General features: G+C 35.1%; 2 protein-coding genes across 5 annotated transcripts; one reads left to right on the top strand and one right to left on the bottom strand.

Annotated features, from left to right (window-relative positions):
• The first annotated feature begins 33,538 nt into the window (after positions 1-33,538).
• msh6 (mutS homolog 6 (E. coli)) lies at positions 33,539-45,550 on the top strand. 2 transcript variants are annotated; one of them, XM_052572141.1, is made up of 10 exons: positions 33,539-33,943; positions 35,191-35,396; positions 36,341-36,516; positions 37,610-40,163; positions 40,958-41,247; positions 42,268-42,385; positions 42,473-42,562; positions 42,643-42,797; positions 44,095-44,294; positions 45,333-45,550. In XM_052572141.1, exons 1-10 carry the CDS (start codon positions 33,711-33,713, stop codon positions 45,412-45,414), a joined length of 4,104 nt encoding a protein of 1,367 aa, XP_052428101.1. In that variant the 5' UTR covers positions 33,539-33,710; the 3' UTR covers positions 45,415-45,550. The 2 variants fall into 2 exon arrangements, with proteins under 2 accessions (XP_052428101.1, XP_052428100.1); XM_052572140.1 differs by having other exon boundaries at positions 35,188-35,396.
• LOC127969983 (F-box only protein 11) lies at positions 45,519-70,069 on the bottom strand. Of its 3 annotated transcripts, none has more exons than XM_052572143.1 (22): positions 69,767-70,069; positions 59,648-59,775; positions 59,261-59,342; positions 59,035-59,179; positions 57,902-58,031; positions 57,529-57,612; positions 56,963-57,095; positions 56,328-56,434; positions 56,082-56,193; positions 54,908-55,014; positions 54,670-54,807; positions 53,575-53,792; positions 53,297-53,477; positions 52,160-52,282; positions 49,760-49,845; positions 49,049-49,125; positions 48,823-48,966; positions 48,638-48,748; positions 47,700-47,807; positions 47,506-47,614; positions 47,330-47,428; positions 45,519-46,531 (listed from the first exon to the last, which is right to left on the bottom strand). In XM_052572143.1, the coding sequence occupies exons 1-22, from the start codon at positions 69,852-69,854 to the stop codon at positions 46,402-46,404; spliced, it is 2,640 nt and encodes an 879-aa protein (XP_052428103.1). In that variant the 5' UTR covers positions 69,855-70,069; the 3' UTR covers positions 45,519-46,401. The 3 variants fall into 3 exon arrangements, 2 of the variants coding, with proteins under 2 accessions (XP_052428103.1, XP_052428102.1); XM_052572142.1 differs by having other exon boundaries at positions 56,957-57,095; positions 69,767-70,060; XR_008156459.1 differs by having other exon boundaries at positions 46,382-46,531; positions 47,564-47,614; positions 56,957-57,095; positions 69,767-70,061.
• Positions 70,070-72,089: the final 2,020 nt, after the last annotated feature.

Here is a 72,089-nt window from a genome sequence, read left to right as displayed (position 1 = left end):
CCGAAGTCCCGATCTGAATCAACCGAGTCGCGAACAGGCTCCGAAGTGCCGATCTGAATCAACCGAGTCGCGAACAGGCTCCGAAGTCCCGATCTGAATCAATCGAGTCGCGAACAGGCTCCGAAGTCCCGATCTGAATCAACCGAGTCGCGAACAGGCTCCGAAGTGCCGATCTGAATCAACATAGTCGCGAACAGGCTCCGAAGTGCCGATCTGAATCAACCGAGTCGCGAACAGGCTCCGAAGTGCCGATCTGAATCAACCGAGTCGCGAACAGGGTCCGAAGTCCCGATCTGAAAACTTCGACCAAAGAATTTAAAGTAAAAGTAAAAGTTACTCAAAATAAAACTACTCCAGTAAAGTACAGATACTTGAAAAATGTACTTAAGTACAGTAACGAAGTAAAGCTACTCCGTTACTGTCCACCACTGCATTTTAAAAGTGAAGTTTAAAATCATTTAGGAACTAAAAAATGAAAAATCTTTAAAAAAAAAACAGTTAAATTAAAACCATTCTAGAGTGATCTATAAAATAGGTGCCTTTTCCATTGAGAAATTTGGCTTTGTAAGTCAATGACTGTAAAAAGAGACCAAAGAAAATGAATTCATGCATTTATAAATGGCATTTTGCGAAATCAAAAAATTACTTTCATAAAAAAGATGAAAAAGTGTTTAATTTTTCTAATATTTAGTATGACAGGATGAATGGCATGACAAATGTTTTTAAGCAAAATGCACTGTTATGTATAGGTTAACAAACAGTGTGACGAGAAATCAAATATATCAGTTAAAAATATATTTATAATAATATAATTAGTAAACGTTTTTATATAAATGAGATAACAACATTAGACGGTTATATGCTATGTGTGTGTGTGTGTGTGTGTAATATGTTGTATTATTATAGCAACAGAAATTAAAAAGTGCAATTGCATATATTACTTGTATAGTCTCATATGCTGTGGACATAAATGTACTCCTAAAACAATGTGAAATTTAAGTATTCAAAATTTAATTTAGGCATGAAATCAACACTGATTAGCTTGTTGGCTCGATGTGATCCTGCAGTAATCGTTCTGTCACTGATATAATGGCAAACAGCATCTCTCAAGGGTCAGTGAAAGTATTTCTCATCCCCAGGCATGTGTCTCACTTGAGATGTGATGCTGTTTTATAGCAGCAGCAGTTCTCTTTGCGTTCAGTCGTGTCTCGGAGGCCCGTGTGTCGCTGTTGAGTGCTTTGGACAGGTGCCACGTCGTTGAGGAGCGCTCCTCTTACACCTGCAACAATCTGTTCAGCAACAATCCCATCAGCCCACGGGGAGCTCCAACAAGACCTGCAGAACAAACACATTACGTCCTGACAGGGTAAATGCTGTTTGACTTTATAGCGCCGTTCCAAATTGAGTAGGCAGTGACCTTCTGAGATGAAAAGAAATCGGCAGGTCCACAGAACATTTCACATGCTTAAATAGATTATGCAGATTTTTGATTTGGAGCAAGACAGCAACCCAGATACAGCTGCTCATTTGAAAAGCAGAGAAAATTTGTTAAATTATATTGATTTAAAACTAACAATACGATAAAGATACATGAGATGCTGCCATTGATTTGGCAAAAGAGGCAGCCCACTAGGTTTTGGGACACATCTTGTGAGTTATCCACTTTATTGAACTTTATTTTTAGTGAACTTTATTTTCTTCTTCTTCTTCTTCTTCTTCTGAAAGCATAACAATCACATTTAAGAAAATAATGAACAAAATTAATATTGTATCAAATGAGTGTTGGTTAAAGTAAATCAATAATAATATTTAAAAAAATGCAAGTGAAGTGTAGGTGAAAATAAATAAATAAGTGTATGTAAAAAATAAAAAAAATAAAAACATGCATACATACTTGGTGTAAATTATACAGGTTTACACCTGTAAATTGTGCACTTGGATAAGGAATATTTCTGGGAATGGTGCATTATGGATCATGTAAATAATGTGTATGTAAATATAAACATAATTCAGAATGGTAGGCTTTAAATCAAAAAGCCATGGTATAATCATCTGCTTCCATCATGATAGGAATTAAACAAGGCAAAGAAAGAAAACAAGATCATTACAGTGCTAGCTGATTATAATCTCACATCTCCTCATGTAAAAGCACATCAAGGGAATAACAGAGTTATGTTTTTGAGTGGCCATCATGATACAGTCTGTTCAAAACAAGCCTGTTCAAAATAACCAGCTACTAGCAAAATATTACAGAAGTAATACAGAGATGCAGTGGTGGGAATGATGTTTAACTGATCATAGACACCCTTCACTGCTCAAACAAATTCACCTCTGCTCTTCTAGTTTGTACACAATTACAGTCATCCACATTGCTTTGCCAATTTCTCATCCTCTATAACAAACAATCTCACACTTTTATCAGCCTTTACACAGACAAAAATTTACTAATAGCCAAACCTCCACCTTCTTTTTAAACAATCATGGGTTTGATTCACAGCGATTGCATGAACTGATAAAGTGTCTTCCTTAAATGCAATGCAAGTTGTTTTGATTAAAAGCATCTGCCAAAGGCATGAATGTTAAATGTATATCATAAAGGCAAGATTAAATGTAAACTGTATTAACAGTAGTGGCTCTGTGTTCTGTAGCACTACAGTATGCGTCAATTCTTCATCCCTCAGAACAAACTGTAACTGACATCTCAGATTGCAAATGGCACACAAAATTTTGCAGCTCAAGAAGAAAATAGGGCAAAGTAACTGGAGTCTATTAATAAATCCGGCGGATGTGTAGCACCAATGCAAATTACCTTTGAGGGTCTGATCCATAATTAGTGGTGCTTTCTAAGTCAAACATCACTATTACCAGTGCTTTAATTGGCCCAAAAGAGGTGCCGGTACTCTATTATAGCCCCAAAAAAATTATTTTTCGTTTTTTTCATCTTTCTTTTTTTTTGATGATTCCCCTCACAACAATAACTATATTGAAGGGCTTTTAAATACAGCAGTCAACAGGCAACCTTAATAATAAATCCTTTAATTAGTTTGTGGATTTGCTTGAGCTAGAAAGAACTACTGAACATAAATAAAATGTGCAAAAGGATTTTGAAAAAATACCCTTAGAAAGAGCTACTGCATTACTGCATTCAAACTTCCAAACTAACACAAATGATTCGCGAACCCGCTTTGAACTGCCGAACTGACTCAAATGATTCGCGAACCCGCTACGAACTCCCGAACTGATTCAAATGATTCGCCTTCCCCGAACTGACTCAAATGATTCGCGATCCCACTCCGAACTCCCGAACTGATTCAAATGATTCGCGATCCCCAAACTGACTCAAATGATTCGCGAATCCGCTTTGAACTGCCGAACTGACTCAAATGATTCGCGAACCCGCTACGAACTCCCGAACTGATTCAAATGATTCGCGTTCCCCAAACTGACTCAAATGATTCGCGAACCCACTCCAAACTCCGGAACTGACTCAAATGATTCACGAACCCGCTACGAACTCCGGAACTGACTCAAATGATTCGCGAACCCGCTCCGATTTCTTGAACTGAATCAAATGATCCGCGAAGATGCTCCGAACTCCCGAACTCCCGAACTGGTTCAAATGATTCGCGATCCCTATACGAACTCTCGAATTGATTCAAATGATCCGCGAAGCAGCTCCAAACTCCCGAACTGATTCAAATGATTTGCGATCCCCAAACTGACTCAAATGATTCGCGAACCCACTCCAAACTCCGGAACTGACTCAAATGATTCACGAACCCGCTACGAACTCCGGAACTGACTCAAATGATTCGCGAACCCGCTCCGATTTCTTGGACTGAATCAAATGATCCGCGAAGATGCTCCGAACTCCCGAACTCCCGAACTGGTTCAAATGATTCGCGATCCCACTCCGAACTCCCAAACTGGTTCAAATGATTCACGCTCCATACTCCGAACTAGGAAGAATTAGGAAGCGTGCATTGTGAAAGGCATTCTGAAAAGCGGCAGTGAAGGCAAACCATTAAAACCTCTATTAAAACAGATGTCCAAATGAACGTACCGGTATGCTAAAAGCATGTTCTAGGCGCACAGAGAGGTGGTGGTACGCTCAAGAGCTATATTTGGAAGTGGCGGTACTGAGTACCGGTGAGTACCGGCCCATTTAAAGCACTGACTATTACGGTTGCTTACCCATAAGGATAGGGGTTATTTGAACAAGCCTAAAAATACAAATACTTCAAATCATGAGGAGAGGTTTGCCCTTGGTTGTTTACACAGACAAACTTTTATACAAAAAAACAGCCCAGAAAGTTCAACTAGAGACAAACATATCCCAGATTTGCAGCACACATCTTTTGGAGAAAATCATGATGTTCAGCTCTAGTGGAAGTAGAAAGACAGAACTGAGAAAGACTGGAGAACTATAAGCAGAGGGCATTGAGCATCAGCAATATTTGAGCTTATATAATAGTGCTGTGTAAGTGTAAGTTCATATAAATGAACGCAGAGCCACTAGATTCTGTTTGGGTTGAAAAAGAAAAAACGTAGAGGAGCTGTAAATGAAAGCACATGTGTTAAGGTGGAAGAAGGGCAGAAGAAGAACAAAGAAGACTGAGATTCAATTCAATAGCTCTTCAGGTTTCTTTGAATAAAACTGGACTGGAGTAAAGAGTAGAGATGAGATGCTTTCAAAGATTTCTGACTACTGTCAAACTAAATAACCAGCTCCAGGTTTGCAGCAGTATCAGCTCTTGACTTACTGGTTTTATTGCACCATGTGCTTGCTTTCTTGACAGACAGACAGACAGACAGAGCATCTCCATCATGTCACCTTCACACTGTCCCTCTCTTTACTCCCTGCAGTGATACATAAATAATGCATGAAAATGTGCATAAATGTATATACTTTCTCTCAGATATCTGTAAAGAGAGTCTCACTGGATATAATTTCATTGCTAAGAGGACAGTTGGGAATAAAGCACTGTGTTTATAGTGAGCTGTGTGCTTATAGATACTTTTAGATTAAACATATAATTCAAAAAGCCAGGATGGGAAAACACATGTGAGGTCGAGCAACACATAAAGAAAAACACATAAATCATTTACTTCAGTGCTGGGTTTTCTGAGGAAAATACATGTGCAAAACTCACCACAGTAATGTCAGGTTAAAAGCTTAACTATTTTGGATTTTTGCAACAGTTTTATCATCTGCTAAGTGGAAATCCTGCATCTGATCTCTTCAGAAATTATCTTCTCGTATCCTGTAACAAGTCACATGCATGGTTTAATCCTGCAAGAGAGCATCTGCATCTTACCAGACAGTAAAGTTTTCAACAGAGGCCAAAATATGTAAATATGACAAGCAAAGCAATGTCAGTTTCTGTTGGGATTAAGTTACGAGGCTATGGGAGATGATAAAATAAGATGAACTGCATGATACTGTAAAATCCATTTATATTAATGTTTTAGGTACATTTATGTTAATATAATACCATAATATCATATATAAACAGACCCATAAATCTATTTGAAAATCATGGTTTCTGTTTTAAATTGTTTTGTTATGTCTAAAAGCAAAACAAAACTCACATTACATAAAAAATAAATACAGTACATAAATTAAAAAAATGGAGAAAATACTGATGTTTTAATTAGTAGTAGCAGTAGAAGAAGAAGGAGAAGAAGAAGAAGAAGAAGAAGAAGAAGTGGTAGTAGTGTTATTTATATATATATATATATATATATATATATATATATATATATGTATGTATTTATTATATATATGTATTTATTATATATATATATATATATATATATATATATATATATATATATATATATATATATATATATATATATATATATATTTATATTTATATATATATATATATATATATATATATATATATATATATATATATATATATGTATGTATGTATGTATGTATGTATGCATGTATATTCTGACAGGGTGAGCTAAAATTACTACGTGTAGTAAATATTTGTGACTTGTGTTGTTGCTTGCAAAAATGTTCTACTATCTGTTGTAATGTTACAGCATGTGCCAGCAGGGATTCACTAAACAGCATCAGTGAGGAATGCTGATCTGAGATCTGCTGCAGTAGCTGGAGGATGATTAGATCTTGGAAGGTCATCAACTCTGCTGAAGCCAGTTGAGCCGCAGTGAACTGATTTATTCTCTAATGTTGGTACCTGATGTGCTCAGCACCACGGCACGCCAGCGGTCCTCTTCCTCACTGCTGGTGACACTCCACGCACATCCAATGCCTGCGAACGCACAGAATCTGCCCTTTTTCTTGCAGTGACTAAAGCTTTAAATGAAAGCATATTAGCAGGACGTTCTTCCATCTGTATCTCTACAGACAAAGGCTCACTGAGTGAATCTTGTGAAAAAAAGAGCATTCAAATAATGCATCTCATAATCTTGGAATGCAGTTATATCTGATCAAATATGCATTATTATTCTTTAGCTTGGGTTAAGCTAATCAATTTTTCTTGGTTGGAACGTTATTTATTTCTCTATTTGTTTCTCTGTTTCTGCCACGGGATTTACTCCAGCTTCAGTCTGGATCCAGAACACCCCTCAGAGGACCTCAGATGATGCCAACCCTGAAAAAACATGCAGAACTGCCAAATGTTGTTATAATTTTGATTGCAACATATAACTATTGCTATTAATAGTGTTCATCGTCTGTTTGAATACATTAACTGATTTTTACCGTACATTTCTGCAATATGTACATCAATTTGACAGTCACCACTGATAAGCTACTACTAAATATATTGTAGAAACTGAATTTTCTGTAAAGCTGCTTTGCAGCTATTTGCATCGTGAAAAGTGCTATACAAATAAACTTGAACTGAATCACATTAGAGTACTTTATTACTAAATGTAAAAAGCACCAAAAACTTGACCCAGTCACGATACCTTAAAAAAATTACACACACACCAGAAATATTCTACAAAAAATAAATCAATACTTTTCATCTTTGATAAGCATACACATTTAATATGGTTAGTTTTTTAATATTGTCAATATGTAAATACTAATATAATGATAATGCATAAATATAATGATAAACTGATAACTTCAATCAGTTAATAATAATATTTCATTTGAATAATAATTATTATTATTACAAAATCTAAAACTATTATATATATACTTAAATGTTTTACCTATATATATATATATATGAACACACACACACACACAAAGATTCTAGCATAAATAATGAGACATAAACTCAGTATTCTGCATTTTTCTCAAAAAATTTGAACAGATTTTTTTGCCTCAGTGTAAAAAAACCTAACCTTTTATCTTGCAATTCTGAATTTTTTTCTTGCAATTGCGAGTTTATTTCTTGCTAATGTATTTTTTTTTTCTTCACTATTACAAGATCATAACATATTAGCTTCTCAAAATAATATATTTTTGCACTCTACTCTAGACAGTTTTTCTCATGGTTTGGAGGCATTTGACTAGTCTGCATTAAAAAAATAAAAATAAAAAACCTCTCAAGAAACATCTCATTTGTTTGATTAAATTGAGTCAGTAATCTCACATGTGTCTCCTTTTGAGTGGAAATCCACCAGTCTCCAACATGAAATTTTGGATACTGTAAAATGGAGACTGTAAAAGTTTGTCAAACGTTCCTGCTTGTTTACAACAAATTCATCTTATTTATAAAACTGAATCAACACAAATATTGTAGGTCTGCATCTCTCATGATTGCAGCTGAACCTAAAACGGATGACTGCTATGATTCTGTAAATGTTCAATAATTTATTTGAACGAGAATCAAACTTCTTCTGCCAAGTCATAAAGTTGATTAGCCTTTAGATTTTAGACGTGATAAAACCTATGAACCAAGACATTTGCTGAAACGTGAGGTAAATGCTATAAAAACAACACTATGAACCTCTCACAATCAGACACTTGCAAAACAAACAGTAGCATTGGCATCAGGTTAATAAAGGCCTGTTGTTAATCAGACTCAATGATCCTGCAGAATAATTTATATGGGTTTCTAAACGCACTTCAAATGTCAACACAAACACATAAAATGCCATCTGTTCCGATTCCTAGAAGGTATACCTGGATGTCTACGTTTATATTAAGAGCTGTCTTATAGTCTTGAATAAAACATGAACAGAGAGCTCAAGAGATAATATATGTGTGTGTACTGTGTAATATATTATGTGTATATACATTATAAATATTACAAGCATATACATATTTAAGAACATATGTTGTTTATATATGACATATTTATATATAACTTATATGAATATAAATGTACACATGTACCTGTAAATATTTTCAATATATATACTGTGTGTATCTTTATATATACAAATATATATAATAAATATACACAGTAAACATATATATCATATTTGATGCATTTTCTTATTTATTTTTAGTTATTATTATAATATATAATACATTAATACACACACACACACACACACATACACACACAAACAAACTTTAATGTTAAAGGGTATAAGCAATATATATATATGTATGTGTGTGTGTGTGTGTGTGTGTGTGTGTGTGTCCAGGGTCAGTTTCTAGAAATTGAATCATATGAATAAATAAGTTTTCCATCGATGTATGGTTTGTTAGGAGGACAATATTTGTCTGAGATACAACTATTTGAAAATCTGGAATCTGAGGGTGCAAAAACAATCTAAATATTGAGAAAATTGCATTTAAAGTTGTCCAAATGAATTCTTAGAATGCAAATTGCTAATCAAAAATTAAGTTTATATATATTTACTGTAGGAAATTTACAAAATATCTTAATATCCTAATGATTTTTAGCATAAAGGAAAAAAATTATAATTTTAACCCTTACAATATTTTTTGGGCTATTGCTCCAAATATACCCCAGAGACTTAAGGTATATATGTATTAAGTGCATATATGCTTATTAAATATTTATTTTTAATATTACATTTTATGCACATATATGCTGTGTATATACATACACACACACACACACACACACACACACACACACACACACACACACACACACACACACACACACACACATATATATATATATATATATATATATATATATATATATATATATATATTAGGGGTGTAACGATACGCGTATTCGTATTGAACCGTTCGGTACAACGCTTTCGGTTCGGTACGCGGTACGCATTATGTATACCGAACGGTTCGTTGGAGTAATTATATTTGAAAAAAAAAAAAAAAGAGAGAGAAAGAAATATAATGATATGCGTTCAACAAGGTAGCCCAATAACCCAAACAACGTAACAGGCAACGCCCCTGACACTCCCGAAGAAGAAAAAAACACCATCTTATATGTTTATGTTAGGCTACTCAGCAGGCGCTCGCTCACTCAGTACACGCTGAAGGCTCGTTGCAAAATAGCCAATGCGTTTAACAGACTAGAAATGAGAAGATCCTCCAATAACCAACAGGTCTGGTGTTTGGGTGCACTTTGGATTCCCTTTAAGCTATAATGGTGATGGCAAGAGAGTGGTGGATAAAAAAACAACGGTATGTCGCATCTGCAACATGACAGGGTACACCAGCGGGAATACAAAAAAAAAAAAAAAAACACCAGCGGGAATATCTGGGATATATGCGTCAGTACTATCTGGGAAAAGACGAAAAAAAGGAGAAACATGCACGCAGCAAACTATCCCTGCAGCATTTAGACACTATAGCTTACAGGGAATCCAACCCAAACACCAGACCTGTTGGTTATTTTAGGATCTTATATTTCTGGTCTGTTAAATGCATTAGACATTTTGCAACGAGCCTTCAGCGCGTGCTGAGTGAGCGAGCGCCTTAGGGGCCGTTCACATATCGTGCCTAAAAACGCATGGAAAACGCTAAGCGCGTCTTTCTCCTGAGGCGTCTGTCTTTGCTAAGCAACAATGACGTGCTCTCTCCATGAGACGCGGAAATTTCAGCGAAGGATAAATGGATTTGCAGCTCTAAAAATCGCTTGCAGTAGCTCTGCTACTGAATTTATTTCAAAATTGCAATCCATATACAACTATGATCAGCTGTTCCTTCATCTTGGCTGAGCTCTCAACGTTGTTACGGGAAAGGATGAAGCTGATTGGTTGGTTCTTGTCACATGACCCGCGGTGCGCTTGCGGCATTCTGAAAAGTTGAGATGTTTTTACATTTTGCTGTATCTAAAACGTATCGAACCGAACCGAACCGAACCGTGACATCAGTGTATCGTATCGAACCGAACCGTGAATTTTGTGAACCGTTACACCCCTAATATATATATAAATATATATATAGTTTTTGCATATATTCAGAACTCGTCTATCATCTTGGGTGCTTTCTCCAAAATTTGGCTAAAAGAAAATATATAAGGTAGCATAATTATGCATTAGCAGTTTGTCTACGATGCCTTAAAATGCTGTATGGATAGAAGCACATTTGGAACAGAGCTTATGTTTCTCTGCAAACAAAAGCTTCACAAAGCACTTTCTCCAAGCGCAAATTAGAATTTGACTAAAGTAATTCCAGGACAATTTAGTGAGAAGAGATAGCATATTATCTGTAAATTGGAGTGGTTAATCCAGCTTTCCCAGCGTTCCTTTCTTCAGACCGTAAAGACTCGAATTAAGACAGCACTTCAAGTCAACAGAAACAAAGCATGCCCTGACGGGAGACAAACACTGAATATCTTGATTCAAACAAAATTGCATCACATTATTGCAGTTAAATGTATTGCAAAATACTGATTTTAATGTTTAATCAGGTAACTAGAACAGATGGAACATTGTTTGCACACTGCATCTAAATCTTTCAGTCTGTGAATTTCAGTGACCCATAAATCGATTAGAAAGGGAAGGGACAGAGCGCTTTTACGACTCTGAAACTGATTCATTTCCATTAGGGATTGGTCTCTTGAAACCTGCACAACAAATACACAAACAAGTGTTGAAATTAAAATGAAGTCTGGGGGGCCATCGCGGTGATTTTTAAAGAGGTGGCGACAATTAAAATGAAAAATAGATTGGTCTGCTATTCTTCGGTGTATTTCCCATCTATGAACGTTTAAGCCATTAAGACTTGATTAGAGATTGCAAAACAACAGCTCTGTTAGTGAAAATGACTGCTGAGAGCGTGAACAAATCAAATCACTGTCCTGAAGTGCTTTATGCAGGAATGTGCATTGATTTAAATGTTGTAGCTAATTCTTGGGGAAGGCAGAATGGTGAAGGCCAAAACACACGGATAAAGGCATTCAAGTATTCAAATCCTTCCCCAATGCGGTTGCTTCATTAATGAAAAATGATTTAAGAACATAAGCACCTTAAAAGGTGTGCTGAGAAAGCTTTAAACGGGACCTACACAGCTTGTGATGTGGCATGCTTATTTAAAAAAAAAATTAAATAATATATATATTTTTGTAATTAAATAAAAATATGAAAAAATAAGTACTGATGCTGCTGGTGTACCAGACAAAAATGACATATTTAATTATTTACTTTTTCTTTCAATGAAATTAATGTACTATGTTTAAGTTTGATAATGTTTTTATTTCATATTTTGCATTTTTAGGGGATTTTATGGGACCAAATCATATTTATGTAAAAGTTGTGATGCATTTATTACCTGTTAACCACATTTTGAGCACAGAAAATGGAATTTCGTAAATCTTGATACTTTAGAGCACAGACTTAAGTTTGATCTCATTTTAAAGAACACACTCGGCAGATTATTGTGAAAATATAACAAGAGGGAAAAAAAAACACACAAAAAAAAAGGTGTTTAAGTTCATTATTACGAACTATTCACAAAAACTATTTTACAAAATATACATTTCCAAAACATGCGTTATTCTAGAAAATCAAGAACATCAGATAAATTAATCTAAACAAGTGAGTTTGATATCTTAAAAAATTATCTTTCAGTAATATTTTGTTTACATGCAAAATACCAAATGTTTCTGATACACGAAATTCACTTGCCATTCATTCCCAATGTGTATGTGCAACTGCAGTGATGCGACTCTCAATTCTCTGACACTAAAAAGGGCTATATTAGTCTATTGGCAGGCTTTTATTTACGTCATATACCTAAAGAGATCATTTTAAGAATCCATTATTACTTTAGGCGGTAAAAGAACAGCTGACTAACACAAACTGACTCCCCATTTCTATCGACTCGAGTCATTAACAAAAGTTTTTGATCTCTTCTCCTGGAACAGGAATCATGGTCTGTGAAAATGTCTCTCTAAAAAGGCATCTTACACCTATTACTGGTTTTAAGTTCATGTTAAATACATCTTGCTCATTCTGTCAATAAGAAACGAGTGAAAATGAGCGAAGACAGTGCTGTGATAATCCACTAATATCTGCCTGGGAATACTGAACTGAGACGGCAAACTATTAGAGAACACGTTCAGCATAATTCACTCTGTTCCAGGGGAACTTAATGAGTCTGTCTTTTCAGTCAATACAAGCTTTGATTTGAAAGAAAAAGTGTTATTTGTTACATTATGTTAACCATTAAAGGAATAACTCACTCAAAAATGAAAAATTGCTGAAAATGTACTCACCCTCAGGCCATCCAAGAAGTAGATGAGTTTGTTTCTTCATCAGATTCTGATAAATGTAGCATTGCATCACTTGTTCACCAATGGATGCTCTGCAGTGAATGGGTGCCGTCAGAATGAGAGTCTAAACAGCTGATAAAAACATCACAATAATCCACACCACTCCAGTCCATCAATTAATGTGTTGAGAAATGAAAAGCTGTGTGTTTTTAAGAAACAAATCCATCATTAAGCTTCAACTTTAAACTGTTGCTTTTGGTCAAAATATGAGTTCATAATCCATAATTCTTCCTTCAGTGAAAAAGTCCATCTCCTGTTGTCTCCCAAATCCATCAAAATCCATCCACATATTTGTTTAGAGCTGTTTTGAACTGTTTTGACTTGTAAAAGGTGCTTGATCTGTGCAGATTTCTCTCTTGATTCAGACCAGATTACTTTTTCAATGCCAAAAGCAGTAATATGGATATGAGCAACAGTTTGAAGTTAAAAACAGTTTGAAGTCTTACAAACACACAGCTTTTAGCTCCTCAAGACATTACCTGATGGACTGGAGTGGTGTGGATTACTGTAATATTTTTATCAAGCTGTTTGGACTCTCATTCTGACGGCACCCATTCACTGCAGAGCATACATTAGTGAGCAAATGATGCAATGCTACATTTCTCCAAATCTGATGAAGAAACAAACTCATCTACATCTTGGATGGCCTGAGGGTGACATTTAAATTTTTTTCAAGGAAGTTGCTGATGCTGTTTGCAAAAATGTTCTTCACGGTGAGGTGTTTGGCTTGACATAGTGGTCTTTCCTACTACAGTGTCACTAACATGTTTAATGAAACGCATTGATCTAAAGGTGAGTCACTCAGTGGATCAATGCAAATGTGCTCAGAGTCGATAACACATGACACAAGCGGCACAATTTAATGCCTTTGTTTTTACAAACGCTATCGATGGACGGCCTTAATTGAATTACCACCAGATTAATCAATATGTGACCTGGACCACAAAACCAGGAGTAAGGGTTAAAATTGAAATTGAGATCTATACATCATCTGAAAGCTGAAAAAATAAGCTTCCATTGATGTATGGTTAGTTATGATCGGACAACACAAAATTAAATTAAAAGAAATAAACATTTGAAATATATCAGTCTGTGTGTAATGAATGAATATAATACATGAGTTTCACTCTTTGAATGGAATTAGTGAATTAAAACAACTTTTTGATGATATTCTAATTATATGACCAGCACTTGTATGCTTCACAAGACATAAATTAATGGACTGGATACTTTTGGATTATTATGATGTTTTTATCAGCTGTTTGGACTCTCATTCTGACGGCATCCATTCACTGCAGAGGATCGTTTGGTGAGCATCTGTTGCAATGCTACATTTCTCCAAAGATGTAAAACTTCACTTAACATAGGAGTTTGAGCAATTGCAACAGTGCTTACCTTAGTGAACCCTGCTAATTTACCCACCAAAAAATATTCCCCAGATCAGAGCACAGTGTTCGCTGAGACAGCTTGTGTTCCTAGAAAACGTGATGCGAGCCTCGGAGTGGTTCCTCAAAGGAGAGGAACATTTCTGCAGCGGCCCTCTTGAATACAAAAATCATAAAGTATATTTCAAAGTTAAACCTTCCCTTTGAACAGTCTCAGCAGTGTCTCATTGATCTTCTACATATAGGAACAGGATGTGTTGGAACAGAACAAGACACGATCTCAGAGGACAGAAACAGTGCAGGGTAAAAATGTGAGATTGCCACTCAATTAAGTAACATACACTACCATTCAATTTCTCTTGAAAAGGAATTAATATTTTTATTCAGCAAAGATGCACAGAACTGATAGCAGTGAATGCATTTCCAAGGCTACAAAAACAAATATTTAAATTAAAAGCTGTTCTTGTGAACGCAAAGAATCCTGAAAAAAAAGTATCACTGTTTTCCACAAAAAATTAACTGTTATGTCATATGCATTTAAACTCTTTTCAATGTTGATAATAATAACAAATGCTTATTTATTATAAAGATTTCTGAAGATCATGTGACACTGAAGACTGGAGTAATGATGCTGAAAATACAGCTGCTCATCACAGAATTAAATTACATGTTAGAATCTATTCAGATTGAAAACAGTTATTTTAAATTGTAAAAATATTTCAATTTTTTTTTACAGTATTTTTGATCAACACAGCCATGGACATAAAAGACTTCTTTCAATCACACTTTTGAACAGTAGTGTATATAAACATGTCAACAGTGAGGAAGAAGAAGTGCATGAATAATGTATCCAGGTTTACTGATCTATACAGGATGACAATGCTGACGTCTGCAGTGCATGATAACAGGGAATGGGGAACATCAATCACTAACCCTGTACTAACAAGAAAGCCCCATTGTGCAGATCTTTCAGTCTCTGCTGGTATCAGAGGAACAGAGACACCTCTTGCTGACTAGACGCATGACATATCGTCATCGCTCACCCAGAGATGCTGATAAATCTCAACACACTTGAGGTGGCATCTGCTCAAAACGGTCAAGAAATTCAACACACATCAGTAACTGTACCACTGCCATATTCAGAAGACTATAAACTCAATCGTTGGATTGATTTTCAGGATGAATATTCCAGGTTCAGTACAATTTAAGTTTAACGAAACTCACAGTTTCAACAGGATGAGTGCTAACATGTTTGAAAAAATGCACATGAATCAACATGTAATCAGAAAACAAAATGATGTTAAAAAATGTATTATATTTGCAGATATTATTGTTACACATGAAATAGATTTTTTGTCATCTCTTTTAATGAAATTCACTTTCTAAAGGTGCAACAACGAATAGTCAATGTAAAAAAAAGTTGATCAAATATAACATTATAAGGTGCATTACCAGGGAAAATGTATTGATTAAAATACTTTAAAAATGCATTATATAAAGGCTTTGAGTAAAGCGTTACAATACATTTTTAAACTCAGTTTTCAATCTAAAATCACAACTTAATCTTCTGGTGAAATTACTTTTCAATAGTTAAATAACTATTTATTCATTGTTTTAGGAAACTGTAAGCTTTTTCTAAAATCATGCCAGAATATAATTAATGCTGCATCTGTCTATTCAAGAAAAGTCAGTGTGGAGAAGAATACATTAGACATCTGCATTTGTACTGTCATCATCTCGTCTGCACATTTACACTACCATCAAAAAAAAAAAAAAAAATGCACAAACGTTCCAACTCAAAGTAGATGCTTCTGGTTGCACATTTTGGCTGCTGCACATGCAGAGCATCTTAATTCTCAGAATAAATCAAACTCTAATAACCTCACTGCTGCATCCCGCAGCGCAGGAGCTGCATCAGCCTCCGAGGAACATAAAGATGATTCAGCGACTCTACAGACAGAAGCAGAGTACAGAGACCTCATCAAAGCTGCAGAGCTCACTCCTTTTCTATCGCTCTGTTTCTCTAATTCTCTCCTGTGGAGGAAGAGGCAAGGAAACAGCTGTTGCTCAGACTTTGGGTTAGTGATCTGAAGAACACCTAAACTATGGTTTAAACATTACTTGTGCTTAATTATTTGTGTAGAGACAGACATTATACCTTTAATCATGACTATCAAACAAACTAAGATCTGCTGCTACTTTATTATTTTTAATTATGTATAAATGAGATTAAAAAAAACACATAGATTTATAGTGCATGAGTAGTATTTAGATTTTTGATCTTGGAAAAGTGGATTTGAAAGTGTCTGTTGTGTGAAACCTCAATAATACTAATACTAATAAATACTAATAAACTCATGTCTCAAGCTATCGCCAAGAAAACAATTCTCATGCACTAGAAAAATAAAACCCAAATCTTTGGGGCACAATGGACTCAACTATTAAAAGAACACATAACCAGTGGAAGACAAAACCAATTGGACACCTTCACAACACAATTCTCACCCCTCCTCTTCTATCTAGACATTTAGACATTATCCACATTTATTTCATATTAATAGTATTAATAGTAATTGTATTGAATGTTATATTAATCACCAGTGAATTGATACCCTGAAATATATAAAATAAGAAATGTTCTAAATTTACTATGTATATATATATGAGGAAAAAGGAATAATAATAAAAAAACACTCGGATACTAAAAAATCTAAATACTAAAATTGAAAAATACTCTAAATACTCGGAATCTCCTGTTATTTTGCAATTTCTTTTTTTTAGCCATCAATAACCATTTTAACTGAAAAAGTTTTTATTTCATGCATATAAAAAGGTAATTATGGGGTGGCGAGACATATACACCGAAAAGAACCATTTTAGAATTAAAAAAATTGCTATTACATTTTTACAATTACGTCACAATTACAATTACTGAAATTGTATTTTCTTGTAAAACATGCACGATAAATCGTAATTTAATAAAAAAATTATAAAAATCTGTTGTTATAGTGTAGTTTTTGTAAACAGTAAAATAGCATAAATCTCTAAGCAAGGTGAAATACAACTGAGGCTGGTTTTTTTACACATATATTAACAATATTGAAAATGATTAAATTACTGTTTAGTATTATGCGAGCAAACACCTCCAGTACAGAAAAGAAAAGTGGGGAAGCAATGAGTATATATTTTTGTGATTTGCGAACCCGCTTTGAACTCACGAACTGACTCAAATGATTCGCGAACCCGCTACAAACTCCCGAACTGATTCAAATGATTCGCGAACCCGCTCCGAACTCCCGAAGTGATTCAAATGATTTGCGATCCCCAAACTGACTCAAATGATTCACAATGAGCCACTCGGAACTTACACAAATGATTCGCTATCCCGCTCCGAACTCCCAAACTGAATCAAATGATTCGCGATCCCCATAACTGACTCAAATGATTCGCGATCTCGCTACGAACTCCCGAACTGATTCAAATGATTCGCGATCCCCAAACTGACTCAAATTTCTATTACATTTTACAATTACGTCACAGTTACAATTACTGAAATTGTATTTTCTTGTAAAACATGCTCAATAAATCGTAATTTATTAAAAATTTAATAGAAATCTGTTGTTATAGTGTAGTTTTTGTAAACATTAAAAAAAGAGCATAAATCTCTAAACAAGGTGAAATACAACTGAGGTTGTTTTTTTTACACATATATTAACAATTTTATTGAAAATGATTAAATTACTGTTTAGCATTATGCGAGCAAACACCTCCAGTACAGAAAAGAAAAGTGGGGAAGCAATGAGTATATATTTTTGTGATTCGCGAACCCGCTTTGACTCACGAAGTGATTCAAATGATTTGCAATCCCCAAACTGAATCAAATGATTCGCGAAGCCACTCGGAACTGACACAAATGATTCGCTATCCCGCTCCGAACTCCCAAACTGAATCAAATGATTCGCGATCTCGCTACGAACTCCCGAAGTGATTCAAATGATTCACGATCCCCAAACTGACTCAAATTTCTATTACATTTTACAATTACGTCACAGTTACAATTACTGAAATTGTATTTTCTTGTAAAACATGCTCAATAAATCGTAATTTATTAAAAATTTAATAGAAATCTGTTGTTATAGTGTAGTTTTTGTAAACATTAAAAAAAGAGCATAAATCTCTAAACAAGGTGAAATACAACTAGGGTTGGTTTTTTTACACATATATTAACAAATTTATTGAAAATGATTAAATTACTGTTTAGTATTATGCGAGCAAACGCCTCCAGTACAGAAAAGAAAAGTGGGGAAGCAATGAGTATATATTTTTGTGAATAATCGTGTACAGGAATATTCTGGAGAATGCACATTTTAAATAAGACATGATTTCTTCAGAAAATGTTTGTGCATGCAGCTACACACGACCAAGATGTTTATTCAGACTGTTTATGACCAAAGCTAGCAGGTCTGCAGGCAAAATGTCATTAAAAATGTGCTAGTGATAAAGTGATTTTAATAAAACATACACTTCGTATATCCTCATGAAACGCATAAGTCCTAGCAGCCTCTTTAAGTGTCCTTGAATAAAGCATTTAACCTCAGGATGCATCATGGGAACACTTCTCCTTTAATGTATACCTACAGTTTATGGATTGTATAACCTATGGCTCTGCAGACAGGAATCCCTTTATCTGATTACTTAACAGCACACCTCACCTCAACAAGCTTTATGATTTAAGGAATCATTCACATCTAGTAGAAGGATGAGTTATGTGATTAATTTTAATATGGTTTGGAGGTTTGCTCAAATAACTAACCTTGAGTAAAAACAATAAAGGCAAGCACAAATTAACGTTTATAAATAATAAAACCAAACTAAAATAAAATGAAATCTGTATCTGTATCTGTGGAAGAGACATGTTCAGTGTCTACACTGAAAAAAAATGGCAACATCTAAATTAATTTATTTTAATCAATTTTAATCGAATGAAAAACATTTAAAACCCAGAAAAAGAAAAGAAAAAAAACTGAACATTAACTATCTAAGCTTATAAGATTGTTTCTTCACATCTCCTGCTCACCAATGAATGCTCTGCGGTGAATGGGTGCCGTCAGAATGAATGTCTAAACAGTTGATAAAAACATCACAATAATCAGGGCCGTGCACAGACCTTTTGAGGGGCATGTGCTGAAACTGAAAAAGGGCACCCCCCTCCCTTTTTTTATATCAAGATTATTTAGTAAGCCTGCATAACAGGAAGAAATGGTCACATCTTCATGACAAATTCATTAACACCAAATAATAGTCTCAAAAGCTTTAGATTTATTCACGATTAATAACAACCATAATAATAATATTAGATAATTAGATAATATAGATAAACAGGGTTTTAAGGGCTTCTTTAAATCTAATTACAACAGCTCTTGTGTACTCCCTCTTTTTTTAAATTGCATTTATAGGGAAAAAAAATACTTGACTCATACATAAACATGTTAAACAAATAATACAAATTAGCTTATAACACCAAACAGAAACCAAAATCTTTTTTTATTGAACTTTATGCACTTTTTTTATTAACTTTGCAAAGAAAATATATATATATATATATATATATATATATATATATATATATATATATATATATATATATATATATATATATATATTTTCTCTTTTTTAGCTATTCTGTTTGGTTTTATAAGCTAATTTGTATTATTTGGTTTACATGATTATGAATGACATTGAGAAGAGGGGAAGGTGAGCAATGAGTCAAGTATTTTTGACAAACTTTTTTTAAATATAATTTAATTATGTCCAACTCAATTCCAGATTATAAGAAACTATAGCCATACCGTAACTATAACATATCCAACATGTATCCGCCTACCATGTTTTACTACATTTTATACATGTGAGGACAAACGGAGAGTATACCAAAACATGATTAGCCTAAATGTTAATAAATTAAGTGTATCAGCAATCATAAATCAAAGAAGACATTTCTTAGAAATATATTTTATAAATGTTATCTAGGTGACGAGGATCACTCGTCGCTTTGTGGAAGTTCCAGTACGAAACAGCGCGGGGACGCACCTGTTATGATTTTCCGATGGTAAAAACAAATTATATGTTGTTGTATTACTTATCAATATTTAGTTTTTGACCAGCGAATGTGTGCAAATGTGAATTTTTTTTTGGCCGTCATTAAAACGGCGACGGTGTCTGCCGCTGCCGGCATCACATTACACTTTAATCTACAGGTTACAAACTAGTTTTTGTAGCTATATAGACGGAGCGCTCGGTTTTTCCTGTGGTAAAATGCATTTGGCCAAAATCGCTTTTTATAAAAGATTAAATGCTACTGTATGCACAGGCCATTTAAGTGTTGGCTATGTATTGGCTATGACTAGATGGCAAATGCTAGCCCCCTCTCTCAGGCGACACCCCACATGTCTCAGTCAGTCAGTCAGACATCAAATAAATAAAATATGAGCCTTTATAGACAGTGTTTAGTAGTACTTATTCAAACAACAAGATATTTATTTACCCTTCGCAAAACTTTGTTCAGCTCAGCTGTTGTCTACTGTGCGGCTGCTGTGGAACTTCAGTTGATTCAATGAATATAGAGGGGGCGGAGTTATCAGCTTACTGACAGCTTGAGGATCCAATAAGATTTACACAAGCTCGTTTTAAGAACTTTCATTTGCTAAATATTTTTAAAACAGACAGACAGATGTAAAGGGTGACCAATAGCACTGATACATTTTTTTTTTAAAAACACCACCAAAAAAAGGGCACTTCGGAGTGTAAGGGCAAAAAGGGCATGTGCTCTGCACAGGTTGAGCCCTACCTGTGCACGTGCCTGACAATAATCCACAACTAATCCACACAACTCCACTCCAGTTAATATCCTGTGAAGCCAAAAGCTGCATGTTTGTAACAAACAAAGGCATTATTATGGCATTTTAACCTCAACATTTTAAGCTCAACATGTCACTTCTTGCCAAAATATGGGTCCATAATCCATAATAACGCTTCCTAAAGTCATCCTCTATTGTGCTCTCACATCATATAATCCAGCCATATATTTGTTTAAAACTGTTTTAGCTTGTAAATTATGCTTGATCCGTGTGTCAGGGTTAGGCAAGGGAGGAACTCAGGTGCAGACAGGGATTCTCAAACAAAGGGTTTATTACAAAAAGGGGAAACAAAAACCCACGAGGGGGAAAACACGGAGCAAGGTAAAGACTAAATAACTAAAACAGGACTGGACTGACAAGATAAACAAGGACTCTAAATACTAACTATAAACAAACACTCACGGTAATACAAACACTTCTTAAGGAACAATCACAGAGTGGAACAATCACAGGTACAATGAACCGACGCAAGACACGACAGGTGTTACAGATAGGACAATCAAGACACGACTAGGTTAACAAGGGGGGCGGGGCAAGGGAACGAGACAACACAAGCACATGGCCCAAAGACAAGGCCATGTGCTTGTACACAAAACATGGGTCTGTCATGATCCTGCCTCAAGACTAGGAAAAAATCAAGGACACGAGGGCAGAATCATGACACCGTGCATATTTCACTCCTGATTCAGATGAATATTATGAATAGAGGACTCATATTTTGTTTGCAGTTTTTCATTATACAAGATGTTAATTGATGGACTGGAGTGCTGTGGATTATTATTGTGATGTTTTTATCAGCTGTTTAGACTCTCATTCTGACGGCACCCATTCACTCCATTGGTGAGCAAGTGATGCAATGCTGCATTTCTCCAAACCTGATGAAGAAACAAATTCATCTACATCTTGAATGATCTAAAGGTGGGTATATTTTCAGCAAATTGTCATTTTTGGCTGAGCTATTCCTTTAAGAAAACCAATGCAGGTTTCCACTTTATACAGTGTACAAGCAGCACACTATATCACTGATGCTTTCTCTTAATTGGGGGGTATTTTACTCCCCGCCTGCCATCTTTATGACTACTGTGACAGAGCGTGTAATTCAGGCTGAAGTCAGAAGTGCGGTTTATCTGAAACAGCTGATTATCCACTGACTCTTGATGGAGTGTGTCTCAGCAAAGCGCAGGTTAAGCCTGGGGATTTACCGCAGCGATAACCAGATAATCCAGCACTCCTACAGGGAGTCATTTACCAGATCAAGTGGTTACGATTCGTGTTTTATCCATTGAACATGCTGATGGAGGAAAGGACAGTAGAATGAATCCAGACGAGCACATCATCAATTCTGTCACGGTTTTAGAGCAGATTAAGGTGTAGCCTAAAGATGAAACGAGTGATTTTTTGGATTAAAATACATTCCTATAAAATGTGCTGCTCGTTCATTAAGAAATCATACATTCACCTGCTGGATGACATAAGACGGGTCATAAAATCCCACAGATTCACATTTAATGAGGGATTCGAGCAAAGTCCGCAACCATCCATCATGATAGCAATTTATTTTTTATTTTTATGAAACATCACACAAATCTTCTGTTTGGTGGTGCACACATTACCATGCATCTTCTTTAATGATGTAAAACAAGACGATAACACAAATGCCTGTCTGATTTAACACAAGAGTTCATGTAAAATAGACAGCATGTTGTACATTATTTCATTGCTCTGAAGAAAGCTATGTGCTGAAATGTTGTTTGCATTGGTCTGTTTTTACTTCACTGGATTTTGCACCAGGGTTATTGTAGTTATATTATAACTATAACAAAAACTATAATAAAAAGTACTTAAAATAAAATATATCAAAGATAAACATTTTATTTCAGCCACTTAAAATTTTTTGTAAACAAAAAAACCTTAAAATTGTAATTTAATAATTGGAATATAAAACTTCATTAAAAACAGAAGAAATACAATTTTTTATATATATATTAAATTAAAATTAGATGAAATCAAATGTAAAAACAAATCAATTAAACTGTGAAATTATTCAAATAATTTTTTTTTATAGTATATCAGTGACTGCTAAATAACACTGATACAAAAATAAATATGAATGCAAATTAAAAAATATATAAAATATTACTTTTTGCCAGTAACACTCAACCCAGAACACCCTGGCAACTAGTTTTTCACATGCAAGCTCCACTTACTTTTTCATCGGATGAAAAGTACCAATCAATTTTTTTGTTCCACAGAAATTACTATAATAATTGCCATTAATCACCTAACAAAAGTTACAAGTCCAAGACCTAACAAGCAATCTGTAAGAAACCATCTAATAATTCAGTGATCTGAAGAAAGTAATTAACATTTTCATGTTGATCTGGCTTTTTTCACAATGCAAATGTTAAAAATAATGCATCTTTTCCAGACCTTTTTGGTCTAAATCTTTATTTACTGTGCAGACAACACTGTCTGTTTTTTGTTAACACAAAGCTTGCAATGTTAATCACAAACCGGGGTGACCTAGAAACCAGAGTAATAACCTCAGGTCCCTCCAAGAGCTCTGTACCTCAAATTAGCACTACAAGTCACCTCGGATGAAAGCACTTATTAAATATGAACTATAAAGCAAATCCCATAAAAGCAAACCCATGAACTATGAGCTAAACCTGCAATAAACTCAGCAAAGATGAATTCAGTGGCACTGAAGGTCAGAATGATGCTAAAGCAGGTTAAAAGAGCCTCGTCCACAGGTTCTGACTCCTAATTATCTCCTTTCTGCTGACACGTCGTATTCTCAGATCTCCAATTAACGTTCAGATTAGCTCTCGATCCATCCGTCCTTTCTTTCTGTGATATTTCTTCCCAGCAGGGAGATGTTTACACTCCAGACAGTGAGATGAAGTGTCTGAGACTCACACATCCATGCTTAGTTAACTCTGAATGCTAGTGAAACTCTAAACACTTAATTAGAATTAATTATGGAGACTGTAAGATGAGCCCCTTAAAGATGCTTAAAGATAAAGTTTGCTCATTTACTCAGCCATTCCAAAGATGTAAGAGTTACTTTCTTACGTGGTGTCTAAAGATGTTATTATGTCATTTACTATACAACAAAACAAAAAAAAAAAAACATCAAAAGTATGATGTATGACAAAAGTACAAATAATTTATCTATCTATCTATCTATCTATCTATCTATCTATCTATCTATCTATCTATCTATCTATCTATCTATATATTTCATTTTTATTTAAATTGATAAAATACAAATTTAAAATAATAATATGCAATACAGTATAATAAAATAAGAATACATACAGTACAGAAACATAGAAGTTATGTGTTATTATATAGCAAACTAAAAATAAAAAATAAAATAAAATATTTTTCATACTTTTACATATATAAAAAAAATAATATCTAGAAAATTTTTTTCTAATTTTCATTTAGTTTACCTTCATGTATAAAAATCATTAAAACTAAAATAAATAAAAAGTAAAAAAAAAAAAAGATGCTAAAAATGAATCTATAAAATGACAAAAATAAAAACACATTCAAAACATAAATAAACAAAAGGTAAAATATAAATAAAAATAAACAAATAAAAATGTTCGAGCCTGCTTCTTTAAGACACTTTGTGCCAGAACAGAAGAAAACATCCCAGAAAAAATCATTATTCACTAAAATCTTTGACTTCATAAAATATGTCGCAGTGATTTATGATCCGGGTCACAAACACAAAGGTGATGAATTCACCCAGAAACTAGATTTCCTGAGACGGCTGCGATACTCCATCATGACTGAACCCCAGAGTTAAGTACTTCACTACAGCTTCCTCCATAATTATATTCCCTGCAATTAGTGCACTGGAAGTCATTCTGAAGCATCTGCCAAAGGCTGAGAACCAGAACGATCTCGAGGAGGACGTCTCTCTCTCACACACACACACACACACATGCCTGGCCAGACGCTGCGTGTCATCTTGACTGCTACAGGGAAACCTATTTAACAAACAGCAATTAAGCTTCAATGATGCCAAACAAATCCATTTGAGAAGGAAGAGTATTAGAAAGCAAGGTCAAATTAAATACTCCCTCATAAAAGTGAGTTATTATTACTGTTGGCAGAATACAAAGAAAACATAATAACATCAATCTCTGAAAGGCAAGGCAAGGTGGTGAATGACCAGCTATTAAAAACTCAATATAATGACATTATGCTGAGCTGGAAAACACATTATTTTTAATAATATAGTATTTATTCATATTAAAAATTTGCTTTTATTCTTATAATATTCCACCATTTATTTTAATGTTAAAGTTTTAGTAATTTTGCCATGTGCTACTATATATATATTTTTTTTATATATATATATATATATATATTTTTTTAAGTTTTAGTGATTTTAGTACTTAAACTTGGTTTATTTCAGCTAACATTTCTAAATATTTAAAAATTGTCTTTCAATGGTTTTATTAAAAATATTAATATTTTGCTTTGATTCATTATTAGTGAGTTTAGTACTTAAACATACTTTATTTCAGTTCATTGCCAAGGAAGCATTTTAATATATATATATATATATATATATATATATATATATATATATATATATATATATATATATATATTTTTTTTTTTTTTTTTTTTTTTTTTTTTTGAAAGCAAAATTCAGATTTTAAACCACCATGTCATTATGTCCTATCAATTTCTTAGTAAAGAGTGACATTAAGTCTTTGACTCTAAGTTATGATAGATCGTGCAGCATTTAGATTTGTACACTGTGCAGCAAGTAAAAGCACTAAATAATTTCCTTTATTTTAAATATATATTTTATATGATCCAAAAGGCTGTGATTCGTTGCTGATTCAGACTATAAATAAGGAGTCATGTTGTGTGTTATTTTCACCTGTTGTAAAGGTTATGAGAGTTTTCATATCGTGTTTTTGTATTTAAATGCTCTTTTCCCACATACACCAATATGACCTATAATTGGATCGATTATTAATTTGTCAAATGGAGCATCACAGGTTCATGTGCTAAAAGGTGCGGCATTGGAAACGTGTCAAGTTTAAATAAAGACACAAAGTGCTTTCTATAAGATGAGACAGAAAGAGTCAATGCATCATGACAGATAAGCACCTTAGACTCTAAGAATAGTGAGAATAAGGAGTCATAAGCACCGCAGATGACTTAATGAGAGAGTCAACAGTGACTGGAAATTATCCTGACCAAACAAATGAGAGCGTGTAGCTGAGAAAGTGTTCACGTTAAAGTACAGCTTGCTACCGAGTCGTGCTATTATACTTCAGTCTGTCAGATTTAATGATCAGTGTTACTGAACACACAGAAAATCCTGAAGATGATCACTGACTTGATGAAGACGTCTACACCTCTTCCTCCCACAGAAACACTGAAATACTGTTTTCAAGAGAGCAGGAGTCTGAACAATTCCCAGGAACACCTCAGACGGGATAAAAACACCACTGTGATTGAAGAGGAAAAACAATAACAACATACAGTATGAATTATTGACAAATTAACAGTTTCTGTTATGTTTTATGTTTCTCTATTGCATATGCAAATTCAAATCCAGTCTATTCTTCAAATCCAAGAATACTAAAAGATGCCTATATTCTGCATTTTGTCTAATTTTATCGCAAATTATACTTGCATGACTTGCATTATACTTCAGATCACGTGATTGTCACTGATTCACTTACTTTACATTTATTCATTTAGCTGACGCTTTTATCCAAAGCGACTTACAATTGCTATAAATGTCAGAGGTCGCACGCCTCTGGAGCAACTAGAAATGCTGCAGAATGTATAAAAAGAGAGATATGGATATATGTTATAGTTAATTAAAGCTACAAAAAAGATATGTAAAATGTACGAACAGGAGCCAGTTTTGGTAAGTATTCTGGTTAATTATCTCCCTTGACTTAATGCTTCCACATCCCCCCGATAGCCTCATAGACAGTAAAAGCTTCTCCTCCTGTCCATACGGTAATTTCTCTACTGTGCGACGGAGAGTCGCTGGTTATGACGCAATAGTTAGCATATTTTTTTTTACAAAAACTGCTTATACGGGACTATAATCTAAGATAGAAGGTAATAGAGCCTTTTATACATTTTCGTGTTTCTTTAGAAATAATTAATGGACAAATGGAGTCTTTAAACGCCTCAGATGTAAAGTTATTCGCTGTCAAAGTGACGCCAAAATGAATGGGAGTCAATGGAATGCTAACAGCAGGTGGGGGTCCGCTAGCCAATGGCGGGGTCCAGGGGTGCTTCAAAAATATATATAACCCTGCCCCCGCTGGTACTGCACCCTGCTGACGCAAAAGTTAATTTAAATATGATATATTCTTACTAGTCCATCACATGATTTTCAAACAAATGTGCTGGATTCTCTCATATCTAACATCACATTCTTACAGCCTTACACCCCAGAGTCCCCTCATGTCAAACACTGTCTGTTTAAGAAATCTCTATTTGTATTTTTTATTAAATGTGCAATAAAATGTCTCTTTTAGCTGTAAATAATTATCTAAGTAACAATCATTCCATCATGTTACAATTCTTTTTGTTTTCATTATTTTACATTTCTATGTATTATTTGCTTTTGTTTGTATTCTTTTCGCGTTTTTAACTTGTGTTTATAGAACGTCGTTTACGCGAAACGCTGTAAAAGACGAGAGAGCAAAGCTCAGCCATAGACATATAAACATGAAGTGGTGAAGTCGTGAACCCGCCCCGAACTCCCGAACTGACTCAAATGATTCGCGATCCCGCTCCGAGCTCCCGAACTGATTAAAATTATTCAAGCTCCGAACTCCCGAACTGACTCAAATGATTCGCGATCCCGCTCCGAGCTCCCGAACTGATTAAAATTATTCAAGCTCCGAACTCCCGAACTGACTCAAATGATTCGCGATCCCGCTCCGAGCTCCCGAACTGATTAAAATTATTCAAGCTCCGAACTCCCGAACTGACTCAAATGATTCGCGAACCCGCTCCGAACTCCCGAACTGATTAAAATTATTCAAGCTCCGAACTCCCGAACGGACTCAAATGATTCGCGATCCCCAAACTTCACGAACCCACTCCGAACTCCCGCACGGACTCAAATGATATCGCCATCGCTACTATTGGCTTAGTTCTCTAATTTTATAACATTTACTGAAATTAAGGTACAAAAAATATGTTGTTAACAAATAAAATATCAATATTTCATCATTCCGAATTGCTTTCCACGTCTGTAATTGAGGTTTCAAATTGTTTTCGGGTGGATTCGAACCCCTGCAGACAGTCGGTCAGAACTGTTATCTTCTAACTTGAAGAAATCACCCCAGGCTTTTGAATCTCATTATGTCATTAAGGAGTTTACTGATGGCAAAGTTGTGGTTCTGGAACAGAATACAAAATAATTTTCGATGAGAAATTATTAAAATAACATTTACAAACAATTATGTAATAGCAATCCTTTCAAGTATAAAATTAAATCACAAATTAAAGCAGTTGAAAATGTCTATGCATTTAACTAGAGCAGTCGTTCTATGACAGCCCACAAGATGGCGACATTACTGCACTAGAAGACGTGACTGAGGCACACATTTAGTATATTGTAAAAGGCAAGACATTAGTCTCGAAATAACTCGATAAAACATTAACATATCTCACAGTAAATACTTAACATTACTTGCATCAGATATAATGAAGCTGAAAGCAAGCTTAACGGTGACAAGTCAACTATATATATATATATATATATATATATATATATATATATATATATATATATATATATATATATATCATAAACATGTATAAACATATATCATATGTCATAAACACATAAACACATGGCGCCAGGAGCGAAAATTTCATCTAAATGTTGGGGGGGACAATAAACATAACATTTCTCACGAGCAAGTTTTGAAGGGGACAACAATAAAACAAATAAAACAAAAGAAAAATTGTACTTAAGGATATGTGTACAGAGAGGAAAGCCTTAATGAATGAAAAAGTGGATTCATTCAGTTAGGAAACACCTCTTTAGTGTGTTTCTCAAAGACGCAATTGCTGTTACTGCTGAAGCTTAAGTTTTGTTTTTTGTTTCTTTTTTCGTTGGTGAAATAGAGCTAAAACAGACTATGTCTAAAATGTCCTTAATATTAACTTAGTTTATAAAAATTTTATACAAATTTAAATCACATTTGTTATGCTTATATCTGGAGAACAACTGCACTCTTAGTATGATGTTATATTATATTAACTATATTAAATGAAATAAATGGCTCGTGGATTTTAAAATAGATGATGTTACTTTTCTCAGCAGTCCTGAGCGCTGAAAGTGAACACTCGATGCTGATTGGTTTCCTTGGCCTCCACTTCTCTTTCACTTAGCGGTTGAAATTACATCAGCAGATTCGGCACATTCGCGATAGAAAAGCGGAGCTTTCATGTAATGGTATTACAACTGTGAAATTACAAACAAAAATATACACATTCTGAGACATGAACTGAAACGAATAGTACATTTTATTTACATTAAATCTTCATTTTCAACTCCCGAATGGACTCAAATGATTCGCGAACCTCAAACTGACCAAAATGGTTCGCCAACCTGGTCCAAACTTCCAAACTGACTCAAATGATTCGCGAACACGCTTTAAACTCCCGAACTCATTCAAATAATTTTCGATCCCCAAACTGACTCAAATGATTCGCGATCCCGCTCCGAGCTCCCGAACTGATTAAAATGATTCACAAACCCGCTCTGAACTCCCAAACTGAATCAAATAATTCGCGAACCCGCTTTAAACTCCCGAATTCATTAAAATAATTTGCGATCCCCAAACTGACTCAAATGATTCGCGATCCCACTCCGAGCTCCCGAACTGATTAAAATGATTCACAAACCCGCTCTGAACTCCCGAACTGATTCAAATGATTCGCGATCCCGTTCCGAACTTCCGAACTGACTCAAATGATTCGCGATCCCGAACACACAAGAACTCTTTGACCACAGCTGCTGTGCTTCAAAAGCTCTTGCAGCAGCTCAACACTTTCGGATCACATCAGATTGTGGCTAATCTTGCAGATCATAACTTATACTCTTCCTCTCCATGCAGTCTGGTAATATAAACTAAGAAATGAGCATTACTGTTAAAAGTAACTTTTTAGTTATCTTTTTAAAGAACTTTCTTTAATGTTCCCATTAATGCGCTTTTATGCGTTATGGTTTATACAAACACAAAGTAAAACAGAAAGTAATTTTTAAACACTATTTTGATTAAGTCAGACCAGCACAAACTGAATAGTGTATATCACAAGGATTTCTGAAATAAACAACAAAACACTTGAATAATATATTCAGAATTAAAAACTAAAGTGGCTTCTGCACCATAAAAGCTGTTGTGTTGAGCCCTTAAAAATTTTCCTTTCACAGCTTAAGTATGAAAACTATCAACACAGGACAACATAACACAAAACATTTTGAAATAAATAAATGAAAGCAATCTGAATTATTCAGAATCAATTTCGAGAAACATACATAAGTATATATTTATTTATTTATTTTAAAAAAATGCGTTACAGTATTAGTTACTGTCAAATGGAACTGCGTAATAAACCACTGTTTCAAAATGTGCGTGTTTTCTGCATGAGTGTGTTTAATGTGCATTATAGAACAAAATGTCAAGCATCGTAAAGTTTTTTACATTATTTGACTCATTAATTGAATAAAATAGAAAATCTTGAGGGAAGCGGCGGGGAATTAATCTTTATTAGTCAGGTTTTGTCTTCACTACTAAACCATTCTATTCCCAGAGAAAGACAGAACTGAAAACTTAAATAAAATGTGTTTCTTGAGCTGAGATTGATTCAGAGGATTTTCTATTATATATATATATGTATGTATATATATATGTATGTATGTACCAGTATGTGTGTGTACATGTATATATTATACTTAAGGAGCTCATTAATTAAACACAATTTGGAACTCATGTCCACAATTTTTTTGTGTTGTGTCATTAGTTGTGTCTTAATTTGATTAATAATTATTACACAAATAGTATTTTAAAATTACATTTCAGTTTTTTTTTTATTTTACTCTTTAATTTACTATTAATTTATTCTTCATTTTTGTCTATTCTGTATTATTCCACCCTTTATATTACATATTCTTCTTGCTATTATTAACCTATTGTTGTTCAGTTATTTATTATGGTATTATTCATATTATACATATAATTTTATGCTATTATAAATCTATTATATCACATACCGGTATGTTATTGTATCGTTGTACTCGCTTTTCATATTATTCACTTTATTCCATTTATACTAAATTAACAGATTTGTAAACCGAAAAAAATCAACAAGTGAGACAAATGTGATTTCAATTAATAATTTTCCAAACCTAACTAAATAACCGGATGCACAGTTTTTTTTAACTGCACGTAGATCACAGACCTCTGAAATCGGTTGATAAATGTGAACGTTATCGTGTTTTTATTCAGTAAAAACCGCAGCTGCCCCGTTTACTTTCATTTGTTTTAAGGCAGTCTTGCCCTCACTAACATGGCGGACGCGTTGACGTATCGCTGCAACGGCTCAAATCGGCCAATGAGGCGTCTAGGTATTTATTTCAAAGAGTATAGAAGTAACAAGAGGCGAAACTCAATAGTATCTATACTCTTTGTTTATATGTCTATGCTCAACGGCCGCTTCTGATTTGATCAAAACAAACCACTGATGGGTCCATCCTTAAATCCTTACTCTTACTTTTCTCCGCTCGTGTTATTGTCATAGACAGTAAAAGAAAGGTTATAGAGCTCGGGCGTAGACGTCATGGAATGGTGCATTGTGGGTAACGGCGGCCATTTTAGAGGCATCGCAAAGCAGGTTTGTAATAAGATAATAGCCAGTCTCCAGAAAAAGTTATAGAACGTGACAAAAAAAGTTGCCTATACCTATACGGACAAACTTAATAATGAAGCCAAACAACGCTACTTAAAAAAAAAAGAGGTTGTAGGCGGAATCGATCCCTATGAACACATGAAAGTTTACCAAGCCTCAGTTTCCCTGATCATTTCTCCTACCGGGTCTGTGGAGTGAGCGCTTACACCTCCGATCAATTTAAAAATGTCACTTTCACTTTTTAAAAAGTCACTGGAGGCTCACCTGCAGATCATAAATGGATCTGCAAATTAAACGTGGAGAAAACAATCTTTCTCACTAAGGAAATGTTAACATTAACCAAGCATCAGTGGTGACACACACACACACACACACTATCAGATTCTGCGAGCTATGAAGCTTGTCTATGCGGGTTTGTTACACTTCAGGAGTAATTACTCACCTATCATACTTGCAAAAATCCACTGTTTTCCTCCGGTAGTTCTGTAATCCGGTATAATATTGACGAACATTCACCTCAGACACAACCCACCATTCACCAAAACAAGACGCTTAACTTCCTATTTTGAAGTTCGTTCCAGTTTATTTTTATTTTTTTTAAACAAGTTGTTCAAATTTGTTAAATACAGTCAGCACAAAAATATCAAAAAGCAAATTAAGTTCAGGATTGGGTCAAAAGAAAATGTTTAAACAAAAAATACAGACACTAAACTGACTCCCTTACTGGCCAAAAACTAGAGAAAACGTAATGTGTTTGTGTGTGTGTATGTGAGAGAGAGAGACCATACACAACATGTCTCACCATAACTATGTATTATAATATTATCGAAGGTGATGGTTTCCCTCCGTACAGTGGCGACCCAAGCCATCTGACGCCTCTTGGTGATTTCAGACACCTTGTGTTTTTTTTCCAAGTAGGAAAATGTTGAAAACTAATATGATTCACGAGGCGTTTGCCCTGTCGATCATGAAACCGATTACAGCAGTTCACAATACAGCAATACTGAACCATTTTCCAAAAAATAATCAAAATTAATGACCAAATGACCAACGTTACCTAATGCCTACTATACAGTACATCTACTTCTGTACCGCGATTCCCACAATGCATTGCGACGTGACGCAACGATCCCGACCTCTATTATAGACAGAATACAGTTTTGAGGTGATAGTTTAGCGATTATTGGGGAGGAATTTCATTTGTCACAGGTATGAATGCATGGTATTAATAGATATAAACAATTACACGTACCAGTGCAAAAATATCTCCAGTAAAATATTTTAAATAATTAAAATAATAGTAAATTTGTAGAAAATAGGAATAATAATAATAGTTTTAAATAAAGATTTATTTGAAGATTAGCCGTAGTCAAATTTCTGCCTTTTTTATTTAATTATTTAACTTTTTATATTTACGTTTTTAATACTTGACGCGAGCTCAACGGTCAAAGACGGCCACCTAGCGCGTGTTAACTTAGAAAACAATAGAGGAGCAGCGCACTAGCGCACACGGATGTTCTAACACATACATTCCCTCTACTACAAGACCTAAATAACAATAAAAGCAGGTCATGTCAGCCACGTGGGTTGTGTAAAAGGATACAGCGCTTCCAATTGGTCCACAGTCTCGTGACGTCAAACGATCCGCCTCTTCCCCTTCCGCGCAACAGCAGTGTTTTCCCGCGAACTCTCTGCTCCACAACAACTCAGTTGAGCTGGACAGTTCTGGGCCTGTTGGAATGGAATATCTTAATTATTTTTGAACAACGTTAATTAAACACTATATTGCGCAGTACTCTTTCGAAAACATGGCGAAGCAGAGTTCTCTTTTTAATTTCTTCACGAAGTCGCCTCCTCTCGCGGTGAAGGCCAGATCTAACCCTTCTCCAGTGGAGGCTGATGCGGTGAACAGATCCAACACCTCCCCCAAAGAACAAGCCAAAGTAAACAGCAAGAAGACGCCATCAAAACCCATCAAACCCCAAACTACAGCTGGACATGCGAAACTATTCGGAGAGAAAGCAGTCAGTGCGAAACAGAGGTAACGTTACAGGAACCGCATTTCTATTTGCAATGGTAAATGTGCAGTGCAATGATTTTGTACTTGTATTAGTTTAATAATTTGAATTTTGTAGCTATTTGGGAGATTCAGATGTTACATTGTGAAAATATACCTGAGGATTGTGTCTAAAATTAGATCCCACGTGCTGCATCTGCGAATTTGGCGGGAGACTTTGTGGAAGGGGGTGGATCAAGTCTCTGATCAAGTTTCCCAGCGATTTTTTCTCTAGCCAGTTTTGACCAATTGGAGCGTCCTTTACAAAAATTCTCCATAGCAACCATACGTTCCGTTAAAATCCGCTACTACAATAGCTGTTACTTTAAAATAATAATACGTTAATTTTAGATAAATATATATGCAATAGATTTATATATACGAGACAAACAGGAGTCTAAGTAGAACTGTTTTCTTATAGGAGCTTCCTTACCAAAACAAAACAAAAAATCCATATCAATCGTACTTTACGTTAAAATCCGTTACGTTACTGCTTTTATCGTTACTCTAAAATAATACATACATTTTAGGTGTATATATATATATATACATCATATATTAATATACATGAGGCGAAAACGAGTGTAAGAGCCCTGCAAGCATGTTTATTTTTATGACATTACTGGTATTTTTATTTACGGTGTATTGTATGTATTATGTAACGTTATGTCGTTATTGTATCGGGGTATATACTATTACCAGTTCCTTAATTTATTAAGCATATATCTGGTTTGTTCAGTTTTTTTATTGTTATTATATTTAATGTTCACTCTGTCGGGTCTATAATTGCTTTAAATTAGTTAATATTTAAATAAAAAAATGATAATGATGAAAAGTACCATAATGTCATACTAGTTTTCTAGTCGCAATGCGACTTGTTGTACTGCATCTAAACTTACTATAAACGACATTTCAAGTTTTCTGTACTTTATATTGAATGTAGTTTGTCCTTTAATTTTTATTTATTTGCTACTTTGTTCCTGTGGCTCAGTGGTAGAGCATTGCGTTAACAGCGCAAGGTTGTGGGTTCGATTCCCAGGAAGCACATGTTAGGTTAAATATGTTAGCCTGAATGCACTGTAACTCGCTTTAGATAAAATCATCTGGTAAATGCATACATTTTATTTAATTTATTAATGAATTCGATCATTTTTTTTTACGATATTTTAGGTGGATGTGTGATTTTGCTCTTGCTTTGTTTGAATGAATGTCTCATTATTTCTCTCCAGCAGTGAACCGTCATCTATATTCAATGCTGGCACTCTGGTTTGGGCCAAACTGGAGGGCCATCCCTGGTGGCCCTGTATGATTGTTCCTCAGCCTCTCACTGGACAGCAGATGAGGGGCCGAGGACGAGACCAAAGACTCCACGTTCACTTCTTCGATGAACCGCCAACCCGAGGTTGGGTTAACACAAAATACATAAGAGAGTATCAAGGTGAGCAGGTCTTTATTTATTTGTCCAATTTTGAATGAATTAATCAAAATTAGGTAATTGCTCTTACATCAAATATCGATATGGACCAATATTTGAAGTTAATTTAAATATGAATCCAGCAAGTTAGGCGCAGAACTGATGCTCGTTCGACAGCTTCTGTCGTCTCACTAAATGAGGACGTAAACACATGAAGAACATCTCCAGAACTGAGTCACTTCATGAGCATTTGACCGTCTGATTTGAGTAAAACTAGCTTCATATCACATACACAGAACTGTAAAGGTATTCACAGCAACTCGTCGAAATAAAAGACAGCTTGCCAGAAATGTATTGCTATTGTTCAACAGAATGTACATAGCCTACTACTACTATGTAACATTATTTTTTTTATTGCATAATGTCACACAACATTTCTTCCATGTTTTATTTTTAATAGTTAATCCCCTTTGTTTACCAAAAAATAAAGTTTGCTTAATTTTCAATAATTAAAAAATAATAAAATGAATGTTTTATGCCTTCATTTGATAACCAGAAAAATGTAAATGCACAACAGAATTTCTGATAAAAAAAAAAAAAAACATTTCATGAGGCTATTTTAAGAAAAAAAAAGAATCAATTAAGTTGTTTTTATGCATTTAAATAACTAGACATGCTAAAACACAGTATTATGTAACAATAAAACATATGGTGAAGAAAAAATAAAACATTTCTTTGGGCCCTAAACGTGACTTTTCTTAAACTTTTAATAAATTGTTGTGAAAATGTATAAGTGTTATGATTTAATTAATTAGACATGCTTCTTGATTAAGTTAAATTTAACCATTAAAAAGGAGCTGAAAAAAACAAAAACGGAAAAAATAAAACTGAATCTGGGAAAAAATTAAACAGATTTCATAGTGCCCTAAAAATGTTTGATTCTGACCTTACGTACTTGTTCCTTCAAGGCTCTGATAGCACCGATGCCAAATCCGGCGGCGTGTTCTTCAGCGGTAAGCCTGTGATCCGTAAAGCGATGGAGCTGGCAGATGCTGCGATGAAGGACAGTCCTGAGCAGAGACTGAAGATGTCCGTGTGCATGGATCCTTCAGGTGACGAAGAGGAGGAGGAGGAGGATATGGAGGTGAGAAAACACTAAAGAAAATTAACATTCACATAAAAGACACATTTCAGTTTGAAGAAGACTGTTAAACCCCAAAATTAAAATTCAGTAACTTGTCTTATTAGTCTTTCCAAATCTTCTTCTTAATGTTTCTGTACATAGTGTCTACAGCCAAAAACAAGACAGAAGAGCAGGATGAAAGTAGTTTATATGAGTTGGGTACTAAATTCCAACATTTTTTTTTAATCGTGCAATAACTTTGCATTAGAAACAGGAAATTTAAAAGGCAATTATTTACTGAAATTGGCCCCTTGGGGTTTTTTTTTTTTTTTTTTTTTTTTTTTTTTGTAGATACTTTTTTCATGAAATGTAAAAAGTAAGATTAACATTTACCAAATTTTCTCTTTAAATTTGTATGAATGAAGTCATGCAGGTTTGTAACAACACATTGGTAAGTTTAAATAGTTTTTAGAGGGATGAACTAAATGTGACCCTGGAGTAAGGCTGGGTCTAAAAAAGAAAAATCTCAGATTTACGATTTTACGATTCCTACCGTAAATATATTAAAACTTCATTTTAGATTAGTAAAATGCATTGCTAAGAATTCATTTGTACAATTTTAAAGGCAATTTTCTCAATATTTAGATTTTTTTTTTGCAACCTCAGATTCCATATTTTCAAATAATTGTATCTCGGCCAAATATTGTCCAATCCTAACCGTACACCAATGGAAAGATTATGTTGAAAAATTGACCCTTATGACTGGTTTCGTGGTCCAGGGACACAAATAAGAAACAAAAATGATCTTTAAATCCTTTATATGTATATCAAAAGAAAATATTGACTTGTTGATCATTCAAACAAAATGATTCTGCTGTATATGCAAGCTTCGACTACAAAAGTAAAATCTAAAAACTTCTTTCTACTTCTCTCAGAAATATAGGATCAATATGAGTTCATAGTTGCAATTAGCATAAAACATCAATTACTAATAATTTATTATGTGGTCTTTTAATCATTTTGTCATTAGATGGAGCATTGTATCACCTCTGTATAATTGTATCACATTTCAGTTGTGTTTGTTTTAATTTCATCATGTAATGTTTTATTGTAGGTTGATAAATCAACCTTATCAGATGCAGATATGTCTGAGGAAGAGGTTAAAGAAAAAGCGAAGCCCAGTCGACGTTCGTCTCGTGCTGCAGCTGAAAAAGGTCAAAAGCCGAAGCGTCGCCGAATCGTGGTGGCGTCTGACAGCGATGACTCTGGTGAAGAGTTCAAACCTGATCAGGCAGGAGGAAGCAGTGATGAAGAGGAAGAAGAGGGAGTGAGTAGCGGGGCTGAGGAAGAAGAAAGCGAGCCGGAGACAGAACCAGACAGCCCTGTGAAACCAGTTAAGCGCAAACGTCCATCAGAAAATCCTGTTAAGTCAAAGAGCAAACCAGACCCCCCAAAACGAGCACCTGCAGCCGTTTCATCAGTGGCATCGGACACCAAATCTCGACTTTCTGCTTTCTCCGCACCGGACAACTTCGAAAGTCAAAGCGGCAACGCAAACGGGACGGATGGAGGACCAACTTTGTGGGACCACGAGAAGCTGGAGTGGCTGCAAGACGGCAAGAGAAAAGATGCACAACGCAAACGTCAGTCTGACGAAAACTACGACCCCACGACTCTATACGTCCCCGAAGATTTCCTTAACAGGACGACACCTGGCATGCGCCGTTGGTGGCAGCTGAAGTCCGAGATGTTCGATACCGTTCTGTTCTACAAAGTCGGTAAGTTCTACGAGCTCTACCACATGGACGCTGTGATCGGCGTCAATGAGCTCGGTCTTACCTTCATGAAGGGCACTTGGGCACATTCCGGCTTCCCCGAGATCGGCTTTGGACGCTTCTCAGACGTTCTCGTGCAAAAGGGCTACAAAGTGGCTCGCGTGGAACAGACCGAGACCCCTGAGATGATGGAAGCACGATGTAAGACATTGGCGCGTCCCACTAAATTCGACCGCGTTGTCAAGCGAGAGGTTTGCCGAATCATCACGCGAGGGACTCAGACGTACAGCGTGCTCGACGGCGCCCCTTCGGAAACTCAAAGCAAGTATCTCTTGAGCATTAAAGAGAAGAGCGAGGAGGACAGCGCGGGACACGGACACATCTATGGGGTGTGTTTCATCGACACCTCGGTGGGACGCTTCCATATCGGTCAATTCCAGGATGACCGTCATTGTTCCCGTTTGCGTACTCTGGTGGCGCACTATTCTCCAGCCCAGGTGCTTTACGAGAAGGGCAACCCGTCAGCTGAGATGCTTAAAATCTTTAAAGCAATCTTGTCTTCAACTCTACAAGAAGGTCTCAATGCTGGTTCGCAGTTTTGGGATGCGCAGAAGACCCTCAAGGTCCTCGCAGAGGAAGACTACTTCAACGAAAGCAAAACCGATGAAGAAAAGGCATCAGTGTTGCCTTCGACTCTAAAAGCAATGACGTCTGAATGCGATGCTTTAAGTCTCACTCCAAAAGCGGGGTATGAACTTGCTCTTTCTGCATTTGGCGGATGCATGTTCTACCTGAAGAAATGTCTAGTGGATAAGGAGCTTTTATCAATGGGAAACTTTGAGGAGTATGTTCCTGTCGACGTGGAGATGGAGCAGGCTGGAGGAGCGTCGTGTTTCTTTGCCCAGACTCGTCAACGAATGGTTTTGGATGGAGTGACCCTTGCTAACCTTGAGATCCTTCAGAACAGCTCAACTGGAGGTCCTGAGGGAACCCTACTTGAGCGACTGGACATGTGTTGCACTCCCTTTGGCAAACGCTTGCTAAAGCAATGGCTTTGCGCACCTCTTTGCAATCCATCCTCCATTGGAGATCGCCTAGATGCTGTTGAGGACCTGATGGGCGCCCCGTCTCAAGTCTCCGAAGTCACTGACCTGCTAAAAAAGCTTCCTGATCTCGAAAGACTGCTTAGCAAGATCCACAGCATGGGTACTCCTTTGAAAGGACAGGACCATCCGGATTCCCGAGCTATTTTGTACGAAGAAGTCATCTACAGCAAACGCAAGATCGCCGACTTTCTCGCCGCACTTGAGGGCTTTAAAGTTATGAAGGAAATCGTGTCGATCATGGAGCCCGTTTCGGACGGCTTTAAATCCAAACTGCTGCGTCAAGTGATGCTCCTCAAGACTGAAAACGAAGATGGGCTTTTCCCAGACCTTTCCCCAGAGCTCAAACGCTGGGATACAGCTTTCGACCATCAGAAAGCTCGCACCACAGGCGTCATCACGCCAAAGGCCGGCTTCGATCCAGAGTACGACCAGGCCTTAAACGGAATAAAAGACTGTGACCGAGGCCTGCAGGAATACCTGGACCGACAGAAGAAGCGACTGGGCTGTAAGAATCTGTCTTATTGGGGAACGGGAAGGAACCGCTTCCAGCTCGAAGTTCCAGACAGTGTTTCCGAGAGAAGCTTGCCAGAAGAGTACGAGGTGAGGTCCACCAAGAAAGGCTGGAAACGGTACTGGACTAAAGAGATTGAACGGCTGTTTTCAGAGCTACAGAGCTGGGAAGACAAACGAGACTCGGCGCTGAAAGACTGCATGAGAAGACTCTTCTACAATTTCGATAAGAACTGCAAAGACTGGCAGACAGCGGTTGAATGCATGGCAGTGCTTGGTAAGAAAAATCAACTTTATAGTTTGCTTAAACTTGCCTACAAAAAGAGAAAAGAAAATCTTGCTATTCATCACAATATACTACATGCATCATATATACCATAATTTTCATCAATAATGCCAACATGCTCTATTCATACATAAACTTAGGCTTTAGTTTATGTAGCTCTTCCTTATGGATAGCTGGTCAAAGTGTTGATTTGAGCTAGTTACCAATGCAGTTACATGCACAACAAAATGCTGATAAAAGAACAGCTTGTTTTAAAGGTTTATGCGTTTTTGAACGTTGCATTTACATCTTTTGCAGCATCTTGGCCATTAACAGGAGATTTAAAAAGTTAAATGCTTAAAGTTTAAAATGCATCTTTTTGCATTTTTTCCATTTCATTGCTCTTCATTTTAAAAAGTCAGACATGCACATTCGAAATCAAGGATACATGGTTTGTGTAAGTTGCTAATGATCTATGAAATATATATAGAGGTGTTTACATGACCTTACAGATTGATTGTGCATGTAAATGAATTCAGTTTAATTCATTCAAAAGTTTTAGCAGAATGTTGCATAATTAGACATTGAAAATGGTCACAGAATGGTTATATGCACAATTACAAAAAGTCATTCTTCAAATTCTAAACACCATTTGTAAATTTGAGTCCAGTTTTAATATAAAATGTTGACTCTTTTTTCCAGAATTTGAGTTTAAGACGATTATAAATGCCATGTTTACTGAGAATATGAGTGATATTTGTAATAGGATGCCCAGTGATATGTTGTTGTTGTCTCTACCTCTGCAGACGTGCTGTTGAGCATGTCCCGTTACAGTCAGAGCGGCGACGGGCCCATGGCGAGACCAGAGATCCTTCTCCCAGGTGATGGGTCTCAGTCACGCCCCTTCCTGGATCTCAGAGGGTCCCGTCACCCTTGCGTCACCAAGACCTTCTTTGGTGACGACTTCATCCCCAATGACATCTTCATCGCCTGCCCTGGTGCTGAGGATGATGATGAGGAGGATGATAAAGCACTTGCCCCATGTGTATTGGTCACTGGGCCAAACATGGGAGGCAAGTCCACCCTGATGAGACAGGTGAGTCAATCTTCATGGTGTGTTAACATCGTAATTGTTTTTGGGGTATAATACTGAATTTATGTCCAACAGTACACCAATCTTAGATGAGCATTTAATGCATTGAATAGCAATACCGAATGTATGGAACATTAAATTCTTTTCCTAGACAGTTTTTGCATACTATCATTTTATGATTAAGCTACAGAAGTTTGATTTAATTTTCAGTTTTACTAAAGAAAGGCTGGAATGGTTTACATTTAGCTGAATCCAAATCTGGTGTAACTTTCCCATGTATTTTATTGAGCCACACCAAAATAATTTTGAACTGAATTGTGATTTAATTTCCAATTGCATTGTGCTTTGCAGTGTTTACAATCGAATTATTGTCAGAGCAGATAATTATACAAATTTCACACTATATTGTGTGAGCAGCTGTTCAGGCAGGAAGTAGGATGTGGTTTGAGCTTTTATTTCTGGAAATGCAGGTTTCTGTATCATGCTTTCTACCAGTTTTGTTTCGGCGTATAAATTCTACTGATGAACAAAATATAATAATATTAATTAAATCTTTAAAAATCATGGATCTCTTTTTTTAATTATTATTATTTTTTTAAATGTTTTGTTTTTAATTTAATTTAATTTTTTAATTTTTAAAGATTTGGTTTGAGCTCTCATTTATGGCAATTGCAGGTTTCTATATCATGTTTTTGGTGTGTTTAGTTGTTCAGGCCTGGAAATTATCAATAAACAAAACCAGAAAAATTGCATAATATTAATAAAATCTTTAAATATCATAAAATTAGCATTTTTATATTATAAAAAATATATATATAATATATAATGTTTATTTTTTTATAATTTAATTTTTTCTCAAATGAAATATTGTAGAACTACACACATTTATTAACCTCCTATAAATGTTATGACTATTGAAGTGTCCTAAACATTGATGTGATGTAAAATGCTAATGCCCTGTTGAAATCAAGTGATCTGCACATTCTCTCAGCTATATTTCCCCGTGTCCCGTGTCTCTTTCAGTGTGGTCTGGTGGTGATTTTGGCTCAGCTGGGCTGCTATGTTCCTGCTGAGAGTCTGCGGCTCACTCCTGTGGACCGCGTCTTCACTCGACTCGGCGCCTCTGATCGTATAATGTCAGGTACATGGCCATTTGTTTCTTATCAGTTCAAGCCTCATGTGTGAGCTTCTCCCTGGATAACTAAATAGACCATCTTTGGTTTTCTAGGTGAAAGCACGTTCTTTGTGGAGCTGAGCGAGACGGCCAGCATCCTGCTGCACGCCACCAACCACTCCCTCGTCCTGCTGGATGAACTGGGTGATTTAGCCGCTCATCACACGCTAATGCAAAGTCTTAAATGGAGTAAGTTCTGATCTTTTCCTTCTCTTGAACTGCAGGCCGAGGCACAGCCACGTATGACGGCACAGCCATTGCCAGCGCTGTTGTGAAGGAGCTGTCAGAGAAGATCTGCTGCCGGACCCTGTTCTCCACTCATTACCACTCGCTGGTGGAGGAGCACGTCCAGGACCCCGCCGTCAGACTCGGACACATGGTCAGTTTCACGTCCAGTATAACTGACCGAAATATTTTCAGCAGTATTCTGTGGCCTGCCGATGATTATAATGTGTAAAATGTTTGTACAAGCATGCAAAAACCATTTAGACTAATGCACTATTATTGCTAACAAACTACATTCGTTAAAAAAAATGTTAAATGAAATACAAAACACTTTACTATATTTCTCATTTTTGTTTAGCTTAACTTGAAATGCTAAAATAACGAACTAAAATATTGATTAAAAAAAAAAACTATATAGACAAATCACAAAAACATGATGTAAAAAATTCAATAAAAAATAGAAAATATAGAAATATGTATATATGAAATAAAGAAATGGAATAAAGTATGAATAAAAACGTGAATGTTGTCTAAATAATAATAAAATAACACATGCATTGTGACTTGGAAAATCTATAAATAAGAATTGTTGGAAGAGTAAAAAAATAAAATAAAATAAAAGTACAGCCACAAAACTTTATATTCACTTGACTCTCTAATACTGGGACTGTCTATTCCATTTCTATTTTCTCTACTCATTTTCTTTCTATTAGTTGAAAAAAAAAAAACACGATCATTTGTTGACATACTTTATTTTTATTTAAAAAAAAAAATAGAACCTCTAACATTATGAATTGTTTTTATATTATTTATTAGTAAAAAAAAAAAACACTGTAGCTACATGAAAGTTTAAATATCTATTAAAACAACAAAATTACATTAACTAAAATGAAAAAGTATAAAAATAAAACTAACTCAAAATATTAATAAACTATAATAGGGAATAAGTGATAGTAAAATAACACTCATGCAGTGTAACTTTATAAGTCTGTAATAAATGTATGTAAAAAAAATAAAATAAAACAATAGACATATTTTTTTAAATACAAAAATTACTACAATAAATTAAAGCTAAGAAAATATAAAAAAGTTAATTCCAAATGGTAATAAAAACTGGATGTATAAATGATACTAAATTAACTCAATAAATAATTGTCTATAAATAATTCATGTTTGAAAGTAAAAATAAAAAATAATATTTTAAATTAATCACAAAACTAGACATTTAAAATGTTAACCAAAATTAAAATGAAGTCAGAAAATATACAAATAAAAAATTATTTAATCGTTTACTAAACTTTATATCCCAACTTTTCAGCTTCTGACTTGACTGGTATCTGTCATACACTATATCCCTAATGTTTGACAAGAAGTTTTTGTATTTCTTTCCCAAAGTGATTAATATAATTTGGTGAGATGAAGTGAAATGATGTCCCTGTGTCTCCGGTCAGGCCTGTATGGTGGAGAACGAGTGTGAGGACCCCAGTCAGGAGACCATCACCTTCCTGTACAAGTTCATCAGAGGCGCGTGTCCCAAGAGTTACGGCTTCAACGCGGCTCGCCTGGCGAACATCCCGGAGGAAGTCATCCAGTCCGGCCATAAGAAGGCCCGCGAGTTTGAGAGGAGCACCGTGTCTCTCCGCATATTCAAGTGAGTGACCTTACCATCTTGCATCATATGTTCACATGAGCAGAATCTGATGCATTTTTGTTGCAGTTGTTTTTATGAAAATGTCACCATGCAAAATTCTTAATGCAGGGTTTCTGTACGGACTTAAAAAGGTTAATTTGCTCATCCTTAAATCAAGGCCTTAAATAGTCCTAAACCAGAAAATAATTTGATAATTTCATGCATTGCAAAAAAAGAGAATATCTTGTGCATTATTTGTCGTTTTCCAGTACTAAATTTAAATCAAGATGCATTTACTTGAGATGCAAAATAAAGACAAGATTTAAAGTTTTCTAAAAAGAAACTGAACAAAATGAAGTGCGTTTATGCCCGAAACATTCTTACTTCACTTTAGTGTTCAATTTCTATGCATCCCCTTCCATTTGTTTTTCCAGGTCTTTTAAAATATTCTTCATATTTTCTTGGAAATTTTTTCTTGAAGTCTTAAAAAGTCTTATATTTATCTGTACAGAACCTGCAAAACCCCTTTAATGGCTCTAAAAACAGATCAAAATTAATCAAATTAATTAAATGTGATTATTAAACTTGATTTAATTACATAAATCTGAGCGCTGCACATTTCAAGTCCTGTATTATGCACAACAGTTTTTTTTCTTCTGTTTATTAAATGCATCTGACATCTAATTAAATGTTGTAAATAGAAATCAATCTATATTTACTAAATAAATAGTTTGAAGCAGAAATGAAAATGGAAAAAAAGCACACATTTGGTATGCATATGCATTATATAAATTTGCTTGTAAAAATATCTCATTCATATGAGGAAAAACTAATTATGGGATCATAATTGTATATAAAGCAAGGCTTTTAAGTCGACTGGAGTTATGGCTGCCTAAAATGCGGCTTTGCCATCAAACAAAAGTGTCCGATATTAAAACTAAATAATAGTTTAGATTAAGTGAACAGAAATGCATTCCCAGACCTGTTAAGTGTGAAAATCTCTATAATGCAAGTAGATCCTGTACTAATTTATTTCCAATGTTGTCATTTGTTCAACAGGAAGTTGTGCTCGTTCGCTGAAGACCCCAGCTCCGACCGCGAGCGGTTCACAACACTGCTTCAGATGATCAGCGGCCTGTGATGGAAAACGGGTTTTCTTTTTTTTTTTTTTTTTAAGTTCTTCTCTCTTCACCGTTCCACCAGTTACTCTGTTGTCACATAGAAAGCAATCACTCACTACTGAAATGATCTAATAAAGTTTATTTTTAAAAATGTAACACGTTCCTCTTTGACTAGGAAATTAAACTTTTGATTAATTACTAACAGCTACATAATGGTTATTGAGTACTTCACAATATATTAAGTCTAGATGTCATGGAACATGCATACAATTCAGGCTGTATGAGAACCCACGGTCACCAAATACATGGAGAAAAACACAAAAAAAGCTGTACAGATATTCATCAGAGCTTCAAATCAGCACGAAGCCTCTTAAAATCTCCAGCAATGTCACTTCAGCTTGCGGCCAATCAGGGTGAGGGGGCGGGGCTAATCATTTAAATCGCTTCCACATCACTTTCACACTGCTGGAGAATACTTAGTGTTTCTCTTTCTTTTCCCTCGAATCTCTTTCACAGAAAGAACATACATCCTGCGACATGAGAACAAATACAGCAATCTAAGGTATAAACAACCCCGAAATCAATATACTTAAAATAAAATAAAAAGACATTCAAGTACATTTAAGATTGGTGCTTGAAAATACAAAACTACATGAGAAAGCATTAAAATCAAACCCCAAGAACTCATCTTTTAAAAAAAACAAAAAAAAAAAACTGAAGTGCTGGGTCTTTTTTTTTCATACATATACAAGAGCGCGGTGACGGCTGCACGGGAAGCATCGAGTCTATACGCTCTGGGTCCGTTTGTCTCCTCATTTTCCATCCCGCGAATCCTGAGTCACCGCCGCCGTCCCAAGAGCAGCAGGAGAAACGGGATCCACGCCGAATCCACAGCAGAACGTCTGTTAAATAGAAGTGTTTCCTCTCTGCGTTTATGCAATGCTTTCTTTCTCCAAGAGTTTGTTTGAATTGAATTATTTCTAGCGTGTAATCTCTGGTCTGTGGGTTCAGTTGTGCTGCAGTGTGTTGGACTCTATGGGAGGCGCTGAATCGTACAGCGTGTCTGTGTCGTGCGTCGGCTCTCCAGCTAGTGTGCAAGGGTTCGACAGAGTCCCTGCGCCACAGTCACAGAAAAACCTGCACACAAACACATTGTCACACACTGAAGATGCACAAAGTGTATATAGGGTTACAAAGGTCTTTAAGTCGCATCAGTCCAAAAATAAGCCATGACGAGGAAAAAAACATAAGTCACATTTATTTAGAACCAAGAACCAAGAGAAAACATTACCGTCTCCAGCCGCAAGAGGGCGCTCTGTGCTGTTTAGTGTTGAATACAGGAGCAGTGAGCAGCACAGAGCGCCCTCTCGTGGCTGTAGACGGTAATGTTTTCTCTTGGTTCAATATCAAATTAATTTTGATAAATAAGTCTGCTTTATTTATTATATATATGTATATATAAAATACAAATATCTATTTCTTTGAATACAGAAGTAAAAATATATTAAAGCCTAGTGTACCTTTGGATAAAAAAAAAAATAACTTTGCTTGTAAATGTCTCCTATTATCTCTTTATTTATAAATAAATACATTTTTATTTTCTAAAAGTTCTTTATGCACACTTGCATTTTTTAAATTTATAAATTATAATAACATTGTGACATTTGCATGACATTTTTCCTTCCAAACTGTCAATATTTTAATGCAAAAACATCTATAAATGCATTTTTTTTTTTTAAATTTGCATTTCTAAATGTACTTTACAAGTTATTTTGTACTTAATGTACGTATTAATGTAATTTTCCTCACACATTATTGCAAATTTGAGATGAAAACATGCTTAATTGTTCAAAAGAAATCCTAATGGTCCTATAAATAGGCCAGATAATTCTGGTTTTAGTAGTAAATGCAAAGCAGACTCCTAGTAAGACTGACCTGTCGTGTCTGATGAACTCCACGTCGTGCCCCTGATGGCACTTCTTGATGCAGTTCACACAGATGGCGTTGCGGTCTGTGGTGTTACAGGTGTGACACCTGCAGAGAAACAGAGGTGTGAGGAAACACCCGTCGAGGTCACACTGAGCTCTGATGCTTCTCAGGAGGAGCGTTACCTGTAAAAATCGTGCATTGGATAGCTGGTGTAACTGGAAATCTTGTACAGGCACTGACCTCTGCTCACCGCTTTCTCTATGGCATCCTGATTGTTCATGATTTTGTTGTCTGCGAAGGAGATTAAATGAGAGTAATGTTCATCTCAAGTCCACTGGATCATGAAGAGTGTGAAATGAAGAGGTTTCCACTTCACCTTTCATTGTGACGTTGACTCCAGACGCGAGAAACAAGCCACCGAAGCGGTTGTTGAAGATCTGATTGCCTTCTAATGTCGCCGTCGCATGATTCGTGATCTCAATACCTGCCGCAGATGGAGCTCAACAATTATTTGTCTATAATGAACATTTAGTATGCATCTCATATCTGTGATTCGATTAAAAAAAAGCAGCATTTTCAGAAATGGAAGTTGTACACAAATATATATATAGTAAATAAATATATAGTGCTGTCAGACGATTAATCGCATCCAAAATAAAAGTTTTTGTTTACATAATATATGTGTACTGTATTTGTGTGTGTGTGTGTATATATAAATATATATATATATATATATATATATATATAAAAAATTAAGTATATATTTTGTAAATATTTACATGTAAATAAATGTATTTATATTGTTATATATAAATATATTTAATAATTTTACATCTGTATATGTATTTTGATACATATTTTCTTTTTTATATTTCTTTATATATACATATATAAAATGACAAAGATAGAGAATTATGTGAGATTTAAAAAAGCATGTCCTTAAGTGTTAATAAACAGCACTGTGTCACGCTTAATCAATAAATATCAATGTATTAAACAAAAATGCACTGAAAATGTTAACTTTATCCATGTGCTTCCTGTTCACTTCCTGAAAGCATAATGTCATTATGATTTTTTTTTATAAACAGAATAAAGCATTTCAATAATTATTTATGATGCTAACAGCTCTGACACATAATCTAAAGAGTATGATATAAATGAATGTCCATTTATTTCCAGAAGACAGACATGCGAGAAATAATAAATGTTTCAAAATTAAATCAAGTTGGACTTTTGTTTAGAAAATGCCTATAATAACTAGTCAGAGCTGCATTAATGAAAAAAAAAGCGCATTAATGGGAAAAAACCCCGCACCAGCAGCAAAGCCGTCGAATATCCTGTTCTTGCGCAGCACAGGGTGACTGTTAGTACTGATGAGGACCCCGGCCTGAGCGTTCCTGAAGATATCGTTCTCCTCCAGCAAACCTACAACATCACAAAGCTCATCATGAAGCTGAAGCGCACAGAACAGAGAGCTCACATCAGAAGAGGAGCGTCACCTCGTCCTCCGTTGAAGATACAGATCCCTCCGTCCCTCCCGTCGTGGATCTTGTTTCTGCGGAGCGTGGGGTTGCTGTCGGTCTTGATCCAAACCCCGGCCATGGCGTTGTCAAAGATCTCGTTGTCTTCAATAAAACCTAGACCTGAGAAGAGATTCAGGGGACACTTATTTATCTGAAATATAGAAACATGAGCCTTTATATCAAGCAATGACGGAAATATTACCTGAATTGTAAACAAGGATTCCTCCGTTCTGTCCACCCCAGATCTTATTCCGCCTAATTTTGGGATTGCTGCCAGTTCTACAAAAAAATACCAAACTAAAATATCAATTTTATGTCACTTTTTTTAATTTTTTTATTGGAAAGTCATATTGTAACTCCACAAGTCTGTGGCTGCTCGATTAACTAGAAACATCATGCATTTATTCACCTTTTAAAATAAACTCCTCTTTGAAATAAATCATTTTATAAAAAAAAAAGAAAAGAAAAAAAGAATAATTTAATTTAAATACATAAAATATTAATTTAAAAATAATTAAGTTACAATTATTTATAAATTAATTTAATAGTAATATAAAAATACTAAAATTTAATGGAAAATAACTAAGAAAGATAGATTATGTTGCATTAAACTGAACTAAAAAAAAAACTTAAAAATAAACATTGTGTAATTAATAATAATAATAATAATAATAATAATAAATAATTTAAAATAAAATAATTCAATATAAAATAGTAAATATAACAATTTTATTAAAATAAAACAAAATAATATTATTAAATATTATTCTAATAAAAATTAAATTAAATAAAACTAAAAAAGGAAATAAATTATTATTATTAAATAAATTAGATTGTTGTAATGCAATTCCACGACCAAAAAAATTTAAACTGAAAATAAATGCACGTATCGCCCAATGCTCAAGTCACGGACCTGATCTGAACTCCAGAGTACATGTGGTTATAGATGTCGTTGTCTTCTAGCACTCCGTGACCGTTATCATAGAAATAAACGCCCACCTGTGAACAAACACACATTTACAAAATCACTCCAAGAAGATTTAGACGTACAGTCAGGTACACATATACTTGGAGACTGACACAATTTTTATTATTTTAGCTGCTGACCAAAACATATTCAAGTTAGTAATATAATGAATGTGGTCTGAAAGTGCACTCTGAGCTTTAATTTGAGGGTATTCTCATCACAATTTACAGGAAAGGTGAAGGAAAAACAGCTCTTTAATATGCAATCTTTTCAAAACCTTCTTTTTATCATTTAGTATTGTTTATAGTGATACTCCAAACTGGATTTTTGGAGGGTGCAGGGTACAAATGAAGCCACTTTACAGGTCGAAAGAAACATTAATGTGTACGTTTTAAGTCATTTGCAAAATGATGGAAACTTTTTTCATTGAATATCCCTTGCTTTTACAGGATATTATTAAAAGACAATGCATTAATCTTGTCATTTAAGTATCATCTGGTAGACAAATAATGCAACATCTTTCATATGTATATCCTAACTGCTTATAAAGCATGGGAATTAGTTTAATCACTTTATATAATAACCATTAAGTCCCATATAAAGCTATTAAAGCACAAGTGAAAATGAAGCAGGATAAAAACTGATGAAAGTAACTGAATAACTTATTAATATGGTGCATAATAAGAATATAATCTGAGAGTAAACTGTACAGGCCACCAACACATTAAATGTGTTGTGTTTAACAGCTTTCTCCAAAAAGCACTGTGATTTTCTCAATATTTAGATTTCTTTGCACCCTCAGATTCCAGATTTTCAAATAGTTGTATCTCAGACAAATATTGTCCTCCTAACAAACCATACATCGATGGAGAGATGATTTATTCAGCTTTCAAATGGTGTACACATCTCAATTTAAACAAATATTGACCCTTATGACTGGTTTCGTGGTCCAGGGTCACAATTAATAATCTTAGCATTTCACAGCGTGAGTTTGATTGATTGTTTTGCCTTGCAAAAAAGAAAAAAAATTATAATAAATTATATCAGGTTTTTTAAAATGTTTTAAAATAAGTCTGGCTTAACTCTTCAAAAGAGCTGGTATTTCACAGTGTTATATTAATAATGTCAATAAAACACAAATGCATTGATTTATTTTATCTCATATTCATTTAAAAATAGCAGCTTTTTTTGCCATAGGAACCCTTAAAGGGGTGGTGGATTGCCATTTCACTTTTTAAACATTAGTTGGTGTGTAACGTTGCTGTTTGAGCATAAATGATATCTGCAAAGTTACAACGCTGAACATTCAATGGAAACAGAGATGTTGATTCTTTTTTTAAAGAAAGTTTGTTTGATGCCTACAATTACGACTTGTAGGGACTACATTGAGGTACTTCCTGGTTTGGTGACATCACAAACCCTGAAATCTACATAAACCCCGCCCTCGGGAGCATGCAACAAAGGGGGCGAGGCTATGTTGCGTGGCTCTTCCACCTGAGCACATGCAAATATTTCCTTTAATGGTAAGGGGGCGTGACGTTTCCAGACATCATGTGATAAGCAGTTAACAAATCACAATACACTGGGCCAAGCTAACCAATCTGAGCCCATTGCGTATTTAGGAGGGAGTAGTATCATAGAAACAGAAGTTAACTTTTTTTTTTTTAAATAAGCATGAACACATTACACTGCCCCCAATAAACACAATCAAACCTAGAAAAAAATCAATCAACCACCCTTTTAAGCAGACCATTTGTTGATAAAAGGATTACATATTTTGTATCACTGTATAAAGCAGAGCATTAGGCCTACAGATCCACCACGGCTTCCCATTAGATAAGCGGTCTTCTGCCATGCCGAGCTGTTTTTCCCAAAAGCTGTCTCTCCTACCAAAACGGCACACTGACTGCCGCTGTTGCTTTAAGTCATCACGCAAAGATACCATGTGATGTTATTGGTCAGGCATCGACCAATCAAGTGGCTTCATTCCCACCCAAGCCCCACCCCCGGTTCTGCTCTCTCCCATCTGCATTTACAAGTGCGTCTTGCTACAGATGTCCGTCATTTTATTTTTTTGCGTGAATGTCATTTTACACATTTGTAACTAATAATCTGCGACTCCAGTTCAATTTTGAATGTCTGTGTGTGCAAATTGAAAGACTCATTTACAAATGTGAATATTAATGTGTCAAGTTCTCACATTCAAATCAACAAGCTCTCGGGTTTTGCAACCGGTTTCCGTTCATAAAAGGGACACCTCTCAATCTCTGCATTAGACCATAAGTGCACAGAGCGTGCATGTGTTGAATCAGGTCACACAGAGCGAGGGAAGTGAAGCACACGCACCTGTTTTCCGCTGTGTATCCTGTTTCTGCGCAGAACAGGTGTGCTGCCCGTGGTCACCCACACACCGGCCAACGTGTTACTGTACACCTCGTTCTCCTCGATCACTCCCTGACCCTTCTCATGCTGCAACACACCACAGAGAGACGAGACAATCAGTCTACAGTGCTTTAGTAAGCAGTCTGGTTGATTAGAACAGGGCTGGGAATTAACATGCACCACAATTTCAAGATACTGGGGCAAAACATAAATCAATTATGACTGTTGCGGTCAGATTTATCATAAACAACAAATTGCATGCATGATGTAAAAACATGCAGTGTAATCAGCTTTTCCGATTATAATATGAGTTTTTGCAAAAGCAGATTAGTCAATAATATAAATATAATAAACTAAATCTAAAATAAAAATAAATAATAATGATCATCTCAAATAAATAAAGATAACAATTAATAATAATAAATGCATAAATACATAATATTGACAAACTAATAAATAATATAAATCTAAAAACAAAACACATTTTATTGCATTAAAAATACATAAAATACAAAAATATTTGTTATTTATAAACTGGAAAAATGCACACAGAAGTTAATGAATTTGGGTGTTTCAATAATGAGGTACTTTCTTTGCTTGCTTTCATTATATTATTTATTACAGATTTGTAAAAAAGTTTTTAATCCTACAAAGATAACCTATGTGAAGTCTTGCTTTCTAATGCATAAAAAGTGCATGGTTCAATAAGCATGACATAAGAAAAAACAGATACTATAAATAAAGTAATTATAAAAATTGCTCATACAAAAAGGTAGAAATATACTCTATTACTTCAAATATACAAATATATGACATACAATACTTTGAAAAATGTTGGTAACCAAAACAAACCAAACCAAGTTTCCATAAAAGGAAAAAAATTATACTATGGAAGTCAATGGCTACCGGCAACTGTTTGGTCACCAACATTCTTCAAAATATCTTCTTTTGTGTTCAAGAGATGAAAAAAAAACCTCATAGAGATTTGGAACAACCTGAAGGTAAGTAAATGATGACAATTTTCATTTTTGGCTGAACTAATTCTTTAATTTCTGACCTTGTACTAAAACACGGCTGGTAGATATTTTTGTGTTCACTCACCACATAAATGCCTCCATGCTGTCCGTCGTGGATCTTGTTGTGCCGGACGATCGGGCAGCTGTTGGTCCGAATCTGGATTCCAGCTAAAGCATTGCCATAGATGTCGTTCCCTTCAACGAGTCCTCGGCCGTCGCCGAATATGTAAACACCACCCTGGTTGCCATTGAATATGGCGTTACCCCTGTGATTGATCAGAAGAGGGGTTATAACGGAGCATAAACAGTACAGATCTCACAGTGTGATATGATTAGACGTGTGTTTATGGACGAGTCTCTCACCTGATCGTGGGGTCACTGTTTGAGGTAATCCACACGCCCGCAAAGTTGTTTGCATAGATCTTGTTCTCGATGAACTGGCCTCGGCCCTTCTCGTGCACGTAGATGCCACCCGTCTGTCCGTGATGGATCTCGCAGCGCACCACCGTAGGGTTAGCATACGCCTTCACCTCGAAACCTGCTATCCGGTTCCTGTGGATGCTGCAGCTCTCGAAGTAGCCCTGCAGAGGGAGCCAGAGAGTCACCAAACACACACTCACTAGTTCACTAGTCTTTATCACTCGAGTTTGAGTCAAGTCTCCAGTCTTTGGTCATGAGTCAGAGTCATTTAACTCGCTAAAAAAATCCTCATGTGTTGAAATCTTCCTACAAAGCTGTTTTATAGGCTAGAGACAAAATATAAGACCTATGATCTTTTTTTTTCTTTTTTTTTAAAGAGGTGTTAAGATGCAAGATACATCCAGCTTGTTACTTATATGTATTAATCCATCGCCATGTTCAAAACTGTTTTTCTGTAACCAGATTCTATAATAAAGGTCCTATCTATCATGACGCATAAGAAAATGTGACTCAGATATTACAAAACCATAGAAATGTATATATATATATTTTTTATAAGTCAAGGGTATTTCATTAAACTTGCAAGAGGCACGGCCTCTATGTTTTCTTCCAAGCAGAGGTATGGACAAAAAATACAATTAAATACATACATTATTTTAACATGTATTGTATTTTTACATTTAGATACATGCGAGGCCATGTGACAAAAAATACGGTTTCTGTTCAGGCTTTTCCCCATGATATCTATATGCCTTTTGATTATCAGTTATATAAGGATTAAGTTGCTTTTAAAATAATTCTCGAGTCATTTTCCTCAAATCGAGGAAATATATATATCATCTCATATATATATATATATATATATATATATTTTTTTTTTTTTTAAATGAATTGTAATTATAATTAGCCTAATTATAAATATCCCCCATTTCCCTCTTTCTTATAAAAGGCAGTCTGTGGATGTTTAAAGCGAAGGAACGCAACCGTTAACACTCTTAACGTAACCCCTATCTGACAAAGTGACGGAGAGGTTTGTACCATGCCGTGGTCAAACGTGAACACCCCGACGTCTCTGCCGTGATGGATGTGGTTTCGTCTGATGATGGGGTTGCCATGGTTTTTCACCCAAATCCCTGCTAGAGCATTATTGGAGATCTCATTGTCTTCGTAAATGCCCTGCAGAAGCAACACACAGAGAGAGCGGCTGCTAAACACTGCAATTCATCAACCACAGACACCAATCTGAGGGGGTATTCCAGACAGAGCTCCACTTTACCTGAGCGTGGTCTGTGATATAGAGCCCCACGTTCTCACAGTCACTGATGTTACAGTGTTTGATGGTGGGGGACGCTCCCTGGCCGCTCACACACACTGCAGAGCCCACTGCAGGACGACAACACACCTCCGTCAGCATCACACAAGCCAAGGGAGATTCAAAATCTCAAAATGAACATTATGTGTGGTCATACGCACAAAGAACAATTTACGCATGTTTAATCAGGAAACACAGCTAAAAAGCAGGACACTGCAATGCAAAAGCATGTTCTGTGTGAACCAGCCCTTGGGGTTAAAGGAAGGCTCTATGAAATCAGTTTAATTTTAACACAAATTCAGTTTTTTGCATTGTAATTTTATGGATTCTATTTATTCCATTTGAATTTTTCTGTTTTCCATTTTAATGGTTAATTAAATTGTAGTTATTACAAAGCATGTCTAATTAACAGAAACCATAAAATGTACACAATCATACAACAATTTTTTTAAAACCTAACACATTTTGTGTTTCCTGTTTTAATTAATTCATATAATTAGTTGTATTCATAAAACATTTTTTTTTTTAATAATAGAGCCCTATTATTTTTTTCTGGATTTATGATTTAATAGAAACTTATTATCTGTGGTAAACAAAAGAATGCATCACATTTTAATTTAATATTTTGAAAAGTAATCAAATTATAAAATGTAACAATTCCTTGTAATTTTTTTTTTTTGCAAAAAGTTATTTTCTACTGTACAATTATTTATATTTATATATATATATATATATATATATATATATATATATATATATATATATATATATATATATATATATATATATATATATATATATATATATATATATATATATATACACACACACACACACACACACACACACACACAAAGACACACTAGTTGATAAAGTGCACAGCCTTACTTTTGTAACATTTTTACAATTTTACATTTTTGTAACAAATTTTCCAAATTTTGTAACATTCTGCATTATGTAGTTAATTTCCTACCTAATACAGTAAAATAATACAGTAAAATCCCTAAACACAAGTATGAGCAACAGAAATGTTGATCATACACTTCTGAACTCACCACTGAGCAGTTCAACAAACATGCAATATATAAATGAAGGAAAAGCAACAGATTTGGAGGGAAAAGAGAGAAGCTGTGGTCACCTGTGCAGGTGCTGCGGATGATGCAGTGGTCAATGATGGGGCTGCAGTTGACGGTGATCTCCAGACAGTGATGAGCGTTGTGATGTTGAGCTGATTTGTCATCAGGATTGAACTGCAATAAAAACCCATTATATACACATCACACGCAAATCTACCTAAAAAGAGTTGTGCATGAAAGAATGCATCCAGGAATTTCATTTTAGGTGTCCTCTTCCTTTAACCTTCTTGGCGTATGAAGAAACTCACCTTTATTGTCATATATCCTACAAACGCGTCCTCGGACCCCTCCATGAACACAAACGTCGAATCTCTAGTGTTCTCGATGATGACTTTATCCGCTACTTTCCCCGGAGCTGCAAAAGCAGATGTACGATTAATATTTAGGTTAGACAGGAGAAAGTCTCTACATTTATTAGAAAAACATTCAACAGTTTCAAGTCCGAAAGATTTGCATTAAATTAAAAAATTACAATTAAAACAAAATGTTACAAAAGATTTTCAAATAAATGCTGTTCCTTTGAACTTTCTATTTATTGAAAAGAATCCTGAAAAAATGTTTCCACAAAAATATTCAACACTGATAATGATTAGTAATGTTTCTTGAGCAACATATTACATTTCCAAAGGGCATGACACTGAAGACTGGAGGAATGATGCTGAAAATTCAGCTTTGATCACAGGAATAAATTACATTTCACAATATATTAAAATAGAAAACAGTTGTTTTAAATTGTAATAATATTTAGCAATTTTAACAGTTTTATAATCAAATAAATGAGTGAGCAGAACAGACATTTTAAAATATCATACCAACCCCAAACCTCTGAATGGTCCTTTATGTAAATACTGACATGGCTAAAGACTCATATGTGTACTCATACCAGCGCCAATCATTGTGATGGGCGACTCGATGTAGATCCATTCATCTGTGTAGATCCCAGAATGGACAAATATCAAACCGTCAAAGTGTGCTTCCTGAACCCCTCCCAGAGCGTCTTCAATGGTGTCATAATACTGAGAGAGAGAAAAAACGAAAAGTGAAAGCAGGATTACATAACAGATCACTGCCACTGGTCTCTTAATAAGGGTCAAGACCAATTTAAAGCTGTTATTAGCATATTAGTGTTGCATATTACACTGAGTTTGTGCTACAGAAAGGAATAGGACGTGGGTTGTTACTTTAAAAAAAAATGTGCATGGTTTTTGCCTTGTGAGTAACAAAAAAAATCCTACAGATATGCATTAAAAGAGGGACTTCAATTATATCTAGACACTGAAGAGTCTAGGAAAATGTAATTAATGGGCAACCAAAAAAAACTAAAAAGTGAACAATTCTAGTTAATTTACTAAATGTCATCACCATTTTATATATGATACAATCCATTTCTGTTTATAATTACTGAATGAGCCATACATATAATGCATCTATAGATGATCTAGGACTTACCAGCATGTTTTCTCGTCCCTTATATCTGGCCGGGTTGCTGTAGAAATGTTCTGCGAAGCCGGGCTTCACGTGAGCGCCTTTATACTGCAAACACAAAGGACACGGATCCATCAGTCCGTGTTTCTTCAGAAATATGCGCTCATAATGAAACTCCCTGATGAACTCCCTAATCATCACATTCCCCCACCATCTGTCCTCTTTCAGATTCAGGGGGAAAAGACTAAATCTCTCATTCTTAGACATGCATTGTTTTAATATTGAGGAAAAACAGAAACAGTCTGTTTATTTCCAAAAGAGAGCGTTGTTAAATAATACTAAATTATGACTGTTTTCAGCCCAAGCCCTATTATGAAATGAACGAGAGGAGCAGTACCAGTTGCTGAAAGCTCTCTTTCCAGGGATTGGGCTGTTCATGCTCTTCTGGGTTGATCTGGTGAAACTTCCCAGACTCGGGGTGCATCATGGGACGCGTGTACTCAAAAACCTCCATGTAGAGTCTCTTCCTGCAGACCGGATGAGAATAAAGATCAGTGACCCTTACAAAACACCATTCTGACAGTATTAGATATCATTACCCTGCTACTGAATGATTACCATATTCATGCACCATGGTAGACTATACATAAATATATATATATTTAAAAACAGTGCCAATGTAAAATGAAACAACTTTGTGATATTTATTTGGCTATTAAACACATTTAGAGCTACTAGGTTTTGTTAATTTCCATGAATCCGTTTAAACTGTCTGATTCAATGCATTGATTCAAAACTGTGATTCACTGATTTGTTCGAGTGTGTGGGTTTATTGACAAATATACAAATACTTTTTTATTATTATTATTTGCCTATTACACTGCATTTTCAAGCCATCCTTTTCAATCCCATATAAAAATGTAACAACAGATGCATTTATAAAAACTCTTGATTTGAAGCTTCAGAGTTGCTAAATGATTCACTTCAATGAATCAGTTCAAACTGTGCGATTCAATGAACTGGCTAAAAACTGTGATTCAATTATTTATTTGAGTCACTGAGTGAAGAAATATTGCTTGAAGTAGATAACTAGATAAATACTACTTTTATTTCCAATATATTCTTTATATTAGACTGTATCCTGTATTTATTTACAAAGCCTCTGGTTCATTTACATGAAATCAATTCAACCAATTAAAATTATGATTTATCTGTATAAATCTGATCAAAAAAAGTCTATATGAGGAATTATGATTGCATTGATTAAATTATTGAAGCAGATTCTGTTTGTACTAATGCATATCAATTAAAATATATAAAATCGACTTCCTTTGGATAAATGTTTCTGCTAAATGCATGAATGTAAAATGATTCAATCTTCTTCCTTGTACTCATCTTCAAACATGGAAACCATGCCTTGATCATATTTTTACTTTAACTTCTTTGTGTTTTGCATTAAACATTTTTAATATTTATGCCTGGTCAAGAAAACACAAAAAAATACATAAAAAACATGCATTTTAGTCCTACCAGAGGATGGGGTCATTGGCCAGTTCACTAAAGCGTTTGCACACACAGGCCGCTCGACACAGGTCCTGCTCCAACAGATAGGAGAAGATCTTCAGGACCACCTCGTCTGGAAGCTTCACCTGCAGATACTGCTCCGCTGGGGTGACTGGAGCACAAGAGAGGCGGCGTGAATGAAAAATCATCTGAAGCTGATATCACCACATGTCAGGTGTCTGATGTGCATTACCAGGCAGATCATGTGACTTTCCCGAAACTCTGGCACGTTTTGCCCGATGCCCAAAGTTTTCTGTTGTCGACGTGGAAGCACCCTTTGAACAAGAAGAGATATTCAACCTCACACGCAGAAGATTATCTCTCTTTATCTCATGCATGAAGGGCTACATGACTTTTGCAATGTGGAAAAAACAGACAGAATTGCAGAATTTACAAATTAACAAATAGCTCTGAGTGAATAAATCAAAGTAGGGTTGTGTAATGAAAAAAATGGAATAAAAAAAAATAAAATTGGGTAACATTAAATATTTATTTTGCTTTAAAGCTGCTGTTTTTCTTTCAGTCTGAATTAGTATCGCTTCCTAAACTGTTCATCTAACGTTTAGCAGTATTTACGCACCTCCATGTTGGTTTTAGTCGGACAAGCTGTTCTCTTCGGTAACAGAGATTTTCTTCGAAGTTGGTACGGACTATTTTGAGCGCCTTGACCAGATTCTTCTGCAACCATCTCGGCAGGAACTTCCTCATCTGAAAAAGAAAATTAAATATAATTTAGAAAAATACCTTTACATTTGACATCAACACCAAAGGTCAGATCGGATAAGTGAGAATTAATCCACTTAAAAGCACTTTATTCTGTTTATGGGAAGAACAGCTCGGTTCTTTGATGGACAGAACAATAATTGCAGATATTTCCGGACAGAAGCATGAACTTATGTTTTATTAAGTATGCAAAATTAGGATAAGAGCATCCCAGAAACAAAGCATTAAGGGTGGGAATCAAAATGAATCACCATCTGATTCTAAAAATTAATTAATCTATTTATTTATAAATGAGTTTACTGACTTTGAATCTAAAATGTATGTATTTTTATTAAATTACATAAATTTAAAGATAATTATAAATGAATAATAAATCAAAACCATTAAAGAGCTTACCAATTTAGAATATACATTTTATTAGAAAAAAATTTAAATCATAAAATAAGTACTTTAAAAATAATTACAAATTAATAAAAACATTAATGAGTTTATCGATTTACAATATCAAATTTATTTGTGCATTTTTATTCAATTGCTTCTATTTTTTTATATAAATAATTACAAATTAAAACTAAATCAAAGCCATGGCAAGTTAATAATCGCTAACTAAATATAGCTTCAAAACATGCAAGTAAAAAGGGGAACAAAGAAACAAACAAAAAGTGCTTTAAGTATCTGAAAACTTTCCAGCCAAACACAATGAGGGTTTTTTATTTATTCTATAAATTACCATTAAAACAGAATATTTACATTACATTTTGCATCATAAAATTATTTATTAAAATTAAAATAAAATCAGTGAAGACAGAATCATGATGCATCAGAGAATCAGTTTTTGTCTCATCCCAAGTCTCCATTTTCTCAACCAATAAACAGCCTAGTCAACATACTTTTCACACTTAGAAGTGTGCAAACTGATGTTTAACTAACTTTTCACACAATACCAAGCACAATGGTCACATACGTCCAAAATCCCAAAGACTGTTCCACACATCAAGAACAACCTCAAGACTTTGTCATTAGAAATAATGAAAAACAGCTTGTACCCTACTCAACCAATTCCCAGGGTCTTGCCTCAACGCTCCAGAACCTTCTTCCTCTGTACTTCAACTCATCTAAATCACCATATGGTGGATGCATAATCAATATTCACATAATTGATTTACCTCTCAAGTTTTCCCTGTAATCAGACATCTACAGTGTCAGTGAAAGTCAGCTCAAACAAGCGACTTCAATAACTCAGGCCCAATGACAGAGAAAGAACACCGCAGTAAAAGGCTCGGATCAGCAAAAGGTGGAACAACTTGGACTTCCGAGTTTAACGGCGTACTGAAATCTCATCAAGGCACCGAACGACACGCTTGTCAGGCGGCAGTGAATCAGCTGGGTAGGAAACACACGGCTGATCTCCTCAGCAGCTGCGGCAAACAGAGCAGCTGACGCCGGGACACAGGGTCAAAGGAGGCAGAGGGTGAATGGGGCGGCCGTGACACCCATCCGGGGTGAATTAGCCTTGTGGCATCCCTTTGAAAAACAGGCCTGAAACGTGAGACGGAGCCGCCCCGCTGCCGCAGCCCAAACACAGAGCGTGTTTCCTCTCCAGACTTCAAACAGAAACACTAGATTCATTTCAGAGAAGGCTGATAGAACATCAACAGAGTTCACTCAGAAACTGTTAACAGTGGACACCACATCTACTTACTAAAATGAACATGAGCTAAATATTTCTTGGTCTGAATGGCGCAAATCAGGGTTATTATAGTTAACTAAAACTAAAACCATGAAAATAAACAAATCATAATTATTTGGGTTTATTTTACCATTTATATTTCATTTTATCCTAATTTATATTTTATTTCATGTAGTTGCCGAGCCAACATTTCTCATTTTCTTTTAGTTGAACTTATTATAGTTAACCCCCAAAAAACTAAAAAATTATTTAAATATTTATTCATTAATTTATTCCATTTTAATTAATATTTTATTTCAGGTAGTTGTCAAGCCAATATTTCTCTTTTTTTTTTTATTTAACTTGAAATGTCAAAATGACTAAAACTGAAATAAAATTAAACCATAGACATATATATATAAAAAAAAAAAAAAGAAAAATGGTAAAAGAACAAAATTACCTTTACATTTTTTTTTTAATCAAATCAGAAAATCTAAAATAACTACAAATTAAAACAAATTTATATATATATATATATTATACTTACACACACACATATATATATCAGGGTTTCCGTTGTCCGGTAATTGCCGGACATTGGCCGGAAAAAAAATGAAATGTCCGACAAAATTAAATCTCTCCGGTCAAATTGTCCGAATAAAATTGCCTAATAATCCCGCCCCCACTAACACAATCTGAATTTGAGAATAAGCCTAAAATGTATAAAGCAAAAATACACCAAACTTTGGCTATGTTATGAAGGAACAGGCTCGTTTGAAAGTTATTAAACATTATTACATGGCTTGGTTGAATTCCAATGTGGAATGCGGTCTGTTATTTCTTGATATCAGACCGCTGCGAAGCACTAGGGGCGCCAGGATTTTGATTGTAGGTGGGCCTCCAGAAAACTGGATGGGCCAGTTAAAATAAGCCAAAAAAAAAATAAATAAATAAATAAAAACGGGTTCCCCTTTCAGCTCCGTTTCAGCGCTTTTCTGGGCACTGAGGACAGTGACTCAGTAGCCTACCTGAATTTAATGTGTAATTAGCGTAGGTAAAAAAATAATTCGTTTTAAATTGTTAAAAAGACATTTCAAGCTTTCTTAAGATATATTTCATGTCTGTGAGGCCTACGCTGAGTTTCGTTAAATAAGGGTGAGATGCACTCCAGTTCACTAGCAATGCAAGTGGCCGCGAGGGCGCCTGCATGATTAGGCCTGTCGTCTGCTATATTTGCTTCTTATGTATTGGTTGATAAAAAAAATTATTAAAATTAAGATACAATTTATACAAAACGAAATTCACTTCAAAAAAGTATTTCTACTAAACAAAACTTAATTAAGTGGTCAAAATCATGTCTGACCCGCTCCATGTCTCTCGATATTGCGCATCTTATCTTACTCGTGCGGTTCACTTTTCATAATCAACATAAATTAAAAAACAACATTATAATATTTTAACAAATATTAAACTAAATAAGCTTATTTAATGTCTACAACATGTATAGTAGACCTAGAATCTCTATTTGTACAAATTGCTGCACATTCATTTCATTCTGAATTTTGCACACATAAGTTGAAAGGCATTTGTTTGTGCATGCATGTAAAACATATCTGCTAATAATTATGATAATTATGCGTGCATTTATGAATTATTATCTTAATCTATCAACAAGGACGAAACATATGCTTTGTTTGTTCAGAATGGAATGGATCGCAAATAGATCCGAATGAAGAAATGAACCATAGTAGAAAATGTTTTTTTTCCCGTCTATTTGAAAGTTAGGCTAATAAACATGTTGCATTCGGCGGCCTGATTATGTCATTTTTTACGTTACATAGCCTGCCTCCAGTTTTCCTCACCTTGACTAATTAAGAGGAGATACTTGACCGGCATATCATCAAAATGTCCGGAAGTGACCGGCACCATTTTTTTCTAGCGGAAACTCTGATATATATATATATATATACACACATATTGATAAAATCTTAATGATAATAAAATAACCGGCTCAAAAAGATGTGAAGATGTATTTCACACTTAAATGGCAACTTGTGCTGCCTTCTTGGTTAAAAAAATTTAATAAAACTGCATTGATGACCAAACTTTATGCTAACGGATCAGAAGACAACATATCTTATATTTGCTAATGCAACCGCACATCAGGGATGATAACTATAATGATAAAGTTTTAAAGGGGTCATATTTCAATATTTCCTTTCTCTTTTCAGGTGACAATCTACATAAATACAGTTAGGAAAACTGAAACATTAAAAACATCCACACTAATGAGCAAATAACTATTATTAAATGTATTACCACTCCTAAAACAACAACAACAGACCAAAAAGTTCACAGAAAACGTAATGTATTGCACAAGTCGTGTGGATAATTGAATTATTATTCAGGGTCTGACATGTGACCGTCCACTTTCAGTGCATGAGAAAACACAACACCAAAGTCAGAAAGTCAAACGTTTTGGTGCAAGATGAGGGTGAGAAAAAGCTGATTTTTGTGCAAACTAGTCCTTTAATTGTCCAACAGCTGAGGAGAAAAGGCTCTGTAATTGATGGGGTCTCATCTGATAATACACTTACTTGCAACAATACAGTACTGCAGTGATATTTTCGACGATCATTGCTATGGAAACCCTCCCCATCGGATGGAGGTCACATACAGGACAGCATCTCTCCATTTATATCACATATTTTGTAAGATTTAAGTCAAATGAAACTGCACTAAACTGATATTGCAATGGATATTAAATACAGATTTGAGCTTAAATGCATCAAAAAAAAAAGAGAACATGGAGTAACAAAAGGTTTTATGATGTTGAAAAGCAAGATGTTCGCTGATCAGTCGTGCACAGTGACAGCAGGAACAATTGAAGACATTAAAGAGGTTTATTTCAACACCGTGTTGAATAGCTTGATGAACACAGCAGTGCAACAGAAGCGACGCCATATGGCTCACATCCAGATGAACAAAACAGCTCACTGCTGAAGGCTTTTGGCATCTCTTCATGTTTCCTTCAAGTCTTGAAACACACAAAATGAGGTTTGCCTGAACTGAAAGTGAAACTAACTGCTGTTATGCAGAGATTGGAAGCAAAACATCTAACAGTAATCAAATCAAATGGATACACTAACAAGGATTTCAGTCAAACTGCGTACGTTACAGTTTTTAACCATGTTTTTGCTGAACCATTTGTTATAGACTTTCATCATTTCATTACATCAAAGCGTTCTAATACATGCACAAACTAGTAATCGTATGGTTTTGTCCACGCTTTGTTTTCCATTAAAGCAAACTGCCAAATGACATCTCAACAGAAAAATGGGTTTAATTTATACAAATAGCAGTGTGCATGAAAGTACCTCATGCATGTAAGACATTATACCCAAATTCAAAAGTCACGGTCTGTAAAACTGCATTCAAGAGATGTTTTGTTCATGATACAGGTTAGTGTAACTTTACATGCATCCACGATCATACAGTCCAAAATCCACAACAACCCTAACAGGTTTACTTTACATCGCCACAAGAATGCATTTCTAATCTGCATTTAACACATTAAACAATCAGCTTCCAAAACTGTTATTAGCTTACAGATCCAGCAGTGATGTTTGTAACTCAATACACCGAGATGAGCGTCAGGGACAAAGGTTAGGATTGAGATACAAAGCCATTCGCTCAAATTTAGCCTCTCTGATATCAATAACAGTCTGACAGCTCAAATCTGTCGCTAATACACATGCAGTGTGGTTCAGTAAAAAACAGAACAGACACCACAAAAGACGATTAAATGATGTGTGTAAATACACAACAAATTGCATGCACTGGAAGCCCAGGTTCAGATAGATGCTTTTCTAAAGTGATATTAATACCCTTGTAAAACCGCTGATTTAAATGCATGTGATTCAAGAAGATCCCCCTAGTGTTGAAAATCATAGAGAAAAAAATCTAATAGCATCACTATTACCGCCGGACTCCACCGAACACATGCTCCGCTGTAACACGACACGCTCTTTATCACACGAAGCACGTTGTGAGAGGATGTGATTAATAAAGGTAGATTTCTAATCTGTAGGGCGTCTAGTTTACCTTCAGGTGAGAAGGAAGCCATTCTGCACGAGGATCATCGGTGAATGAGACACATCCTGCAAACGCAGCGCTGTTGCTCTGGTTTCACCGGGGGTTCTCCAGGGCTACTAGTCCAGTAACCACTACAAACACAGAGTCCCACCAACTAGTGCAACACAACAGACAGCACACTGTCTCCAGACAAACTCAGGAGATCCAGCCATTAAAAGACTGTTTCATTCTGTGCAAATGTTATTACTGATATTTAGATAAGTGACATATAAAGCACTGTCCTGCAGTGAGCATACAAAGCATCTAAAAGTAAATAAAACCATTTCTATCATTTGTTTATCATTCCCATGTAATATTCGGAATAATGAAATGTTGGAATGTGGAATGTTTTAAGAAAAAGTGATTCAAAATTATTTATATAATCAGTACACACACACACACACACACACACACTTACACAGACATAAGGACTATGTATTTATACACACACAAAAATTATGTCTTCTCATATAAATATAAACATTTTATTTGTGTATGTGTGTGTGTGCAAGAATAAATGTATTTAAAATAATATATTAATATTAACATGTATTACATACATTTAAATATATTTTTTATTGAACAATTACAGTATTTTATCTAATAATAATAATAATAATAACAATAATATAAAACTTTAGCTACCAAAAAAAAAGTGTAGTACCCTCAGATTTGATCATATTTGCATCAATTATTGTGCATAAAAAGTGCAAAAATGTGCACAGGTCATGGGATTAAATTAGATACATTTCACCAATTAGATTCTAATAAAATTTTTTTGCTGCTTTCAGCTATTTAAGCCACAATTTTCGCCCCATTTAAATCCATTCCTCCACAACCAGGAAGGAGAAAAAAAAGTGTAACCTTGTAAATCCCACTTAACCTACTGACTTAAAGAGCTTCTATCAAAGTCCATTTTCTTGAGACAGTCTCTCTCTCTGTGAATACGCCTGACAGCATGTTAAGCTTCACTAAATAGCTTTTAAACAATCTGTAAGGTCTGAATTACAATACTTGCTCACCCCATCTTTTATTAATATTCTTTTACAGCCACTAAGCTTCAAAAGCATACATGACCCCCTGCAGGACACACATGAGTAGATGCTGAATGGGGTTTAGATCAGATCAGCTGAAGGTATTTGACTTAATGAAGCTTGTGCTACAAACTAGAGCTGTACCGGTTCGTTACAGCAGCAGCTCATCAGCAATATTATAGGTTTGTGTGGAAAATTCAGTTATTGATAAACAGAATCACGTTCATGCATTTGGCAATTTTACACTGCATTCAAGGTTTACTTATCATTTGAAACATTTCTTATTTTATGCATTGTGAAATTTCTGTATTTATCCAAAAACAACCTGCACTGCATTTAATACATTTTATCAGTTCATGCATTTCAAGGGAATCGAACCCATGACTTTGGCATTGCAAGCAAAGCACCATGTTCTACTTTTTGAGCTACATTTACATTTAACAGACACTTTTATCCAAAGTAACGTGCAATACATTAAAGGTTTACATTTCATAATTTCATGCATTCCTTGAGAGAATTGAGCCTATAGCCTTAGCGTTGCAAGCACAATTCTCTACTGTTTGAGCTACATTCACATTGGTGTATTTGGAGGAGGCGTTTATCTAAAGTGACTTACATTGCAGTGAAGATTTACATTTCATTGGTTCATGCATTGATTCCCTGGGAATCGAACCCATGCTCTTGCTTTCTAGAGTAGAAACACAAAAGCCGACCACTGGGAAATAGAGGAAACATCTAACTAGAAGTTACCAAGCCCCTAGTGTGAACTTTACACCTCAATTTAAGCAAGAACACTACACCACACACACCCTCTCAGTTGTTGCTATCTCTCATTCCAATTCTGGCCCATCCTGTTTGAAAGCTTTGCAGTTTTGACCCAGTTTTCGGAAGAAACACACATTCCAGCTTATTTCCAAACATTCCCCTGCTGTGCCCCAGCGGAGCCGTTTAAATAAAGATATGTGCCAGACTCACCATTACACACCTCGTGAGAGTTACAGTAGCATCCCTGCCATTACTCAAAAACCCCAAAGGTGTGACACTGATGCAATAAACACTTCTGACAAAAATATCTCCATCCTGGACTATTATCACAACAGTAAATTCAGCTTTTAAAGATTTCCAGGAAGTATTATTCTGCACGGTAATGCACCTGCTGTTAAAAGATCTTTTGAAAATGACCTCAATGTTTTGGATTTCGGTTGTAAACTAAGGGAATTATGGGACATATTGAGCTACATTAAATCATGCAACCTATTGCAACCATTTTTTTTCTAGATTCTGCCAATGCCGAGGAAACACTTGATGAAACAGGAAAACAGAGAACGATCTAGGGCTCCACAATGAATCGAAATAAAACAGAAATCATAGTGCAATTATCAAATCACAAAGGCTGCAAAATAATTACTCAAGTATATGCACTGCATGTTTCAGACATTCCAAAAGTAATGATAACAAATAAAAAACAAAAACAAAAAACACACAAAAAAAATAATCACAATTGCTAAAGTTACCACACTACTTGTTATAACTATTAAATTACAAAAATACCTGTGCTACGTTTTTAAGAGTCAAATGTGGCACTGTGTTCTTTTACAAACTTTATGGTTAAATATTTTACAAATCAACCAATTAAGAAACCAATAAATATTAGTATTTTAAGTGTACAGTTATATGCTTCCATTTAAATGCTTAAAACTTTAAAAAAAAATTTAATTCAATAACGCAATACTAATATTTATTGTTCAATATTTTTTTAGTAATTGTTGTTATCTTATTATATATTAAATCACAACCTCCTTTAGAAAAATTAGACTGCAAATAGTTGTCACATTTTTTACAAAACACTGGCAATGCGGAGTAAACACTCGCTAAAATGGGAAAGCAATCTTTTCTATGAAATGACATCCACATCTAACTCAAAAATATAGCTTGGGTCCAACTCAGCACCTGCATGTAGACGGCTGTTTAAAGCATGTTTTCAATGCAACACCTGTCTCACGGCCTTGATTACAGAACATTCTCATAAGGTGACAGCAGCCATTCATTTACATTCCCAAAGCTGCTCTCTATGTCAAAAAACGAATTCCCATAGTAAAAATCTAAAACAAAACCTAAGAGCAGTGTGTTATTTGATAGAGCTCCTCTAAATAAAATATTGTAATGGAATCATAGCACTTTGGTGGTATCATACAGTAATACTACGGTACGTTTAATAAATAATAAGGTATTTATATGATACTCAAAAATACCATGCTGCTACCATGGTAAGCGTGCAAAAATCAGGTAATGCCATGGCGGAAGTCGCACTTACATAAAGCATCATGCTACTGGAATTGTTTTTAGACATATTGTGGTAGTACAAAAGGTTCTTGGAAATGTTGTATAACATGAACTTAAATACAATGGAATAAATCAAAGTACCATGGTAATATAATTTGACAATCGTTGCACCATGGTACTACTGTTGTATGTCCATCTAAGGGAAAGTATTACTATGGTACATGTCCAAAATAATTATTGTTGATTGGGTTTATAATAATGGTACTTAAATGTATTATATATATATATATTCACATAGCACTCCGAGGAACATTAAAAAATACCATAGTAAAGATATAATCTCAGTACTCACATTTTTTTTTAACATGTAATGACTGCAAATGTCCTAAATAAAGAGTTTAATACATAATATAATGAATAATGGTTGTGACGGTGGTATTTACTGAGGTTTGTGCTATATTTGGTTGGCTTAACGTTAGCTTTTGTGTTGCTAACAGCAGTTGCTAACCACTGTAAAACGCTGCCATTTCTCACGAATATCTCAATGTCGACGCAACTGTTTAGACTCATGACGCATTTAAAATCACGACTAGTTCGTTCTGGATTATACATTATCTAAATTTTCACGTTAAACTGGGTTTATAGTAGATAGGAGAGCAGATCAAACCTAGTTAAACAAAGCGCGGCCTGCGGGGCGATCAGAAGCCTCGGTGTTTCCTAGCGAATGAACATTAACACAAAAAACCTCAAAATACTACATCACGACACCAACGCTGCTGGAATCTGAACATGACGTGTAAAAAAGACAGAAAATACGAAACAAGCCCAGGTTGGTGTTTGTTAGGGATATATTCACCTCTTTCTGCGTTGTTTCTCTCCGGCGGCACCGGGCGCGGCCTCGACACTCGCCGGGGTCTGCGGCTCGTCGCTCGGACGGAGTTCATTTGACAGGTTTCTGGTGTAAACACACACCACTGCAGCCCTGTCCTCTGGATCCCTACACTGTGCTGAGCTCGGAAGATGTCAATAAACGCCTAAAGTTCATTGCACTAAGAATCTGCTTGGTCTGTGCTGCGAGGAAGCGCGTTTACTGTTCAGGAGGAGCCATTTACACACACACACTTACACACATTACACACACTTACACACACACAACCACATGGTGCTGCACTCCACCAATCACAGAACACCTCCCCTTGCAAAAATTACCATGGTTATCCCGTAGTATTATCTGAAACAGCTTAGAATACCATGGTAATACATGGTAGTAATCAATTAGTATCATGATACTGAAGCCAGTGTACCATGGTATTCATAAAGATAGCATGGTGCATGTCCAAAATACATTTATATTTACACGCATTTATATTTTCCAGCCATTTAAAAAAGTCTATTTGGATTCACAGGTTTTGAAGATCCTTCAGACTTTATTAATATTGTATAAACGTGAGCCTGGAGCACAAAAGCAGTCATAGGTAGCACAGATAGGAAATATTTGTAGCAATAGCCAGCAATATTATTGTGTGGGTCAACATTATCGATTTTTATTTTATGCCAAAAATCATTAGGATATTAAGATCATGTTCCATTATGTAAAATTCCTGCAGTAAATATATCAAAACTTAATTTTTGATTAGTAACAGCATTGCTGGGAACTTCATTTGAACAACTTTTAAGGTGATTTTTGGTTTATGAACTGAAATAATGTTTTTTGTACAGTCTATATCAGAATTACCTTTAAATAATGTGCATAAGATCCACAGGGCATAGAACTCATTTTTGTTGAAGGCTTGGACCATTTTTTGTGGTGTGAATTTGACGTCAAGTATGCTTTCGTTTCATTTTTAATAATTGCAGCTGGATAGAAGATCATTTGTCTGATAAGACAAAGAACAGCATGGTTCTTAAACTGGGCTGCATTTCCCCAAACCATTTTAAGCCAAGTAGAAACTATTATTACCGATGGTTTATGATCCACTTATGGTTTACGATCCTGTGCATGATTTCAACATGAATAAGTGACCAAATCATACAAAAATAACACGTATATAAGGTTTATTATAGTCAAAAAAAACAAAAACAAAACAAAAACAAATATATTGTTGATTGGGTTTATATATATATATATATATATGTGTGTGTGTATATATGTGTATGTATGTATGTATGTATATAACTTTAACTTGAAATACTAAAATAACATACTAATACAAATTAAAGATTAAAAAGATTAAAAATGAAAAACACCTTATTAATACTGCATTAAATTTAATTGAAAACAAAAATTTTTATTATTAAAATAAAATCGAATTCAAAATTCAAATAAAAAATATTACTGTGTATATATATATATATATCTTTATCTATACTTTAAATTGGAATTAAAAATTGAAAACAACGGATTTAAAAAATTTATATATTCGAAAAACTATTAAAATGACAATATAATAAAATGACTAAAATCATCTTAAATTGAAAACAGAGAATATATTTAAAAATCAACTATAATTCGAAAAAAAAATAAGCAATTAATATTTTAGCCTCAGGCAGAATATGTAGGGTTATTTGCATTTTACGAGTATGGTTGAGTTTCATATTGCCTTAGGTTCATCAAAGACACACCTGAAAAAAGGACTGAGTCTAAACCGGTTTTCTAGAGAGAGCAAGAACCTGTGCGACTCTTTCTTGTTGTCTGAATGTTGACACAGAAGAACTCTATTATCAGCATTGAATCAAACAGTGATTTCATTTAATCTACCTCAGCTGGCAAAGCACACAGAATGACTGTATGTCACTTAAAACAGAGAGAGAAAAAAACGTTTTAGTTCTTTACTTATGAAGACACTTCCATCAGTTTCATAATTTCATCACTCTCTCAGTGTACTGTGGTGTTTATGACAGCGCTCTCTGCTGTGAGCAGATGGAACTGCATCTGTGTATCTCTCTAACTGTATTAAACTAATGTTGTTTCAATTTGTCATTTAGTGTCATGAGACCTCCTGGCATTTGGTAGCAGTTTTTGAATGAAAAGCCAAACAGTACTGGTGTTATACAATGCTGTTTAACATATTCAATATTGTTTGCACAATATGAAGCAAGTTTTTAGTGCACACATGCCTCAGCTGGAAATGTGTCATTTCTTGACATGGATACATGACTGAGTGAATTCAGATGTGTCT

Source organism: Carassius gibelio, chromosome B13 (genome assembly GCF_023724105.1).
Source record: "Carassius gibelio isolate Cgi1373 ecotype wild population from Czech Republic chromosome B13, carGib1.2-hapl.c, whole genome shotgun sequence".
Classification (NCBI taxonomy): Eukaryota; Metazoa; Chordata; class Actinopteri; order Cypriniformes; family Cyprinidae; genus Carassius; species Carassius gibelio.
This window is presented reverse-complemented; position numbering and strand designations above follow the sequence as displayed.

What these genes read in the sequence shown, in the direction of transcription:
- msh6 (XM_052572140.1), top strand. Translation starts at nt 33,711, where the DNA reads ATGGCGAAGCAGAGTTCTCTTTTTAATTTCTTCACGAAGTCGCCTCCT. An exon ending in GCAGTCAGTGCGAAACAGAG is followed by an intron (nt 33,944 to 35,187) that starts GTAACGTTACAG and finishes ATTTCTCTCCAG; the next exon opens with CAGTGAACCGTCATCTATAT. An exon ending in ATACATAAGAGAGTATCAAG is followed by an intron (nt 35,397 to 36,340) that starts GTGAGCAGGTCT and finishes TGTTCCTTCAAG; the next exon opens with GCTCTGATAGCACCGATGCC.
- LOC127969983 (XM_052572142.1), bottom strand. Translation starts at nt 69,854, where the DNA reads ATGAACTCCGTCCGAGCGACGAGCCGCAGACCCCGGCGAGTGTCGAGG. An exon ending in GAGAAACAACGCAGAAAGAG is followed by an intron (nt 59,776 to 69,766) that starts GTGAATATATCC and finishes TTTCTTTTTCAG; the next exon opens with ATGAGGAAGTTCCTGCCGAG. An exon ending in AACAGTGACCCCACGATCAG is followed by an intron (nt 53,478 to 53,574) that starts GTGAGAGACTCG and finishes GATCAATCACAG; the next exon opens with GGGTAACGCCATATTCAATG.